Source organism: Mastigoproctus giganteus, chromosome 1, assembly GCF_048544385.1.
Source record: "Mastigoproctus giganteus isolate SK-2022 chromosome 1, ASM4854438v1, whole genome shotgun sequence".
Classification (NCBI taxonomy): domain Eukaryota; kingdom Metazoa; phylum Arthropoda; class Arachnida; order Uropygi; family Thelyphonidae; genus Mastigoproctus; species Mastigoproctus giganteus.
The window spans coordinates 241,112,996-241,185,084 of record NC_143575.1 but is presented as its reverse complement, the minus strand read 5'-3'; the positions used below and the strand labels follow the sequence as shown (position 1 = coordinate 241,185,084).

The window sequence follows — 72,089 nt, the reverse complement described above, 5'->3', positions numbered from 1 at the left end:
AATGAATACTTAGTGACGAGAGAAGCGCATTTGTACTTTGTTTCTATTTATTCTCTTTTTGTTTTAATTATTATCTTTATTATTATTATTTTGTAAAAACCAAAATTTCTGTACTTAAGTGCCAATAATACATTAATTAACTAAAAAAATTTACATTGGGTGCATTGTTTCATAAGGTGAGGATCTATGTCGGTTTTGCATGCTTTCTGAACCGCTGATTATACGTTTATTCTTTTTCACCTCTTAAGTACACGGTCTGTTGCCTGATGAGCACCAGACCGTATATTTAAGACCACATAAGTATTTTTTATTTTTATTATGCTTTTGCACTACGACAATGATAAAAAACTTGTTAAGAGTGGTGTGTGCATTTAAAAAATATCCTTACAGGATCGTGGAACAAAAAGACTTCAAGTTTTAACCATAGAATAGAGAGGAGCATCCTCTCCTAGTGTTGTAACCATATCCTCATGAACTGCCTTTGACGTAACTCCCTTTTCCCCAAATATTGGATGATTATACGGTGACTGGTTTTGTCCATCCGTCCTCATTCACACATCTTTGTTCACTACAGGACCCGTAATTAAAATAGATGTTGTTGAAACTGCATGAAAATTGTTGGGTTCCTATTTGAAGTAGTACACGTTAAGTACAGAAATTTTTAACACTGTACCACTAACCTTTCATACTGAGGCCACGAACTTTTCAAACACCCCTCTAATTACATCTTACTATTCTTGTGTATGGTGTCACTGATTATTTTCTTTAAACTTTCGTTTCTTTTAACTTTGTTTTTTTATGTTTAAACGCTATGGTTTGATTTATTTAAACCTTTAGTATTTTAAAATATAATTTGGATGTGTTGTTTTGAATAAAATAATATTTATTATTATTATTATTAGAAAGCCATCATTGATACTAGTATGTCTAGAGTTTGTCCAACTAGTTTCATTATAAATACTGATCGCTTAGGTAGGAAATAAAAGTCTTCCTTGACGGAAGAAGACAATTTTCTCATAGGAAACGACTGTCTTTGATTTCCCAGTCAGATATGAACAGCCAAGCTTGGGCAAAGAACAGTTTCCTCCTTTTTTTTAATCTAATCTAGTATAGTATTTTCATAATGGGTTATCCACGGAATGGTACTACTCAAAGATGGCTATTTTTTACGCTAGTAAATTAGTTTAAAAACTGATTTGTTATCTGAAGATATCCGGTTCAAAAACTCGTGTATCACTTGAAAAGAAGACGACAGACAGTAAGATTGGACAAATTAACAGTAAACTACTGACATACATCTTTGACATAAATTCTTTCAAAGAACTCAGTTGCATCTGAAATTTGATTAAAGGTATAAATATAGAATTATTCAAATTATATATTATTAAAATGTATTCGTTAAATTGAAACACCTAAATAAATTTTAAAAAAATTAAAATTAAATTCCCACAATTAGGAATTAGCAGGTGATTTGATTGGTTTATGTGTATGTTGAATATATATATATATATATATATATATATATATATTTTATTCAACTCCAAAAGTATCTGGACATCGCTTTTATTCATAGTCCAGTTCACAGCTTCCCGCGCAACCAAAGGTCCTAGAACCTTAGAATTTTGGACCACTCCATCTATACTGTCTATGATGTGGAAATTCGTTGGTACAGAACCATTGTTTCTACAGTACAGTGGCCCATGACTGATGGATGCAAATGCACAAAAGTTGCAATGACCAGCAGAGAGTCGGATTTGAACCCTATGGAACATCTGTGGGACGGAGTGGAACGTCAGGTGAGGGGCAGACCAACAAGTCCACCATCGGTAGCTCAATAGGTCACTATTCTGCAGGAGGAATGAAGCACCGGCTGCAGTCTAGTGGAAAATCTACTCAAAAATATGGAGTGTGTCATAGCTACAAGAGGGGATCCGACACGTTATTGCTATGAGTCAGAAGCACTCGGTTTCATACTAAATGTCAATATAAAGTTCTGCTGGTTAAAACAAGTAACGCGGACATAATAGGGCTTACAGAGACGTGGTGCCACCCGGAAATTGGGGATGATGAGTTTAAGTACAGCTTGTATAATGTATTTACGAGGATAGGGTAGATAGAAGGGGTGATGGGGTAATGCTTCTTATCAGAAGCAGCCTGAGTGCGACGATAGCTTTCCCGGATTCAGATATTTCACATGCTAGTATAGAGTCTGTATGGAGTGACATAGTTGGAAACAAAGGTATAATGCGAGTAGGAATAATCTACAGACCACGTGATTGGGAAGATTATGACAAAAGCCTCTACATGCAAATGGAATGGGCAAGTAAGCGTCAATGCCTTATTATGGATGATTTCAATTTGCCTCTAATTGATTGGAGTAAATGGGAAGGAAACTCGACATGGGGAACAAAATGTTTAAATCAACTAGATGACTGTTATTTGTATCAACATGTCAGGGAAAGTACTAGAGAAAAGAATATCCTAGACCTCATCATCACACATGAATCAGATGACATAACAGGGCTGACAGTAGAGGAAACAGTAGCAGGAAGTGATCACGGAGTTCTGCGGTGGATGATAACGAGAGAGGTAGCAGAAGTAAAAGGCAAAGGAATGGGTTTTAATTTCAGAAAAGGAAATTACGATGCCTTAATGTACTACATGGCTTCTATTAACTGGGAATGAAACAATTCGCAGAGAATGAATACAATTGAACTGTGGTACGCTTTTAAAACATTAATCACAGATGCCTTGAAAGCGTATATACCATTAAAAAATACTCCACGAGGAGGGTTCCAAGTTGGATGAATAGTGAAGTTGTACATTACTTGAGCAGAAAAAGGTGGCATCGAAAGGTTACAGACAATAAAAAGTACTGAAGCTTATAACAGCTACAAGGAAATAGAGCCACAGAAAAGGTTCGACAGGCAAAGGCAGTTTATGAGAAATCACTAGCAAACAGAGCAAAGAGGGGGGGGGGGGAATAAGGAATTCTTCACATATATAAATGCCAAGAAGAGCAGGACAAACTAGATCGGACCTTTACGTAAGGGAAAGGGGATAGTAATAAATACACCAGCTGCCGTTGCAGATGAACTCAACAGTTATTTTGCATCGATATTTACAAATGAAAAGCCTTTTGTGGCAAAGGGAAATTGTAGGAGTGAAGTTGAAAAATATGTAATTAATGATATTGAAATTTCGCGAGATTATTTAATGAAAAAACCTTCGAGCCTACAGGCCAATAAGGCTCCTGGAGTTAATGGAATATACCCTATAAACTTAAGGGAGGCGGCAAGCGAGTGCATTGAACCATTGAGGCCATTTATGCGAGCATCACTAGACTCTGGGGAGATTCCCTTGGATTGGAAAAGTGCAAATGTATCTCCCATACATAAGGGTGGCTCTAAAAGTGAAGTTGGAAATTATCGACCTGTCAGTCTGACTTCAGTAGTAGGGAAAATCATGGAGGCAATGATCAAGGGTGGAATTCAGGATCATTTGGATCGAATTGAAATTCTCAAGGATTCTAAGCATGATTTTGTAAAGGGAAAATCATGATTAACAAATCTGGTTCGCTATTTTGAAAGAGTCACTCATGAGCTGGATTTAGGGAATAATTTCGACATTGTTTATTTAGATTTCAGCAAAGCTTTTGACTCAGTCCCACGTGAGCGGTTGCTTTATAAGCTGGAACAGGTTGGAATCACTGGGAAAAATCCTTAGATGGATAGAAGGATGGCTTCAGGGCAGGAGGCAGAGGGTTGTGATAAATGGCTATTCCTCAGATTGGGTTGATGTAAGAAGTGGGGGTCCCCAAGGATCAGTATTAGGACCACTGTTGTTTTTAATTTTCATAAACGACATCGATGAAGGGATAGAGGGCGTGATGTCTAAAATTGCAGATGATGTTAAAATTGGTAGAGTAGTTTATGATCACTGTCAAGCTGAGCTTCTTCAGAGAGACCTAGATAGCCTTCAGGAATGGTCAGAAAAATGGTAGCTATGCGTTAATCCAGCAAAGTGTAAGGTATTACACCTGGGAAACAGTAATCCCAAAAAAACTCATTCACTTGGTGGAGTTCAGCTAAACCCAGTACTGGAGGAAAGGGACTTGGGTGTTACGATACCGTCAGACATGAAATTCTCTGAGCATTGTAAACAGGTTGCAAGGAATGCCCATGGTGTCCTATCGATGATCTATCGAACTTTTGCAAGTAGAGATAGGGACGTGATAATCCCATTATATAAGGCTCATGTTAGACCACACTTGGAACACTGTGTTCAAGTATGGAGACCGCACCTAAAGAAAGACATCGAGCTTCTTGAAAGGGTGCAAAGAAGGGTAACTCGCCTGGTGAGATCGGCAAAAGGGCGTCCTTATGAAGAAAGACTTCGAATATGTGGGTTGCAGAGTTTGGAAAGTAGACACCTTAGAGGAGATTTGATTGAGGTGTTTAAGGCTCTGAGAGGCATCAGTAAAATGAATGAGGACAAAATTTTCAAGATTATAAATGATGGTAGAACTAGGGGACATAAATTCAAGTTACGGGGGGGAAATGTTTAGATTGGACTGCAGGAAGTTTTATTTTAGCCAGCGAGTTATAAATTACTGGAATAAGTTGCCTTCATGGGTGGTAGAGGCCGACAGTTTGGGGAAATTCAAAGGTCATCTGGATAGTACCTTCGGGTGAGGGAAGCGCATAGGGTGATAGGTTTAATTTCCCTTTTTTTTATTAATTATTATTATCTATTTATTTTATTTATTTATTTTTTGTTTTTATCATTGTTTTGTTCGGATATATATATATATTTTTTTTTTTTTTTTTGGCTGGTGCAGCATAAGCCATAGGCTGTCTTGCACAATGCGGCCATTACTAATACTAATGCTAATACTAATATTGTGTATAACAAAGTGTGCTTCTTTATAATGCAGTTCTTTTAAGAGATAACCACTGCCCTTTGTAGATTTAGGTTTAGCAGTTATTTTTGGACAGTAATTAGAACAACCCGATCTGATTTTGATTAATGTGATTTTTCTGCTCCTTCCGGAAAGATTTACAAAACAGTCTCGCTGTTGTAGAACAGCCAAGACTTCAGATTTCATTTTGTCCTATAAATAAACGTGGAATATGACAGATACGAGTTCCTGTTACAAATCCCTTATTTGAAGTTCTTTCATCATACACACATTGCACGGAGGCTATGCTAAACTCATTCCCATTTTAGAATATTGTGATGCAGATGTCAGATACAGTCATTATACAATGTAGGGCCGCATTACGATGTAGAACTGCCCGTTACACAACTTGCCACAATGTAAAAAGAAAGTAGCAATTACTGACAGTGGAGAGACGTTCGCTTACCCAAACTCACCAATCTGCTGTCGACTACATCTTGCCTGGGGGCCTATAAATAATAGGAGAAGCGCGACCACAATACTTTTCAAGAAGAAAGCTGGACTTAGGTCATTACCCTAGCAAAATAACCTCTGTGTATAACCGCAGAATAACGCGGAAAACTTTCTTGATCTTCTCTTTATTAAAGCTGTTTATGTTTGTTGTTTATCCGGTTTTAGGAGAAGTCAGAATTAAGCAGATTTCCTTTTCAGATATTATATTGTGTTTATTTTCCTTTACTTGTTTACGATACTCCAGTTAATGACCAAATTAATTTAATGTATTTCTATACGTGCTCAACTCATTTCTAAAAAAAAAAGAATCAGAGGATAAGTGATAAATTCGATAATGTTTTCCCTATCAAAAGCTAAGGTTACTATCCTTTCTTAAATAGGGAACACAAAGAAATAAATATGAATACGGGGATTAGAATTACTCATAAAGGGATTATATTTTAAGTTGGAGAATTACTGTTTGTAATGATAGGTGTAATATTATTTAAATATATACACATAAACTGTAGATATTTTGAAATCGAGGTCGTGATCAGTGTTGTATGTTTGATTATGGTGATCAGCATTTTAGGTTTCATAATTGCGAGGATATTGCACGCTTAGTTGAGTTCAGTAACATTAAGAGGTAGGTTTACAAACTGAGTGGCAAAATAAAGTAGAGGTGACTAGATCAGCTCTGTTTTTTGGGCAGTCTTTTCATAGACGCATCAGGCGATCCAGTTCGCCATGGGTTTTCTGTAGGATCGAGGTGAAGGTTCTGGGCTGGCCAGTTCAACTTTTCGAAGCTGGTGTCCTCAGACCAGTCCATCACAAGGCGAAGATATGGAGCGTTGAGCTGCTGATACTGGTACGGGCCTTCTCCACAACATTGGCATTGTCGAGGGCGTCTATACAGACCTCGGCATTCATGGTTTTGTCCAAAATAACCAATGGTCCAAGGCCAAGCAGTGAAAAACAGCCCCAGGCAAAACTTCAATGTCTGGATGATACAGTCTGGCAACTAATTTTCTGCGGGCATTCGCCTCCAGTATTGAATCCATAGTATATACACTAGTGGAATGTAAACTTGGGGAAAACTCTGTATTTTTATGAATATAATAATAAAAGATTTATAATTTATAATATTAAAATAAAACCGGTCTCAGCACCAGTCCACTTACATTTGCAGATTGCTTCACCAGTCGTCGACCGAGAGATCTTCAGTGTCGTTGAAATGTCACGTACACACCGATGGCTCATTATCGTTCTAACTCCCTATTATCAATCCGGGCTAAAACCTTACAACCAAAAAGGTTGTTGTAGTAAGGTTTTAGGAGCATCAGCAATCCAGGTGTCATCATGGCAACAGTCCAGGTTTAGAAATTCCTTTTGGAATGGCTATAAGCGAGAAACAGCAAACCTGATACAGACACAAATAGCATTTTAATGCTAGTGCTTCGAATCTCTAGGAGGATTGGTAATAACCTCCAAATATAAAGCTGAATCGTTATGAACTATTTCAGTAAAATAAATTATTTATTAAATACATTTTAAAGTAATGTACAAATGCAAACAGTCTAGTTATTAATTGAAGTTTTACTTAAATTTTTTTCTCAAAGATTCTAATGACAGTATTCAAAACAAATGGAATCAGATTATGCGAAAATGATAATCTTGTTCATTCGAAAACATACCAGTAGTTGAAGTTGAGTTCCGATAAGAAACAGAAAGGTGAACAGTAACTGTGCAACGCATTAAAAGAAGACTACTCTATGCTTGAAAGAATAGTTTTTGTCGTCGTTGTGGATGACATGTACACAGACAAAGACTTTAATTTAGTTAGAGTATTCTCCCCAGAAAACCATACAGGTTTCGCACTTGAATGCATCTATAAAATCAAGGCATCAATGAGTTGTTGAGAAGTCATACGTCATTCTTTGTAAACGCTATTTTCAGCTGACTAAGTGTCACTGGATAACCTGGACAAACTGCAAATGTGTTTTTCCTAGGGCTTCCCGAACATGGCATTCAAGTATTCAGGTCAGCGGAAGAGGCAGACCAATCTATACAGACGATACTAACGTGAGAAAGGAAGAGCATAATTGTATTTTCTTATGTAATTTTACTCTTTGGCTGGTGCACTAGTCCGCGTGGAAGAACAGTAGTATCGTCACCATCCTCCCCATACCGGGTGGAAAAGTCCTGGGTGCGAATCCCATCGATGACGCTAGGAACTTTAATGGGTTTTTTTCACTCCCTGGCTGAGTTAGTCAGTCTCAGGCGTAGATAGCAAGTTTTTTTTAATAAGTTAATGTAATGTCTTCATTAGATTGTCAGATTCTTCTGGATGCCTGTAACGGGAATCTTATCCTTGTAAAAATTTTGTGAATAAAGAATTTTATTATTATTATATTAATACACAGTAGTTTACAATTTTCAACAGAGAAACTGAATGCAAGAAATAATTTTGATATCATATAATTGGATTTTAGGAAAGCCTTTGATACTGGTGCACATGGAAGACTGCTGCACAAATTGGAGCAGTGCGACATTGGAGGCAAACTGCTGCTATGGATAAAGGGATGGTTGAGTGGGAGAAGACAGAGAGTGGTAATCAATGGACACTGCTCTTCGTGACTAATGTGATTAGTGAATTCCCCCAGGGTTCAGTGTTGTTTTCTGTATTTATGATGGTATATCAGGCTTAATGTCTAAGTTTGCAGACGATACGAAGGTTGGCAGGGTTGTTAATGATAGTAATCACAGTACGCTACTGCAAGAGGATCCAGAAACGTTGAGCAGATGGGCTGAGAGGTGGCAAATGAAGTTTAACATTGACAAATGTAAGGCACTGAATATGGGTAGTAGTAACCTCAGAATAACATATCAGTTGCGTGGTACTACACTGACAGTGGTAGAGAATGAAAAGGTCCTGGGGGTAATTGTGCAGGCAGATATGAAGTTTTCTGAACAGTGTGCAAGTGTAGGTCATGGTGTCTTGTCAATGATTATACTGGAATTTTGCGAGCAGGATTGAGTGATTATTCCCTTGTATAAGGCAATGGTCAGGCCACACCTTGAGTACTGTATACAGGTCTGGAGGCCTCATTTCAAAAAGGATGTAGAGCTGCTGGAAAGAGTACAGAGAAGGGCAACAAGATTTGTGAATGGAACAAAGGGTTTCTCTTACGAAGAAAGGCTTATGTTTTACAGATTATAGTGTCTACAGACTAAGGCACCTGCGAGGTGATCTGATTGAGGTGTATAAGGCCTTGAATGGATTGAGCAGGCTCAATGCTGTTGGAATTTCTTCTTCTTGCCCAGATTAATCGCCTGAGGGGACATGAATTCAAATTGAGGAAAGACAGTTGTAGAATAGAGGTGCGGAAGTTTGCCTTTAGCCAGCAGGTAGTTGATTGCTTGAACAAACTTCCATCTATTGTTGTAGAAGTTTACAGCTTAAATGAATTTAAGGCTGAACTAGATAAACATTTGGAGCGAGTGGATGTGTGCAATGGGAAGGTTTTTTTTTTAATTTTGTCTGATGCTGTATAAGCTTTGTTTCTTGCATCATACGCCTCTACTAATGTTAATACTAATAAGATGAAACCAATGTTTTGTCACCTTTTATGAAGATAGAAATGATTCAGTACTCTCTAAGACGTTCAGGTAGAGTTCCGATCCAGAAAGAGGTCCCTTAGTACGAGTATATACAGTATAAGTGAAAGTTAAGAGAAATATATGTGCGTTTCCAGAAGGCATTAGGTAATTTATCAGGACTATTACAGAACATAAGTTTGAATCTGTCTAAAGCCAGAAGAATTAGATGGTCATAAATTTAAAATTCATTCAAAATGTCAGTAGAGGGATCACTGAAGGTGTTTGGGGCATAAGTAATCGATGCTGACTTACTATAGGGTTTCATATAAAGAGGCACATTCTGACGCTGAAGAATATGGGCCAGTGAGGATTGGTAGCAGGAATTCTTAAAGACTTCAGGTAAGCCCAGAAAGGTTTATAGTTCTTATTACTGACCGTAGCATTTTGAATAAAACTCAAGTAGGACTGATAATTAAGCGTTAATAATAATTTCAATTTTCTTCTTAAGACAGAGCGAGCTCCAAGTTTGTAATCTGTGAGCTCTCAGTTTGTAATTTAACAGTTTAACAGCCTTGTTAAAGAACCAGGTTGGGTTTCATATCCTTCATAAATCTAATAAAGCTTTACAAGCTTTATTAGATTTATGAAGGATATGAAATTTATTGAGCCAAATAAATATTGGTGTAAAGAATGTCGCAGATGGCATTAAAATGTTCCTGTTAAAGTAATTTACAGTTTAAATGCTGGAATTCACCTTAAATCTGAAGCCAATTAATACGTCTGTTTTGAAGTAGTGTTATGAGGAGTCTGAGAGGGGTTAATTAAGATATAATGTTTCGGGACCACGATAATTATTATAATTGGTTGCATTGGCTTTACTGTTACAAGTTATGTAAAGTGGCAGATCTAATGAAGGGGTTGTGTGAATGATGATTATTGCACATCGTAACTGCTGAATGATTTAATTGCTCTCACCTTTCAGAATCCATAGGACAATCTGTTTTTTGACTGAAGATTTCTATACTGTAAGACTAGGTATTATCTGGGTAATCAAGTAAAGCATTAATGGGATTCATTGAAAGTGATAAGAAAGGTTGCATATTGATGGGGATGACAAGAATTTAAGATTAGTCTTTTGGTTTGATATGATAGATTTCATAAAAGTAAGATTCTATATAATCTTTACTGGTATCTAGAGTCAAACGAGCAAGAACTAGAATGATTGGGAATTGACTTGGGAAAAGACCCCGGGTGGAAACAGTACTCATAAATTTTAAATTCTTTAATTTCCCTTGAATACCCTATTAGTCTTAACCTGAGCGGAGGAATGCAGAGTAGTTTGCATTTTGGTTTGAATAAGGTGGAATTTTTTTTGTAGTTGTGTAAAGACAGAAATCAAATGTCAGAACAAATAATATTTGATTAAAATTAGCTAATAACAAGACGAACTAGCCATGATGAAAAATATAACGAAAGAACTATCGAGAAAACAGAGCATCTAGAAATAAGCAAGACTGTTAAACTCTATAAAATATCTACTAACTTTCAATGGCTTTTGGCATGCAATTTTGCTGGAACAGTCATTAGGGCAACCAGCAATTTAAGTTTTCTTCTACACCGTTACTCATGCGTCACCTGGGAAATATCATTTGGGTTGGAAGTAATCGATGTTGCTGTTTCTATACCTGCGTTTGGTTTTTTTCTTTTCTGTGGTCATTTCGATGGTTACTTTGTTTTTTCTTCTTATCAAACACTGAGATTAATAGCAAGATTCACCGCATCTATTGAAACAACATTCGCTCTACTTATTGTAGCCCATTAAGCATGTGGGTAAAATTATCTTGTTTTGATGATCCAATACGCTATTTTTGCAAGATCGGTACATCCCTCATCCTATTGTTTATTTCTACTAGCCTGGTTTGACAAATCTTACTGGTGTATAATGGTTGAAAGTCTACATTTGTGTGCCTAAGTAATGTTTTATTTTATTCCAAATCATAGAAGCGCTCATTTATGACGTTATAATCATCACCCCCACTCGGAAGAAAACAATCGAACTTTATCATCTTGAAAATGAATTCTTGTTTTTCTATCTGAATTTAACTTTCTTTCAGTTTATCTTTATTAGTAAATTATTATGAATCATTAATAAATTTTTGAAATCGCAAAGATGGTTATGAATTATCCTTTATGTCACTCAATTAGATAACGAGTATTTTCAAAAATTTAGCTAACCAGTTATTAGTACCTTAATCTATCAAATCGGTGAATAAATCATTAGAACAAACAGCACGTAAACTACACTTTAAGAATAGGTTTAATTCTGAAACGATGTTAACTAAAACGTGAAATTTTAAAGTTAATCGAGTTTAATAATAAGTAAAGGTTTTTCTTAATTTTTGTAATTACAAAACTCTAATTTATTAGAACACCATTTGTCTAAAAGGATATTTTGATGCCAATTGTCGTGACTTTCATAAACGGTAGAATGTGATTTGGACTGTATTGGATTGCATGATTCTTAAAAGGTCTTTAAAGATTATCAAGAAATCTGTGCTGTAAGTTATTTATTAAAATATTTAAAAAATATTCTTTGTTAGTCTGTTATTTCATTTCCAATTAATGACACTCATATTTCTTAATCAATTTTATTTTACAAGCAATATTCTTGTCGATAGTGTCCACCTGTGTATATTCTATGCATCCTCAGACACAATAATTATTTTATTTTCCTTTATAAGGTAATTTAGAAGATTACTACATCCGAGCCTGGTTTGTCTCATCTACAGCACTTGTGAATCATCCTGAACTGCACAACGTAACTGTTGATGTTCTGTTTTTCACATCACTTCGATATCTACAGACAGTGACCCACTTGGTCGACTACCGAATAACGGAATTCTGACCACCGATGCAATAAACTACTGCTACCCAGGTCACCTTACACCCACCTTGTCAAATATACGAAGGAATGAAGAAAATGCAGCCTGACCTACTCCCTCAAGCAATTTATTCTTACTTGTTTCGTAAACTTCACGTATCCGAATAAAAAAATGCCCTTGTTGTGTTCCCTCTCCCAGCGAATAAGTTCATTTAACCATGAGTCTTGTTTACAATTTTGAATCTATGAGAGCATAAAATAAGTAACATTGTAGTCTGCTGAAATCGCATTTGACAGAAATACTACAATAAATATATAAGAAATAAATATTAAATGTATAATAACTAGAAATATTACACTTACAGTTATACAAGCCTTAGTTGATGGTTGGCTTCTTCCATACCTTATGGGAAAAGGCCTTTGTTCGATTCTCCTCTGGATGGGAGAAACTAATGGCCTTTTTAAGCACAAGGAGTTGTGTTCACAAGCACTTTTCCTTGTGTTATGGACACTAGAAATTGTCAGTACCATTTTGGGAAACTTGTCAATGATAATTGGTAATTTTCCGATTTCCACTCGTAAGTTCAACCCAAGCGTAAAGCTGCTTATTAGTAGGAGGAGCTATCGTATGTAAACTGTGTTTCTGATTTCTTCTACCAGAGGACTCTGCGTCAAATTTCTTCAACTGAATGACTAAACCAATATTTTTCTTATCTCAAGGGTTTCATTTCTGTACAGTTCTTTTGAGAATAATTTTACAGAGCGAGACATTCTTTACGGTAAAAGATAACATTAACGGTGTGTTGGTACCAAGGATGGACTAGTGACTTCCTGTATGTGGAGGAAATCCTGGATAAGTTACTAGGAAAAAAACAGAGCGGAAGCTGCCAATCATCTCCTCCTCCTGCCAGCGATTCATTTGCGAAAATACCCAGCAATGAATGTTGAAAAGTCAGTGTTCCGAGACACTGATACGATTCTTTCCTTCTTCTGACTTATAGCGCAACTAGTTTTGGCAGTTACAAAATTGTCATAGACGGTGAAGTGCCAACATGGTTTCGTTCATATGGAGGAACTTTTAAAGAAATGGTTGTAAGTGAATCGCTTGTGGTCATTCAAGAAAAGAGAAGTTGATTGAGAATTTGGCTTGTTGTATTCGGATAATTGCTGTTAATGTTTAGTGGAATAAGGCTGACGCGATTAATTGGAAACTGAATGAGCAGGTAAGTCTATAAAATATCCCAAGAAAAAATTACCCGTTTTAAAATATCTGTTTATCGGAGGTACATATTTAATTTTAGACACCAAAACAAAAACAGGCAAATAGTTAATGAGATTTCTGGCACTTGTTTTTAACTCTGAAAGTTTGTGAAGGTCAGGTTTATAGTTTGTAACTGCTAATCTTATACAGTTATCTAAATTTTGGTCAGGGAGGTTTGTTATGTATTTATTTTTAATGAAATTCATATTGGAAAATGCTGATTAGCACAAATACTTTGATCCGAAACATGAAGCTAAGTCTCTTAACATTGGGCATTGAGTTTCTGACAGATTACTCCAAAAAGTGGACTGATCTTTTGAAAATTCGCAATTTAAATCAGTGCCAATCTCAAGTGATATGATTTCCATTTCAAGTTGAGGTTGATTGATGCGAAACTGGTTACCAATTGTATCTGAAATATTTTTCACATATATATTTTCAAACGGAAACACAATAAAGCTTATATATAACTGACACAATTTTACGAAAGTCAGAGAACCGTATATTGAATTCTTAAATAAGTTTTTATAGAGTTGTAACTGGACTCTCTGGTGAATAATTTTTGCAGCTCTGTTCTACTTCTTATTTTTAAGTTTGAAAAGTGTTTTAACTCATTGGACAAAGGTTTGCCTTCCACAGTTTAACTTTTTTGAGAAAAATTGAACTGAATTGAACAATGTTTTTTTTCAAGGTGGGCATTCAGTTACAAAATTATATCATTTGCCATTGACATCATTCGCCCTGAAACAATTCGAGTTGACAACTGCATTGAGTTAATGACCGAAATTATTCCTCTTTATTATCTCAATCTTCAAATAATATATCAGCAACTTCCAAAAAAAGCTTCCTTTATAAATGGACCGTCTTGAAATGGCTTGTAGATGCTCTGCTTTTACCAACTTGCTTTTTAAACACTGGTGACTTGAAAATTGTTCTTCAAGTTCTTGCACATTCTTATTCCTTAAAGTTCGTTTTAAAAAGGAAACTTCGTTTACATATTGCTGCATGTGAGTAGCAAACTAAGCACACATTTGACGTTCTAAAGGCAGGTGTCCAGATTCCGGTTCACATTTATAAAGAAAAACTCTTGTTCCCATTCTGTATGAAAACGATAGTTCTTTGCTTTCTTCGCTAGACGCTTTTCACTAAAATGGGCACTCATTATGAGATTTAGATTGTTTTGCAAACAAAAAAGTAATCTGAAGTAAATTTGAAGAATTAGATTTATTAGTGCCCGTGGGCACTAATAAATCTAATTCTTTAAATATGTATATAAAAAAAACAAACTAACTTTTGTAATACCTGTTTTGTAATGCTTGAAGCCAGTTAATTATTTAGACAGTAGCGCATTCCAGTTTTGTAGGTTCAAGTTTTTAATTCTTCCAAACTTTTTTAAACTTTACTATAGCCAGCGTGAACTCTTGGATGTTGTTGCCACGTTCGAAGGAATTGGCCCGTGGAACTGGTATATCTATTTCTTGACAGCGTGTACGTACAATGAAACTAATTCCACAAAGTAACAGCATGGAAGATCATTAGAAAACGCAATTCCCGTTAGGCCAATGGTAAAATATTGGGCTACTACGCTCTAGAGGCCATTGGGAAATGTAAGGCGGCAATTTTAAAAATTCTCCCTGAAATAGGAAATGTATGTTTGTTATGCCCACCGAATCCGGGAAATGGATAATTTTAGGACTGTTCATTATTTATTTTTTTTAAAACCTTCTAGTGAATCTTTGATCTTTCCTGGCTTTGTGGATTGATTGGTTTGTCTGCTGTAATTTGGTGATATAATACAACCACGATTGACCAATATGCGCTTTGCAGTTGACTGATGGCTGGTCCTTGCTCTAGTGTATTTGACATTAATAACAAACCACAGAGAATTAGAATGGCGGATTCGATGAGAAGAGGAAATTAAAAGGAAAGCACAAGATAGAGAAGCATGGTGTCAATGGAGCCCTGAATCTGCCTGAAGATCCATTAAACAAAGATATCGAAGAAATATAAACAAACGAAATAAACAGAGATATTCTTTGACGATTTAGGGTTAGTCTCAAATATATTAGAAAGGGGTATAATTTTGTTTCCAATAATTAATTACTCGACTTCATCGATTAAAGGAAACAAGACGGTTCGTTATCGTCTTAATCATAATGGGATATAAGAAAGTGTTTGCGAAAATATTTGGACTATGTATATGACTTATTATTGCGTGTCTTATTATAGTATAGCCGGGAAGTGCTTAAGGCAGTCGAAGTTATTTGAGTTTAGTGCGTGACTGGGTATTAATGATCATACTTCCTTCTTTCCTCTTCCTTGAGAAGTTGTTATAGATGGCGTGAACAATATGTCAATTTGACATGTCGCTAACTCAGAAAAGGTGCTGAGTTAGTACTAATGGCTTAAAGTAAAAAGTTGTTTTTCTAGGGGCCAGGGTGGGACCACTTATTGTTGGAGTGGAAAATTATTTGGGGCATGGGCTAGCTACTATGGCCAAATTGTTCTGGTTATTGTGGAGTGATACAAAACAGATGTAAAAGTGGGTATATAGATAGATTTATAATATAGATTCAGATAATTGCAAAACTTGATTAAATTGGTGTCATCTCCAACAACGTGATTTAATTGTAAGTTGAGATGTGTTAAGTGAATATGTCTAATTCATTCTCTATCCAATACGAACTCTTGGTGTCTGTTTAAGCAGAAGTTGAATGTCCCCTAGTTGTAGGTCCTGCTTTATTTGAAAGAGCTAATTATTTATCTACTCATGCCATATTTGAGTCCACTGTTCGGTGTTCAAGTATATATGCATCCCGCAATAGGTTTACACTCCATAAAAGGAATCTGAATGGAATCCAGATCGGAAAGGTCTTACTGCATGAGCTGCGCTTCGTTTCCAGGTAGTCTAGCGCGCCCGAGAATCCAGCAAAATTTTACGGTGTCTGCTTATTTTGATGGAGGCAAAACAGTAGAGATCACATTTGTTTCAACAGAAGTGCGGGCATTATTTTGTAGGGCTGTCACCATGCTCTGCGAACTGGAAATATCTTGAATGGAAGTTAAGGTCATCTTAATTGTGTATTGTTCGACAGTGAACACACTACGTTTGGATGACAGCAAGACACAAAGAACTAGTAGACGTGGGGAGGGTTATTGCAGCTGCCACGGATATATCATATTTTAAGGTCATTAACTCACTTTGGCGAGCGTGCATTTTAATTCATTGGAAGAAGGTTTCGGTAAGCCCCCAACCGCTCTAAAACTCTTTCCATCTATATTTCATATCTGTTGCCTGATGGCAGTATGACGACAAAACTATCACAGTTCCAGAGGCGGGTTCAATATTAACACGGATCGAATGAATTGTGTACAGTAATTCAATCACCAGTCACTTCCGTTATAATCACCGTTGTAATCGGTTTCTCTTTCATTAAATTAAGTACCTTTTGATATTCTGGACACATTTTGTTCTTTACTGAGTGATCCACTTTCATATTTCGGAATTTGCAATTATGAAAGGTAGGTTTCCTATCCCTGTGTTAAGATGATTTTAAGGAGTAACCCTAACTTGCACGGTGACTGCAGGTGCGCAGCTTCTGCGATACGAGATGTTTTGGCCCTCGTGGGTAGCACAGTTGGTAGGATTGCTGTCCTCCCCACATCGCATGGAGAAGAACTGAGTTGAAATCTCTGGAACAGATTTCAACTCAGTTCTTCTCTTCCAGAACTCAGTTCTGGAAGAGATTTCAACTCACCTATTCCAGAACTCAGTTCTGGAAGAGATTTCAACGTGAGGAATTTTTATAGGTCTTTTTCACAACATGGCTGAGTTAGTCGGTCTCAAGAGAGGATAGCGTGGTTTTTCTTCCAGAAACTCGGATTTTTAACGTTTGTTTCCAGCAAGCAAGCAAATCGACCAAAGAACAATTTCCAGACATTATATACAGCGCAGAATGGCCTAAGTTCTAATGCGCCTAAAACCTTAGAACAATTGTTGTGGGGTGACATATTCAACCCCAAGTGCTCAAATCTTTCGTTTTCTCTAATCTCGTCTAGCTCTTTTTAACTCTCAGTCTCAGTCTCAGTTATCAACCCCTTATCATGAATGTTGCATAGCCTGATTCAGATCGCCTTCAATGAGCCTTTAATTTCCTTTTCTACTGCAGCATGTTCGTCTACGACTCTATTTCATCCAGCTTAAATACTTCGTAGATGAGGGAATGTTTCTCGTGTCCTTTTTTTTCACCAGAGAACTATAGACCTCTCTTATGGGTGAGAACGCCTTCTTCATTCCCATTTTACGTACTCCAATTTATTTTAAATGTTCGCAATTTTCACTTTGAATTGTTCATAAAGGGATATGTTCACTTTGTACTCCTTTCCGTTTTGCTTTTTAGTTTTTCTTAGATTATCAATTTGGCTTTACCAATCCTGAAAGTATTTTCTCTAAACCTTCATTCTTTTCACTTTGACTTACACTTAGTGATCACAATATGACCACCTACCTAATACCGTGTTGGGCAACGTTTTTCACGGATAACAGCCGTTATTCGTCTAAGTATTGACTGCACTAGATGGCTGAGAGACGTTCGCTGAGATCTGCAGTCATGCTGCCAGCAAGGTTTTCCACAGTGTCAGAACAGATGATGGATGTGTGTGTGTGTCCATACGCTGAATTCCTGTCCTAAAATATCCCATACATGTTCAATTGGCTTGAAGTCAGGCGAATTTAGAGGCCAATCAAGATGGGCGATATTTTCATTGTTCTTCTCGAATCACTCGTGCACAGTACGGACCCGATGGCACGGCGTAATTTTGTCTTAGAAGATCCAATTTCTGTTTGGAAAAAATAGTAATAGTAATAGTATTCGCCATATAGTGCAAAGAAGCAACAGGCTTTTGCTGCAATGGCAAAATGCAACATGGCAGAGTGCACATGGTCTCCTAAAAACTGCTGGTAGACCACCAATGAAACGTTTGTCCATACGCACCAGAGGTCCTAGTTCTTGCGAGCAAAACATGTCCCATATTAAACGAGCCTAGGTGATAGATGACTCTCATCAACCGGTGCAATACCACCACTTTGCTTATTGGAGGCTTGAAGTGGTGGAACCCATGTTTAGTCTCTAGAGCTAAGTTCCGGTCAACCCTTCCCTATCTCTTCCATCATGCAGTATGATTGATGACTTTTGAGGTTATGATGAACGTCGTGGCGAGTTCCAATATTCCTTACATTTCGAGGGTACAGCTCTAAAACGGTTTTCGCAGGCCGGCCGCTAGTTAGTACACCGGACCGGACCTATTGGTAACTCTCTAGGAGGCTTCCGGATCAGCTAGTGTATAATCTTGCTACCTCTACTCTGCCAGATAGTGACTGGAGGGAGTCCGAGTAGTGTGTATGCGGGGAGCATTGTCGAGGCCACGTTATGTCAAAGATCTGGGTATATTCTTACCACGTGTACGCCATGTCGAAAAATTTAATTACTTCATACAGCATGTCCCACTCACTTTTTCTTACTATTTTTTTTTACTATTTCTTCTGCTCCTATGCTTATCTTTGGTGACACTCCGATGTCTAGGCAAAATGATATTTCTTTTTTGGGGATTACCCTGACTTCTAATCTCTCTTGGCACAAGCACATTACAAATATTGCTTCCTCTGCATCTAAAAAAACTTGGTTTTCTCTTTCGCTCTCGGCGTTACTTTTCTCCCAAACAGCTGCTCACTCTGTATAAATCGCAAATCCGCCCTGCCATGGAATATTGTTCCCACATCTGGGGTGGTGCCCCCAAAACCTCTCTCAGGCTTCTTGATTCCATTCAGAAGAGGGCAGTTAGGTTAATTAATGATTCATCTCTAACAGAGTCTCTCCACTCGCTGTCTCATAGACGCACTGTTTCTGCTGCATGCCTCTTCTACAGATACTTCCATGGGCACTGTTCTTCTGAATTTGCTTCTATAATTCTCGCTGTCTCTTTCAAAACAGTCCGAATTCGTGCAGCCACCAGCCAACATCCATTTACTGTCCAACTTCAAACCCACAGAACCAACTTTTCATCTTCCTCATTTATTCATTCAACTGCCGTTTTCTGGAACAACCTTCCTTCATACGTATTTCCTGAAAATTGTAATCTACAGAAGTTCAAGTCCAATGTCAACAAATATCTTCTTTCGTCTTCTCACCCTCCAACCCAAGCACGGTACTAAGTACTATAGGTTCTAACACCTCTCGTGTTTGGGGTTCACAAAAAAAAAAAAAAAAAAAAATCACCGCCGCTTGCCTGAATAGTGGGCACCATGCATGATGGGTTCATGGACTCGTATTGCTTGTGTCATACACGAAGGCTTCCATCGGCGTTTTGCACCAGGTATTTCGACTCATCCGAGCAGTGCAATCGTTTACAGTTTCTCCAACGTCCAACTAGCGTGTTTTGACATCAGAGCATTTGCTGTCGACGATAATCAGCGGTGAGAAGGGCGTTGTTTTTCAGCGGAACCCCATATGTCTAAATGTGCGGCGCTTCGTCATTTGGGACATTATTGTTTTTTTCCCTATATTGCATTGCGATGTCAATTGTCACACAATGATCTGCCGTTGAGCTCGTACAATGCGTACAAAAAAATCTATTTTGCGTAATCCTTTACAGTTTAACCGGCAGGAGGTGGTTTGACCCGTTCGACACCATTCTATAGACATTTTGACCACAGCGGATCGTGAGCAACAGACGAGACATTGCATTTCCCATATATACCGAAGTAGCCGACGCACGAGCTCCAACGATGATGCCCTTTTGAATCTCCATGATATCTTTACTATGTCCCATAATTGCTACTTTATCACTTTGATTTTCACGATCAGATACAAATTACCACTGCTCTGACGTATAAAGCGGTTCGGTTTATTGTACTGTGAGCTATGGTCCGTGGTGTATGGTGTAGTCACAAATCAGTGATTACTGAATGTAAATTGGCCATACCATCTGCAGCGAGAGAATACCATTTGTCCAAGTGTTCCCAATCTCACCCTGCCCCGAGAACAGAAATTCTTCAACATTTTTCTGCGATCCAGAAACCAAATCATTCTAAGGTTTTAAATTGAGTTCATGAAGAACACCGTGCCAGCCACATAACCCATTCAACTGGCTATCAGTGATTGTTTCTGCATCTATCATTGCTACATCAAAAACCAAACTATTACATTAGTGTCACCCGATAAGTTATTCCATATACCCATGTGTATTGTGTCTGTGAATTGAGTGTGTTCTCTGGTCGATTTGAGTGTTTTTCTGGACGATAAACCTTGCTGTCTACGCCTGAGACAGACTAACTCAGCTATGGAGTGAAGAAATCCCATAAAAGTTCCTCACGTCATCGACAGGATTCGAACCCGGGCCTTATCCAGCCGGTGTGTGGAGGACGGTGACGATACCATTGTGCTACCCGCGCAGACTAATTTCTACATCAGTGTGACATTGCTCAATCATTTTCAACCATTACTTGACATATTTTCGTCGTACATGGAGCAATAAAAAAAAATGTTCTTGTTTATACTCCAGCACGATCACAAGGTCAGTGGAGTTTACAATAAATGAATCAATACAAATGTTAATCGTATTTAGCAATCACTCGCTTGAATCCTGGTCCACTCAAACAGCGCGTGTTACTGCACACGGGCTCATGACCACTCGGCTACGTCAGGCCTTATGCTCTGATGCTCTTAAAACCCTACTACAACAACAACTGTCCTATGAGGAAGGACAGCCCACACTGAAATCACGCAATTGCAGAGCCCTTCCAGAGAAGATTTATTCGGAACACGTACCTTTCTCCTCATCCAGTGACTGTTTTGCAGTCACTAGATGAGGAGAAAGGCTTTTAACCTTTTTAGATCCTTTTATCATTTTTTTTGACACAGAACCATAATTAAAGTCAAGCTTTCTTGATGATCTTTGAGTTAACTGTAATCCATTAGAAATTCTTTTCTCACATTTTGTCTTCCAGGCACTGTGCTTCAGTAGCCGGTGTATCTACAGAATTTTCTTTCTCCTTATGTTTTATCCTTACGTTCCTTTGAGTCTTAACACCTTCTTCTTGCCTACTTCATGAGGAGAAGAATTGTCCGTACTTAACTCACACATGTCCAATGCCCTTCCAGATAAGATCAATTCCCAACAGATATCTTCTCCCTCATTAAGTGGCTGCTCTGAGGCTATCTTTAAGCAGCTGCTTTTATCCTTTTTAGACATTGTCTTTGATTTCTTCTGTCGTTTATTTCTTTGGAGCAGAATCGTCACTAAACTTAAGTCTCCTTGATAACCTCTTTGAGTTGGCTTTAATCGAAATTCTTCAGGACTTTTTTCTCACTAGAAAACTTGTCATCTTTGAAAGAGATCTAAACTATTAGATCTCTTGAAGTTCAAACCGTTTAAAAGTCGTTTATCTACTCTCTATTATTAAGAATCTTCAATTATCGTAGCCACATGAATTCGTTACCTACAATGAAGGCGCCACCTAGGGGGTCTCACTTGACAAACAGCAAAGTGGGGTTATAATCTACTATGTTGTCCGAACAAAAATAAGTGACCTAGACACGTGAAGGGGTTTTGCCACCTGTTTAACCTCATAGGAGAAACCTGTTAGAGAATTTTCAAACAGTTGTGTCTTTGTTGTATCATAGTTTAATCCAACTTAGAAATCTCTAAGATATTTTTAAATCTTAGATAATTTAAGATATATATTTTTAAATCTGTTAATCGCCCAATTAAATTAGTATCAATTAGTTAATCTTCATTAACTAATAATACATAAAACTAATTCTTTTCACTTCACTACACATACCTCAACGTTATATTCACTCAACTTTTTTTTTTAAAGAAAAAGTCAGTCGAATATTATATATTTTCCTTCTGGATTTGAATAAAAACTTTAAACGCAACGAACATTTATCGCGGATTTTATTTGGCATCATAAAATAAACAAATAGCAAAACGTACCTCAGATCGTAATATGAAGTCAACATTTTTGTAATGTACTTTACTTATTTCTTTTTGAATTTTAATAAAAATCGTTTTTGCTCTGATTAATATAGCAAACAAATAATATTATTTATATATTTATTGGTAATCGGTGCTTCAAGCATGGATAAAATTCCCTTAAAGGTCCTCTTAGAAATTACACCTTTTCTTTCAGCTGAAAGTGAAGTGCAATACAAGACGCGATCAGATTCATCAGACATGCCTTCAGATCATTTTCCAGGGGTAAAGGGGTAAAGCAGAACGGGGGGGGGTGGATTTATCGTCATTCTTCCTTAAACATATGCATATTCATATATTATATCTGTGTGTGTGTGTGTAAGAGTTCTTGAGTATGAGTGTGCGCGCGCACTGATGTCCAAATGAGGCCAAACGTAAGTAGCTTATAACTGGCCTCTCGAATCTTGTGACACCGTTATTTGTCCATGTCGGAGTCGGTGTTCCCTTGACATCGAAGAACGCAGCGATCGGCTGGGGATTAAACGGCGGATTTGCCCTTTGCATCCTTTTTCATAAGTTTAAGATAGCAGTTACTTTTGCGAGGGCCGATTTAATATAGTGACCACCCCGACGTTGTGCCCTATCAGTATTTTCAGAGTGAGAATATCTTCTGCTACTTTATTTTGTCTTAAAACGTTTATCTTTGATAAACGTATGGTGTTTCTGCTTTCATTTTTAAACATCGGAGCGAGACTCTTTTTGAACAACCCCTACAGTGTACACAGTCTTATAATACACCCCTCTAGTGCTATCAACATATCTCTGAGTGGAGGAGCTGATCAGGAGAATTAGGCAGTCCTCATAATTAAAAATTCAGGTAATTAAAAGTCAGCTTAATAGTTTTAATTATCAATAACTTTAACAATGCTTTCAATACTAATGAAAATACGGATTCTATTAGAAATATCCACCAGTTTATTTTCTGTATTTATTTATTGTATTTTTATTTTTGGGAGGGGGAGAGTGGGGTTCAGTTGCTTTTCAGGTACTCGGTGCCATTTCTTTTTCTCTATACAAGCTAAATTATAACGAACTTCCTGCATTCCTGTCGGAGCATCCCTCAACGGCAAATGAATCCCGCAATGTTCTCAACTGTTATGGCGTAAATGAACCCATGGAGGAGGTTAAGTTCTGGTTGAGAAACAGGTCTGTCCACCTGAAATGCCGTTGGCTGAACAGGAACGTGAGGAAATACACTACGAACCATCTGTGTCCGAGAGAAAAAGTGACACGGACGTGATGGATATTTAAAGTGTAACCGATCAGCAAGGAATATGCAAATATTACCGACTGTTTCTTTTCTTGTAAGGGCGTGATTCCACCATCTCTTTAAGCCTAACTATGGCCATCGAATAACTGTTGAGAATACAACTTGGAGATTATTTTACTTTTATTACTGTTCACAACGGATGTAAGTTGTTCTATAAATTAAAATTTTATATTTATAATTTTGACTTAATTATCTATTTATTAATTAACTTAATTTGTCTGTACCAATCCGATTGGATACTATGACTCAGTGATCAAGGAACTGGATGCAAACATTAAAGTTGACATCGTATACTTATATTTCAGAAAAAGACTGCTGTAGAAATTGGAGCAGTGTGGTATTGGGGACAAGATACTGCTATGGATAAAAGGACGGTTGGGTGGGAGAAGACAGAGAGTAGTAATCAATGATCCCTGCTCTTCTTGGAGAAATGTTATTAATGGAGTCCTTCAGGCTTCATTGCTAGGCCCATTGTTGTTGTCTATATTTATTAATAACATTGATGAATCCATATCAGGCTTAATACCTAAGTTTGGAAACGATACGAAGGTTAGCAGGGTGGTTAATGACAGGAATTAGGTACGCTAATGCAACAAGATCAAGGCAGATGGGTTGAAGTGCCAACTGAAGATTAACATTGACAAGTGCAAGGTACTTCATACGGGTAGCAGTAATCCCAGATTAACTTACTAACTGTGTGGTACCATACCCAAGGCAGTAGAGAATGGAAAACACCTGGGGGTAATTGTAGGCCGATATGAAGTTCTCTGAGCAGTGTGGACGGCTTCTAGAACAGCTCATGGGTTTCACCAATGATATTTTAGTTTTACCAATGAATTTGCAGAAAACGCCTGTGGCATTATATAGCTATTACTATATAAAAGAATTTTGCCAGGAACAATAAGGGGCGATTACCCGTTATATAAAGCAATGGTTAGGCTACATCTTGAGTACTGCATATAGGTCTGGAGGTCTCATTTTAGGAAGGATGTGGATCTGCTGCAAAGGCTGAAAAAACAGCAATAAGATTGGTGAAAGGAAGAAAAGGGAGCTCTTACAAGGAAAGGCTTCAGTTTTGGAAGCTGAAGAGCCTGGAGACTAGGCATTTCCGGTGTTTGAGGCTTTGAATTGATTCAAGTTCAGGAAGGACAGTTGCAGGATAGATGTGAAAATTAGGCTTTCATCAGCGGCAGTTGATTATTGGAACGTACTTCTATCTAATGTAATTGAAGTGGACAATTCGAATATATTAAATGTGGAACTCGACAAATTGATAGAGGGGATGGATGAGTGATATGAGAAGTGCTTTCTTGCATCGTTTGCCACTAATAGTAATACAACTATTAAACTTATAACGAACTTCATGCATTCTTGTTGGAAATTCTCTGAGATACTACTAAGCAAAGGAAAACAACGAATGTTCTCAGCTGCTGTGGTGTAAATGAACCCGCAGAGAATGTTATGTTCGCTGTGCGTTCAGTGCGAATGTAACGTTTTGGTTATCGCGGTTGGGAAACAGGTTTGGCCACTGAAATGCCGTTGGCCGAACAGGAAAGTGAGGAAATAAACTACCGACCATCTTTATCCAAGAGAAAAGCTGACCCGGACGTATAACGGATCTTTAAAGTGTAGTGATCGGTAAGGAATGTAAAACCACACGATCTGCTCTTCGGCATTCATTTTTTGGGTTGAAAAGTCTCATTGATTTCGAGAAGTGAAAAGTGGTAGCTTTTGGGGACTGTAAAGGCGTACGTAGCACTCTACTCTAACTCGTATGATTTACTTATAAGAGTGGGAATTTATCTAAAGATTACCAAACTGATTCCTTTCAGTGTGTGAGCTCATTATCTCCCTAAGAATTTACTATCATTTTTAAATACAATCAAGCGGAAATGACTGGAGAAAGAATGCTTAATTGGGAAGAGACACTTTGCCCAGGTAGGTTGACGTGTATTGCTATTAAAAAAAAGTCAATAACTGTAATAAGTAAGTACGTACTTTGTTTTTAAATTCTTTACGTTATTGAAAGGGTCATTGGATAATTGTCGAGAATAACAGTCTGCATATTATTCTACTCACATTACTGTTCTCATATGGGTGTAAGTTGTCCTCAAAATTTTAATTTTAACTTTAGTTTAAGGATGGAACGGATGATAATTTAAATTATGTGGATTAGCAAGACCAAGGATGCAGCGTTGTTGACAAACGGGTTCAAAACTTTACTCAATTTTTTCTCCCAGAAGTTTCCACAAGAATAAAAATTTAACTGTTTCTAGTTGGCGCAGATTCAGGGCTTATTGTGCACTGAGCTGTAAAAGCTCTCCGGCTTCAGCTGGTAATGGCTTGTAACGAGACATGGAGGCTGAATGAATCTAGTGGTTGACTTTTACAACAAAAATGCGTGTCCCAGAACCCCACATTTTATTTTACTTTTATTCACGTGACCTATTAATCCAAAAATCCTTATTTTTATTTTGGTAATTGTTGAAGTCCATTGAAAATTCAAACAAAGAACATCTAGTTAAGATTTCAATTATTACAGAGGAAGTTTTGGCAAAAAAGATCATGGGATAAAGAGAATAATTCAGTTTCTTTTGCGAATTTTTCTTAATGGATCTCTCTTAAGTTGGCAACCACGTCTTAGTGAGTCGACTTGTAAGCCGCATTAGTAACTGTCTGCAGAATGTTTTTGTTCATCTTGGCTAAATTATTAAGAAGCCAGCATGGCCTGGTTGATTTTAAAAGCATCGTTTCTTTGTTTTATGTTGACTTGTTCAGTTGTTTTTCGTCTGAACATTTCTTTGTAAGGAATATTGGATCTCTCTGTTATGTCTTTTGAAGTATAATGGACATAACAGAGAGATCCAATATTCCTTACAGTTCGAGGTACAGCTCAAACGGTATTCGCAGCTGGTCGCATTGAACCTATCGGTACTCTTTAGGAGGTATCCGAATGCCAAACCTTGCTGTCCAAGCCTGAGACCGACTAACGTCGGTCTCAGGCTTGGACAGCAAGGTTTGGCTCTCAGGCTGCTTGATTCCGTTGGAAAGAGAGCAGTGAAGTTAATTAATGACCCATTTGTTACAAATTCCTTCCACTCTGTCTCATAGACGTTCTGAATCCTTTGCATGTCTTTTTTGTAACATGGAATTTTAATAAAAAAGGTGTTCTCAGAACAGTTGGAATGAGAGGGTTAGAAATACGTGGCCTTGGTGTGAGGATACTGAAAACTATACCGAAACTTATAAAGCTCTCCACTTGAAATAAGCAAACATATCAATACAATGGTTACATCAGAAACATAAACAAACAAGACTTTCTCTAAATCGTTTATTCTTTTCAGGAAAACTGTGACACGTGACTGACTTCCAGCTGGTAACCAGCATGCGATCTCTGTCATGCGTATACTAATAAGCATTTGAATGACATATATTTGGGCTAAACCCCAGTCTCCGTTCACTCTTACTTCACTGAATCATAAAGAAACCTACTGACATCCTTTCTGTCCTTAAAGAAACACAGAATGCTAATTGTTCCGCTCCATCGAGATCTTAGCTGTAAAGATTTACTTTAATAGGCTCTTCGCATTTATTTATTGCGTGTTACCAGAGCTGTACGCATGCGTTGAAATCAGAATTATATTGGATCTTTAAGGTACTGAAAATTTAAAATACGCGGTGGGTTACTTCCACAGATGATGCAGCATCCCAACTGAGATATGGTACGTTGCATCATCTTGCATCAAAAACCAGAAAAACCACCGAACTGCTTGATTTTTTAAAATATATTTTTACTTTGTAATTATGAAGTAACCTTTACTATTTTAACTTGGAAATCTCAAACAGTAAAGGTGCTGTGTTTGAATATTTCAATATTGTGTTCATGGGCTCTCTATTTCATTTATTCACGGCTTCATGGGCTTCGTTGGTCAGGACTGTGTATGTGTGTGTAATTATTTCTCATTCATTTTAATCCTTGTATTACCACACTACCTTATTCTTATTACTCATTGTTTATATCACTCATATTACTCTATTTTAATCCATCCAACTTTCACATCCATTATTCCCAATTTAGGAAAATTTACAAATACTTCTTCTTCTGGAGTTATAATCTTAGAAGTCTTCTCGACGATGTTCTTCCAATAAACCCTCCCAGAAGTCCAACTTCTTATTCTCATGGTCTTCAAGTCTTTTCTCTGTTATCCATCCATCTTTTCGTGATCTTATTCTCGCCCTCCTTCCTGTATCCTCCCATTTCATTATGCTCTTAGTTGTTCTGCTATCATCCATTCTCATAAATGTCCCAACCAGGCAAGTCGCTGGCTTTTCACAAATCTGATGATGTTCGCACTCTGAATAAGATGGTCAAGTTCATGGTTCTTTCTGATCCTCCAGATGTTGATGGATCCTCCAGGATCCATCAACATCTTGTAGGGGCCCAAAAACCTTTAGTAAATTCTACCCTCGCACACTCTCATTAACTGCTCATCTTTACTCGTTAATGTCCAAGCTTCACAACCATAAGACACAAATGGTCTAATGAGACTTTTGTATATTTTTAATCTTCTGTTCAATACTCTCGATTTCAATAGTTTTTAATGTGCATAGAAACATCTGTTCCCGCTCAGGATACGGGATTAATTTCATCAGTAATAGAGTTGTACAAATACTTACAATATTTGTTGTAAAACTGTTTCTCCCATGTTTAGAAAGATGGGTATCCCCGACATGTACAATGACTTTATATAACTTTCATAGTTTGAGGCGTTGCCCTAGACCTAATTATGTCCTAGATATTTTGCCCTAGAGTAGATTATAGGTTCTCAAAGTGTTGGAAACGTACCCTGGAAGAACCGCCCCCCCTTTTGGAGGTGTATTGTTTTTATAAAGTAATTTTTAAACGAAATATAGACAAACTATCCTACTAATCCAGGTACGAAACGTATTTTATTCCAATTTTTGAGAACACGGTATTCTGACCATATGTGGTCTCCCTGGTGTATAAACAGAAAATTTATTTATTAAATGTATTAAAGTGTATATTAATTTACAAAAGTATATACCGTATATCCCATAGCTAAATTTCAGTTTTTTTGCACGTGTTCTGGAAGATGGGTACGCTTTAAATTTAAGAATTTTATGGAGGCGTGAGGTACGAAATTTTGGAAACCTCTAGTCTAGATATATTGACATCTATTGGATTCATCTACATTGGTGCAAATGTGATAAATCCTGCCCAAAATATGTAGTCTCTTTCTCAGACTGACTGACTACCTCAGTATCGAGTGAAAAGTTCCCCTGGTGTCTGAAGGAACTTAAAACCATACTTTTCCAATGGGAAGTGTACTTAACTGCAAAGGATGACCATTTTTCTGGGTAAAATATTATTATTATCGCAATTGGAATTGTTTGGATTAAACGTAGCTTTTTAATATATTTTTATAAATATAATGTTTTAAAACAAAGAAGATTTTAGTCTACTACAATCGGGGAATTTCTATGAGGGATTTCTAAAGAAATTCCTCATAGTTCAAGTGGATGTCCTCGAACTGTGTTAAACTGAAGAAAAAAACAAGCCGACAAACGACCTGAGGGTGTGTTAATACGAACTGTAAACAGAACGCACTTGAGTTGTTTGACCTTCTAAGAGTTCAAGGTAAGCTTCGCGGTGATTATCATCTGGTTAGCATTCATAAGGAAGTTCCTGACAAATTTCATAAGAAAGATACGTAAGTTAGTGCTGCCATTTTGTATAAATGAATGACATTTTTAAATTTTTAGATTCATAAAAAGTATCAAAGGTTAAGTTGAATATTTTCAGGTTTGTTTGCATTCGAGAAACTCAGTTTTAAGGATACAAGGCGGGTGGCATGAGTCTGTTGATAGATTTATAGCTGAACTTATAACGAACCAAGATATTATTTCAATATTATTTAGATTTATTATTTAAATTTCATGGGCCAAAGAAGTTGCGAGAGAATCATTAGTGAAAAAAGTAGCTAAAGAGATATGAGTATACACTTTGCATAAAGGCTTTCTTGAAGATGTATTTCATTACATGGATATAAAAAGGAAAATTGGGGATCTGTAAGAAATAGAAATTTTTCAAAAATAGTTACAATAACTTTTACGCTTGGTCATCGCGTATTTTGTAACTATTGCGTCCAAAAAAGGAGAAAGAGATAATACATTAACTACTAAAAGAAATCTTACTGTTTCCAATCTTTATTGAGGTCCTTGTTTTGTGCTTGGGCAACATTACTTTTTTTTTTTTACAAAGGTATCAATTATATAAATAGGTTTTGTAGGTTAGCCATGCGATCACCGGTCAGAACGAACGTGGCAATATGGCACAGTTTGCCACTTTCACGAAGTTCACGATAGAGCCATGGGCATATCAACCTCCGCTTTTCCTTAATGTCTGGAGGGTTGGTTCGTGACTGACCACCTTGTTCTACAGGAAATCCGTGCGTGTGTCTCAGTTCGCTAATTTTAAATCACGTCACACACCAGCACATATAAGTGCTTTGATGGGGAGAACATGGTGTAGACACGGCTAAGTTTTTACATTTTAGGTTTGGGTACGAATGAAATGTAATTTAAAGAAGGTAGATGGGGAGACCATGGACCTCTTTCCTAATATCAGTGTGGATAGCGTATAGTTTTACAACCGCCTATCCTAGGCAGTCGCCATGTTCTAGGAGAGTACAATATTCGATGAGTTTCCTTGGATTTTTTTGCCATTGATTGAAGTGCCATTGATTTTTTCCACTGTCATGATTCCGACCTTCTGATATGCTGCTCGGATTATAAAGCCATGATTAGGTCGAAAAATCCTTTACGAAACCACAACGCAGCATTTCATGATTTTGCAGTCGCAGGGTTATCCAGTAATCTGGGAGATGTCTCCATCATTGATTCAGTGAGGGACAGTGATTGATAATACACCCTAATCTCACACTGAATGGCGAAAATGGGTTGTATCGCATTTTGGATCTCAAAGAGTTTTTCCAATATCCTTTAAAAGTGCACTGGCCATCACTGAAATGGCCATGCTTTGAGCTCAGGAAAAGTGGAGTGAAACTATCAACGTTGACAAGAAATGATTAAGTCTATGTATCAATTCAGCAGAATTTACTGGCGTAACATTGAGCCACGCTTTTTACTTGTGCTGTGAGTTAGGAAAAGGTGGCAGGGAACTGAGAGACAGAGGTCAGTGAACATCCCATCATATCCCAAATGTGTTCGATAAACGACTGACCTGATGAAAGTGCAGGACAGGGAAGCTCATCCACACCACGTAGGCACTGTCGCGATATGCCCTGTTAGGTCCATATACCTCACAACTATGCATTTATTAAAAATAACAAAATTTACAAAATAACGTACAAGATTAAGCAGACATAATCCCTTAAAATGTTTATTCATACTACATACACTTTTATTTAATCTCAATTATTATATATTTTTTTATTTTTTAAAACAGCCCAGCTTCGTAATCGATCAGAGTCAGACACGTGCAGATGAACCTTTTTTTGTAAATAGTTTTTCAGGTCCTGAAACGATCCTAAAAGTATGGCCCAGTTGTTAAGAAACGCCCTTTTATGCTGTTACCTAATTCTCTCCTTGTACGTGTATCCTCGATTTAATATTACCTTCAACAAAATGGCTACCTGGATGCTGACCAAATGGTCATGTACGTGCTTGAAAGTGGAATTAGAACAGAAAAACAATGCTCCTATACTTCTCTGCGAGGTTAATGATACAGCTTTTTACTAAAGTATCCATTAGGTTTTGCATGCAACTACGTCATTAGCCATCCAAGCAGTGGGCGACAATAAGGTGAGTGACACCATTGTAGGTAAATGAAAAGCAGTGTCACTTCCGGTTCATCCAGTTACATCTATTCGATCGACCACCAACGAGCACATTTTAACTTCTTTGACCGCCGATAAAGTATGATCATATTTTTAAAATATTATTAATAATATTTTTTATTAAATGTTGTTCATTAATTATTGTTAACTATTGTTTATTAATATAAATTATTTAGAGAACATGTCCACAATATCCTTCAACTCATCGGAAGATGTGCTGTCATCAATATTCGGAAAAGCAGGTAAAATTCCACGAATTTAATTTATTATTATATAATTAATCATTGGTACATTTAATGATTATTTTCAAATTGTTTGTGTTTAAAGATCCATCTGTATATGTAGAAGAGATAAATCAAACATAAAAATTTGAAAAGCAGGTGTAACTTCCAGTTATCAACCAAAAAGCGTTTTAACTCATTGGCCACCAAATAAAGAGTTAAAACGTATGTTTTATTAATTTTTAATATTATTTTTATAAACTGTTTTTATTAACGTTTTTGTTAACGTTTTAAAATTATTTTTAACTGTGATTAATGAACTTTAGCACTTGGAGATGAGAATATATAAATATTTATATAACTTATAAAATTGAAAACAAAATCAATTTATATAAATATTAATTTCTATAATGTTTAAAAACGCCACGCCATTTATTACTCTGTAACAAAAACAACGAAGTTGAGTCTGTGCCAAGTTATAAGTTATTTCTGTTGAGGGAAACATTTCAACGATCTGTACTGGTGTGTCCAATATTTTAGGGGAACAGTCCGTCATTCCCAAAGAGCACAAGAAAATCAAACTTAATTTTTATAATACTAAAACCTTTTATCTGACTAACAAGAGGACAAAAGACATACTTTTCAGCCATCATCATTTATAACTTTTATAAAACTTACTTCTATAATGAATCTTCACTGTTGAAAGCAATCAGAGGATCACTGTAGAATCTATTGGACAATATACCGTATCGATACATCCAATGTGGCCACAGTGCGTATTCTTGGACTAACGCGCAGATATTGAATTTTCCAATAAATATAGCTCGACGACATGCAAATTCAGGTGTGCATCTGTGAGGAAGATCAATACACTTGTCCATTATCTTAGTGATGCATCTGAAAATGCCATTTCAAACGGATTTGCTTGAGTTAACGCTTGAAGAGTCATCGGGACAGTCACAACGCCGGTTTGCAGTATGGCTTCGAGTGAGAGTGCCATTATCAGGTTGTGGAATCGGTTATAAGAAACCTACACCATTTATAAAGGTCAAAGTTAGAATCGAGAAACATCGACAACGACGAGGCACGATCACTGTTCCTCCGGTTGGTTGTAATAGGGCACTATGCGCATAAGCAACTTAAGCCATATTGCGTCCTATATAAAAATTCTTTGCATCGTTTACGGAATCGAACTTAGGTGTTTTCCACCCGGTGTGGGGAGGGCGGTGATTATACCAACTGCGCAACCCCTGACAGCGCTATTCCTCTGTCCTTGTCCATCGCAATCGACGCTTGAATGCTATCCAGTTACTTTTCAGCAGCTACAAGAATGCGGATGTCAATCCCAACCATCTTAAATGGTCTGCACAGAGATGGACTTTATGGGAGAAGATTTATCGTTTGTGTTCTATTGGGTGGCCACATTCTGGTCCTCTGAAATCGGACCAGAAGTAATTGGACAAATAGTACAGTAATTAGACTGTCAAGGAATGGTTTAGTTGATGAATCCAGGTATAGCATACATTCGGATTACCTTCGGATCGTGTGGCGTGAAAGAGGAACCTGAAAGCATACTCTGCACGTACCGGTGGATTGTTAGTATGGTGTGGTGCTGTGATCTTACAGACTTGCACATTATCAGGAACGAAAGCCTGACTTCACAGAGATATGGAGATGAGATTCTGCTACCCACTCTCCTCCTTTACACTGGTACTATATACGAAACGTTCGATTTGATGGACAAAAACTCTTATTCTCATTAGGGTTTGAGTGTTGTTCTACTCAACAGTATTTTGGAAATGAGGGCTCATCCGTATGGATTGGCGGGCCTGCTTTCCCTATTTGAATCCAGTGGAATCATCTTTCATTTTTCTTAATTTTCAAAGTTTTTATTAAAATAGGACCAACTTGTTTACCAATTTTTATTAAAATATTTTCTATTATGTATAAAAATTTAAAAAAAACTTGATATTTAAGAAATATTTATGAAATTTCTAGAATATTCTAGAAAATTCCTGAAAGGTGTAGAAGGCTTCCGAGTGTGGTAGAACACTTAGAAGATTATTGAATGTGGGAAAATGTTGTAGATGATTCTAGAAAGTGGGAGTATTGTTTCAATATTATAGAACACTGTAAAACTTCGTATTAAACAAGCAAGACTCCTTGGTCGTGTAGCAGTTCGAAAACCCCTATTAAAATCGGAAAATTTAAAGAAAGAGGTTCACTTTCGCTAAAAGTCATCAACATTGGACAATTTAAGGGTGAAGAAACGTACTGTGGATGGATGAATCCAAATTTGGGATTTTTTGATCCGAGTGTTGAGTTTATGCGAGACAATCAACTGAAGAAAGAAAAATGGTGCAACATTGTATAGCGCCTACAATCAAGCACAGTGGTGGTGCCATCATGATTTGCGGCAACTTCTGTTTCTCTGCAGTTGGTGACATTATCAGAATCGAAGGAATTTTAAGAAATTGATTTAAACTCATAGATTTTTTATGAGATCATCTAGACCGTCAAATACGTGAAGTCTGCCATACGAAAGGCACCTGGGGTGGATGGGATCTGTCCAGTTATATTAAAGGAGGCGGAAAAGGAAGTAAGCAAACCCTTAGCCATAATTATGAGATCATCCTCGGACTGAGAGGAAGTTCGCACGGACTGGAGATGTGCAAATGTATTTCCAATTCACAAAGGGGGATCAAATGTTGACACGAGTAATTACACGCCTGTTAGTTTAACTTCTGTTCAGGGGAAAATAATGGAGTCACTGGTTAAAGACGCATTGCAGGATCATTTAGACAGACTGCGGTCAGAAACAGCATCGGTTTGTTGAGGGGAAGTCTTGTCTGACAAATTTGATTGGATACTACGATTGGTCACAAAGGAACTGGACGCAAATAATAATTTATGATATCTTTATACTTAGATTTTAGGAAAGCTTTTGACACTGTTGCGCATGGAAGACTATTGTACAAATTGGAGCAGAATGACATTAAGAAGGTTGCTACAATGGATAAAAGGGTGGTTGAATGGGAGAAGACAGAGAGTGGTAATCAATGAATGCTGCTCTTTGTGGACTAATATTATCAGTGGAGACCCACCAGGGTTGTTGGTGTTGGGTCCATTGTTGTTTTGTATATTTATCAATGATATTGATGAAGGTATATCAGGCTTAATTTCGAAGTTAGCAGAGTTGTTAATGACATTAATGACAGTGTGCTACTGCAATAGGATCTAGAAAAGTTGGGCAGATGGGCTGAGAAGCGGCAACTGAAGTTTAACATAGACAAATGGAAAGTACTACATATGGGAAGCAATAACCGAAGAGAAACGTACCAACTGTGTGGTACTACACTTAGGGTGGTAGAAAATGAAAGACCTGGAAGTAATTGTGCAGCCAAATATGAAGTTTTCCGAGCAGTACAGACAGGCTGTTAGAGCTGGTCATGGGGTCATGGGGTTGATGATATACAGGAATTTTGCTAGTAGGGAAAAGGAAGTGATTATCCCTTTGTATAAGGCAATGGTCAGGCCATGCCTTGAGTACTGCCTACAGATATGGAGACCTCATTTTAGGAAGGATGTAGAGTTACTAGTGCGAGTACAGAGAAGGGCAACAAGATTAGTGAATGGAGCAAAAGGTTGCCCTTACGAAGAAAGGCTTAAGTTTTGCAAATCGCAGTGTCTGGAGACTAGAGATCTGCGAGGTGATCTGATTGAGGTGTATAAGGCTTTGAATGGATTGAGTAAGCTCAAAGCTGATGGAATTCTTCTTCTTGCTCAGAAGACGCACAAGAAGGTCATAAATTCAAATCGAGGAAAGATCGTGGCAGAACAGATGTGTGGAAATTTGCCTTTAGCGAGCGGGTGGTCGATTGTTTGAACAAACTTTCGTCTGTTGTTATGGAAGTGGTAGCTGAATAAATTCAAAGAGGAACTGAACAAACTTTTAAACTTTATGGATGTGTGAAATTGTTGTTCTTTTTTGCCTGATGCTACATAAGCTCATACGTTTGCTTTCTTGCATCACGTCTCTGCTACTACTGTCTTCACAAAATTTATGGGAAACCTTGCGGATCGCTTGGAAATTTATAAAATTAATTTAATTAATTTTTATAATTATTAATTTATAAAATTAATCGCCAGAATACCACTTCTATGTAAGGCAGTAATAAAATATTGTGGTGGATAATTGATGAAAAATCATTATAATTTTTAATATTAATAATTTAATTTTTTTGCTGTAAACTTTTAAATGCTTAATAACAATTCTTAAAATACTGTTATAGTGTGTTGTTTTTTTATAAAATATTACATTATCATAGCTAAATTCAAAAAAATTAAGAGAACTGTTGTCATACTCTGTGATTCCAAAACTTTTTGGCAGGAGTGTAAATCGAGGACATTCTCGAACCGATAAAATTAAGCGAAAGCTCCAAAATCGAATTTTGCGCTGGGACTGACAAGAGTTTGCTGGGCCACTGTCTGGATCTTATTGAATACACCCAGGACGTCTTCGAAGACGTACTGTAGCTCGTACTGGCTGTCCAGTGACACTTAATAAGCTGAAAATAGCCTTTATACACGAACAGCAATTGATTTCGCAAGAGGTCATCGGTACCTTGATTTTCCACAAAGGTGCTTTCCAGCTAAGTTGATGTCATTAAACGAGAAGACCCATTTCTTTACAGGTAGAGATATAATAATTATAAAGACCTTTAAACATTATTTATCAAGGAAACGTTAACAAGGAAAATATTTAGGAAATACAAGATTAATTTTTCAATATTAAGATGCCATTCATTGCAATTTTGTACAAAAGAAGCCAAAGGGAACGCAAAACGACTGACTACTATTTAAATGATCTCCACTGTTCCTTATCAGTGCTCCATTAAATTGGTTGACTAATGCACAACAGGTACGTGCTTTGACTAGGAACTTACCAGTTCCTTCAGATCCGGGTGTGCGTAAATCTCTGTTTATATTGGGTCATTATCCAGTAGGATGGGAACAGCTTAGTTAACTTTAGTTTTTATAAAACCCGATAATATTATTTCTCTCAAAAAAAAGAATCATCTCCTTCCAGAGATGATTCTTTTTTTCAATCTAATTTTAACTTCTGAATTTCTTAATATAAGCAGATCCCGAATACCAGTATCCAACCAATAGTCGTATATCTTCCTCTGCCTTCAAACACTATGTTTTCTCTTTCCATCTTGATGTTACGTTTTTTTTTTTGAGCAGAAATTAATTCTGTAGAAATCTGGAATCCATCTCCTACTATGGAATCTATCTTCATCTACTACTCTGTCATTTTGGGTAAAGTTCCAAAATTCTTCTAGAAATGTGTCAAGTTCGTACTTATGACTGTTCAAATAGATTAAACAGAAAATTCGATGAAAATAAAATAAATATATCTTTTATTCATACACTCACTGGCCAAAGATTATATCTTGGCGTGGTCATGAGTTCCCTGTATCAGATGAATAATGTACGTTTTCCTGGGGCTTCTTATTCGATCCACTCATGAGAAAACCAGGTAATTTTTCCGATTTTCAGAACGGTGCTACTGTTCGATCACGTTTAGCAGGAGCCACAACTGAGAAAACAAAGGAATTCACTGACGCATCGAAAGCAACCATCTGAATAGTACTTGGTGAGTGGAAGACGAAAGGAGAATGTAGCTCTAAGAGGAAGAAACGCGGCAGAAGTTGATACTCCGACCACGACACCCTAGGTGTTTTAAAGCGAATTGTGCGTCACAGCAGAAGGTTCAGCAAATGACTGAAAAATTCAAATCAGGCAAAGAAAGACACATTTCCAACCGAATTATCTGTGGAAGTTTAAAAATCTGGGATTTGGTAGTCGTGTGCTATAAGAAAACCACTCCTTTCTATGAAAAATCGAAAGCTTCGACCGGAATGGTGCTGCCAAAGCTGGATTGGAACAATGGAAAAGATCATGTGGTCTGACGAGCTACGATTTATACTTTTTTGGCATCCATGGGGCGAAAATGTGGCGAGCATCTCATGAAACCATGCATCCAGTCTGCGTCGTGTCCACCACTCAAGCGGCTGGAAGTGGAATGGACTGGATCCACTCATGCCGTTAGAAGGTCCTGTTACCTCACGCAACAGGACCCACGTCACTCTGCAGGGCTTAATTTGTACCTGGATTGCGATGGATTCTTTCAACTATCCACCTCCCAAAAATTGTATATGAGTGGTCGAAGGAGTGTTCTGAAGATTTAAAATATCTACCTTGGCCACCTAATTCTCCAGATACGAATCAGACTGAAAATGTCTGGGATATGTTGGAAAGGGTTTTGAGCTTCGCAGTTCTCAACTGAGCATAATACAGAAGCTGACAAAAATCTTGACGGAAGACTGGTCGAACCTAAAGCTAGACTCCCTAAAATAACTGGAGAAATCCATGCCACGATGTGTAAGGTCTGTAATTCGTGCAAAAGGTTGTCCTACTAGATATTGAATAACGGTTTATAATTGTTTTGGACAGTGAGTGTTCATACATATATACAAACATCAACGAACAGCAATCGATGAACTACAAAAAATAATAGTTAATTTAATGCGAAATGTGACATGATGAAATCAAGTTTTAAAACAGGTTTTACACTGCCAAACTGGTCACAATTAATTTTTTTCTGGAGATCTCCGATTTCTTAATTGTGTTTTTAATTCCATCATAGCAGCAGAACTTGCGTCACATAATTAAGTTAATGAGAATACGAGGAGTTCTGTGAGGGTCGTGTTTCTCAGTTTTTTGTAATCGTTCTTTATTTTCTGCAAGAGCTGGAAAATTTCGCCAGACCTCATGCCTTGCACCTTCAATTAACGACTTATCGAAAGCTTAAAAGTTACCACTCCATTTCTTCTGAAACCACTGCTGATTTAAGAAGAGCGTTCTAGTATGCAGTTTTAAACGTTCAAAGCTATTCCAACCATTAGAAAATTATTTTTCCTTAATTATTTAAGTGTTTTAAAAGTCTTGACGGTTGAGAAACACTGGTCTTCACGCTAATCGCTGACATTGACCTCCTTGATAACAATCTCCTGTTACGGAATTTTCGTTAATGATCTCATCCACATGACCAACAGTTGTGTCTTTAATGGTTCTCTGTGACCGAAGTGTATGCAACTTGTTTTGGGTAAGCCTCCATCCTTATCTACCTTTTTAAATCATTGGTTCTTCCATCTACCATATAGCGATAAATGTTCACTGGTTGCTGTTCACAGTATGCTGTTATTGTTGTTGTATTAGGGTTTTAGGAGCATCAGAGACAAAGGCCATATTGCTCCATATATACTGTCTGTAAATTGCGTGTGTTCTGTGGTAGATTTTCTGTTTGTTCGCAGTATGCAATTAGAGCCACCATTCCCATGTCATGTTGAGTATTTGGCAAATATGCTCATAGACCGATAAACCTGATTGGGGGTTAAATCCCAACTACACTAAGTAACAAATTATATATGTATTTTGAGTACAGATCTGAAATATAAAAAAGTGGTATGGAGTGTAGTCCGGAGTTGTTACACCTTAGTGTCTTATTATGTTTTTGTAAACGAATTCAGTTCAATTTTAGTCTTTTCTGTTTTCTCTACAGATGAAGCGATGGAAAGGTGGCCTCTTGTTAAAAACGTAAACCTCGTTCTTTTAATTGCTGCTTGCTATGTGTTGTTTGCAAAAGTCCTGGGACCGAAAATGATGAAAAACAGAGAGCCCTTTGATCTGAAAGTATTAATGATAGTCTACAATACCATTATGGCGATCATTAGTATCTGCATTTGCTGCGATGTAAGTACGTTGTATGTTGCTATTTTTGAAAACATAAAGTTCATATTATAAAAATATATTCAGTGAGGACAACGTATAAAATATAATTTGAAATTCTTATAGGCATTTAATATGATTTAACTAAATAGCTTTTGAGATTTAAGATTTACCACAGAGTTCAAAAGATTTTTTTATATTTTCATGTAGAATGTGTGGGACTTTGTTAACATAGACTGTCACCAAAAGAAACTGGACGCTCAGATGATTCAAAGTACACTCTATTGATACGCTACCATCCAAAAAGAATCTGGACACATGTCAGTTGCACATTGATATCACTTCCACTAGATATTTATCTCATAAGTGTTCCATGGGAACTCTGCGCTGCCAAATCCAACCTTTGTACATTCATGTCAATTGAACTGTTATTGAACAGCGCAGGCAGTAAGACACGGGACATCATCCTGTTGGAACAAAACATGGATCTGTACTGAAGGATAGACACTTCACAGGGACATGCAACTGTCCAAAATTTTTAAGGTAGTCATCGGCGTTCATTGTTCCTGGAACAACTACCAAAGGAGGTCCTGGGCGATACAATGAATAACAAATGCACATCATAACTTTACCCCCTGTAAATTTCTTCTTTAGCACAATGCATATTGTGCAGAGGGTTCGCATAGATCTCAATCCTTGTTGATGCCTTTACTTTTGGTTGATGTTTTGCAGGGATGTCTGATGAGATTATGGTGCTGTCCACTTGCGCAACTTCTGATTACTTGCAACAAGCTTCCTTGATCCTCGTTTTGCATTGCTGGTTAGGGTATGACCATCACAATCCCACTTAATGACTCTATGTGCTATATTGATAACAGATGACTTCGATGCCTCATACCTTTTATATATATATACTGGTCTTGGTTCTCCTTTATGTAGTACAGTTGGTATAATTATCGTCCTTCGCACAAGGGGGTGGAAAACAGCTGAGATTGAATCCTGTCAATAACGTTGAGTTAGTCCGTCTCGGTCGAGGATAGAGTGGTTTTTCTTTCGGAAACTTTGGTTTTTCGTCCAGTAAATAGACCATAGAACACACTCAATTTACAGACATATTATACACGGTGCAATATGGCCTATGTTGCTGATGCAACTAAACCTGTCTGGGTCACTTGTTAATCTGGCACCGTCCAATGGTTTTTGAATACATGGATGTTTCTCTTTATGGAGGGCAGTGTATAATATTTAAAAACATGCCGGCCCACCTTAGGCTTTAACTAACTTTATGATAACTTTATCGGTAGACTTCAACCAATTTTTGATAACAGGAAGACGGTATTTTGGTCCATTCCTTCTTCAGCACAACGGTCAATTCAACTACCGATTGCAGGTTTGCTGAGCGAATCCAACGCTTCAGTTCTTTCAGAGGTGGTCACTGGAGTTAAAGTCATGTGGGAAGAGTCTCGGAAAGACAATTAACTTTGTATGCACATGTTTTCAATTCAAGTTTCTATAAGCTGTGCCGTATGATATGGCGCACTGTTATGATGAAAAAGAAAGGGTGTTATGATGAAAAAGAAAGGGTGTTATGATGAAAAAGAAAGGGTGTTATGATGAAAAAGAAAGGGGTCCTCTCCACTGCTTCCGCCTCCAACTTCACGGTTGAGATAATGCACTCTGGAAATTAACATTCCCTGGGCATCTCCCAGACTCAAACACGGCCATCAGATCGAAAAATCGTGTACCGTAATTCGTCACTGCATAACACAGTTTTACAACTTTCCGAGACCCAGTTACGATGGGTTGTGCGTCAGGCAATTGTTTCTTCCCAGTTGTCTTTCGGCTTTAATGGATCCATGACGTTTCCATTTGGTGATCACGCCATTCACCGTTAATGGCCAGAATAAATTGATTGCTAATACGACATTCTATTTGGAATTCGCTAAGCTTAATGCCTCGAGTCATCTACTGTATTTTGTTGATGTAGTGTTGCTTTTATACCTATTTTTGACACGTAGATGGAATGGTTCACTTTTACAAAATCACAAGGGGGTGTAGATACTTTTTTTGAGAATATATCGCAAGAGTATTCAAAGTATATTGTAGAAGGGTTGTACATATCATTAGAGTGTGTTGGAAATTTTAATTAAATGCGGAATGATTTCAAACCAATGTATTTTAATCTTTTCCTTACAGGGTATATACGTCACATGGCATGATTTTCATATGGTTCTCTGTGCCCCAGTTAGCCACAAACATCCGTTAGGTGTGGAGAGGGTAAGTCAAACGTAGAACTTAATTTTTAAGCGCTCTTTTTACCAATGAACGTTTTTAAATTTTAAATTAATTTGTTATAACAAATAAAACATACTACACGAAAAGCTAATTTCCTTTTAATTTTCAAAGAATTATTTTTTGTGTATTTGCATACAACGTAATGTCCAGCTTGCAATCCCAGACTGGAACGTCTGGGATTGCAAGATTTTTAAAAGATTTTTTTAGAAGACTTTTTAAAAGATATGATATACAATTTTCAAGTTTTAATGTGTTTATTGCTTAATGTACCGAGCATAAAATGAAACATGGTACACCAAAAGATGTACAATTTTGTACAGCTTGTTATGTAAAAGTATTTTCAATATGGGATCTACTCAATGTCTATAATTAAGAAAAAAAATTCCAGCACTGTTATCACCACCATCTTCGACAACGGATCTAATTTCTGATCCTAACTGGTACGTAGATTGTGGCAGTGGTTATTGCAAATGTATAATTAATATATAATTAATTTTCAATATGAGATCCACCAATGTCTGTAATGAAGAGTTTTCCAGTACGGTAGACACGTGTCTTCACCATCTTCGACAACAGCTCCAATTACTCCTCTTCACTGGCGCGTACACTGCGACTGTTGATATTGCAAATGTATAATTAAAAGCTTATTTTTGTGTCATACGATATACACATATATAATGCTTAAATAACAGTCTCTAAATTTAGCTGTATTTCAGCTAATTTGCTTATGTTAATATTTTGAAATCATTATTATGTCCTAAAAGTTTTTCTTCTTGGGGACTTCGCAAAGATGGTTCTGCTTAGTCAACGAGGCGACGTTGATCAATCAAGGGCGTGCCATTCAACATTAAAACAGAGAGGTGGACTTCTTTTTATCAGACGCGGGCCCTTTATGAAACATCCGGATCCAGTCTTTTAACAGGTATCCAGAATTTCAAAGGATAAGTTGAAGTATTGGTTTTTCTGGCTAGATGGCAGCACTGACATAGCTCTAAGTTGGACACACTTGCTTTCCTTTTTTTCTCAATACTGTTTATTTATTGTTACCCTAAAAATGCTGCTTTATACTCAAGGGATGGAATATATTTAGGTTACAGAGGAGACATTTTAGTTTTTTTTTCGAAGTCTACTTCAGCGACCTCTTTGACAACCCTGCTTCATGCTTTAATAAAAAATTAAGAAGTAAAAAACACATATTAGATTAATTAAGATTAGGATAATTATTACGAAATTTAAATTTGTAAAAAAGAAACAAAACGAACATCTGGAAATATAATTTTTACACCAATTCAAATACGGACACATTTTTAGATATTTCATTAATATATTAGAACTATTAAGGTATATCATATTTTACCTTAACTTTAAGAAAGATTTAAGCAACAAAAATATGCTGAATTCAAACAGCCAACGAGCCGTTAAACGAAAATTTCAATAAAACTTGTTTTATAAATAAATTTCAGATATCTTCAAAGTCATATATAAAATAAAGTAAAAGTTCATGCAGACTATAAAAATATAAATAAAAAATTCTAATGTTCTATAATATTAAAGTATGACTGGAAGATATTTCAAGCTTCAACTTCAGCTTGATTTGAAATCTTGGCGTCGACTACTTGGTGTCCGTTTTCAGAGGGATAGATGATCCCGTGTGTTCGATGATCCCTGTGATCTAATGCAGTCATCATCATCAGCAGCCATTTTCAATCCACTGCAGGATGAAGGCCTCTCCAGCAACTTTCCGCTTCCTTCTGTTTTGTGCAATGGCCATCCATTTACTACCCATGAACTCTTGAATTTCATCTGTCCATCTTCGTTGTCTTCTAGGCTTTCTTTTAGCTCCGCTTGGTTACCATTCTGTTATTTTCTTAGTCCATCTGTGACCAGATCTTTGAGCTATGTGTCCTGCCCAAGACAATTTCAGTTCTTTAGTTTTGACGAATGTTCTTTATTTGAGTTTGCTGCCTGATCCATCTAACGCAGTAATGCACCTCAACTTTATTTGATTCTAATGTATTCTTCTCTAGGAAATTATGCCATGTATCTACCAGTATCGCACAGTAAACATTTCAGATTGAATGCTATTCTTGTGGACAACACTAATCCTTTAAGCTCCTACGAAAGAACAACATATAGATGTTCCTAATCTCCTTAAAAATTTGCAGAATTTTCTGTAGTTATCAAGGTACAATTGTATTTTGTTTCTTAACTGAAGAACTGTAATATGCTTTTCTGTATTGGACTTAACTAATATATTTCTGTTCCCTAGGGAAATTTCATTGCTTGGTTCTACACAATGACGAAGATTGTCGAATTTATGGACACAGTAAGTATTGTAAACGTAATGTAAATTTGCAGAACTCTAACTATAATGAATATATTTTATTTTTTTTAGTTCGATAAGGTAAACTGATGTCTGTTGGAGCAGTTGTAAATGCTGAAAGTAGACTGCGGATTTTCCATGTTCTTTTGGGCTGTTTAAACGACTGCATCTATTCGTATTATGAGAACTTTAATGTAATTTTACATATTTCTGAATTGACCCAATCCTCTCCCACATCGGGTGAAAAGGCCCCCAGTTTGAATCCTATTACTGACGCAAGGAATTTTTATGGACCTTTTTCACGGCATATTTGAGTTATTTCATCAGAATCAGGCAATCGATCGCAGAACAGACGCAATATACAGAAAATATATATGGCGCGATTGGTCTAAGTCGTCCGATGCGCCTAAAACGATATAACAACCACAAACCATTTTTATCTCTCAGAGGCCACTTCTAATGACACCCGAAAGTTAAAACAGGCTTGTCGTCGGCCATCCTATAGTTTTATTGGTGGGTGGAAAGTGTTTTCCAGCGTCTGTTGCCTTTGGTTTTTGTCCCCTTCATACCACATAGTCCTGACATAGCCGAATGGTTAATGTTAGAGGGAAGTAGCAGAGGTGTTTGAGTTGATCAAACAAAGAAGATTGCTGTTAAATACAGTAATCTTCTTATGTTCACTGTTCTAAAACTCTTTTGTTCTATGTGGTAGTGTAATAAATACCTCCTGATAACAAGATGGCCCATAAGGTTAGATCTCACGCATAGAGAGGAGTATAGATTACACACCGTCTTTTATATTTTGTGATAATTAGATGCTGTGCATATATGAAATCGGAATTGGACCTAAAATCACCCCAGAGACCAACAGAAATATAATTATGGTGCTCCTCAGAACTATGTTATATTAAAATGGCTAGTGTGGATTGATATATAGCAATGCATTCACATATATGACAGTTTGGAATAGGTTTTTTAATATAAAAGTTATTTTCATTTGGAATTTCCTACAGATTTTACTGCATGCATATTTCCCTTTCAGTCCTGTTATACTCCCTTACGTTTAATCTGTTCTGTAGCTACAATAATAATTTTCCACCCGCACTTGATCACTTCAGTAGAAAAGTGTCAGCCTCCTTCGAGACTTTAAAGATGACCCCCATCAACCAGCAGCCAAAAAGAGGACCGAATTTATTTGACATGGTATTTCCATCCTTTACAGGTATTGTTGAAAAATGCGTCGAAGAGTAGTTCTAGTGTGATCATGACTCTATCATCATTCGTTTCAACATACCCATATCTAACTTCAGTATGCCCATCAAAGGGTAGTAAAAATCATACAGAACCTAAATGTCTTAACCCTGCACGCTGTCTTGAAGCAGCCTCAGCAAATTTCCAGCTTGCAGCCTTCAAGAAAATCACTAAAACTGCACATTCTAAAGTACTGGTAGAATGCAATATAGAATTGCCATCTTCAGTACACAAAAAGCTGCAGCCATCAAGGGACATCTCGAAGCAACCTTCAAAAAAGGCAAGCCTATGTATCCCGTACGTCAGCAGCACCCCTAAGATCTTAACCAGCGTATGGACTACATAGTTAGATTCTCCAGCCAGCCGGAGGCTGCTAATCAGCTTCAACTTTATGAGAATTCATTTGACGGGACCAACAGCCACAGGGAGGTTAACCAAGCAGCAACAAATAACTGCAATTAATGCCTGTCCCTGACTACTAAAATGGGATATAATAAGATTCCTCAATTTATGTTCAAGTGTCTTAGCCCTTATCTTTCCGATACCTTAACCACAATAATTAATAAAATCCCCTCTCAGCACTATTTTCTTCCTTTGTAGAATCGCTATACAATAAACCGCATCCAAAAATCCTAAGCAGCCAACCCCATCACCATATACCGACCAATAGCTGCTTTTCAACTCAGTTAAAGCTTTTGGGAGAAAGTCTTGCTTCAACATCCTAACATGCCAAATCCGATTTCACAATCACATTGAAAAACACTTACTAAATTCCTTCAGATGCGCTGGCTAGTATCAACTCCTCCAGGTCCTTGAGCCTGAACTAGCTTGAAAATACATAACCAGCTTCCTCTATGCTGAAATCATGTTGGGAGCTGAAATATGAGCATCGGGTGCTCACATTAACGTGAAGCGCATTTATTCTGACGAATGCTGGTTGGTAAAATGGGCCACAGACAAAATAAATCTTTTCCTCTACAGACAACAGCAAATGCGTAAGAACTGTGGCTAAGGAGGCTACCAAAGCTGCTTGACGACAGAAGACTGCCTTCAAGCAGTTTTTTATTCACTGCTAAAATGGTCACCAGTATTATAACGGAGTCCAATATATGGAACATATGTTCATGGCTCATCCGAGATCAAAATGGTCACCAGTATTATAACGGAGTCCAATATATGGGACATATGTTCATGGCTCATCCGAGATCAACGTCAACTTTAACTGCGCATTCCAATAGGCCCTTATCGGACAGTTTTCTACCAATTCAGATGATTGACGAATCCAAGAACTCGATGCTAACTTCCATCTAATGGCCACGAATGCAACTTATAGGAGCCATGTGAATCTCAAGAAAAGCTACGCAGCTGTTCGTCATCATAACTGTGTGGACTAATCCATTCGACTCTTGCCGCGTTGCATCTAGCGTCACTACTTCTAGCTATGGATGGACCAGTCATAATCTCGAGCTGGTCTCGTGCATCTGCCACAGCGCTTCACAGGACTTTTCAGTCATCACTCCTACAAAAATTCATTATTTTGTACTTTCTTACCATGACAGGATATGTTATTTTGTTTTTGTTTTTCTATGAAATATCCATTTACTTTTTAAAACCCCTTGGCAACTTTCCTTGATAAAGATTATTTATTGATTTATTTAACTTATTTATACGATTTTCCTCTGCAGGCATTTTTCATTCTGAGGAAGAAATTCAACCACGTAAGCAACTTGCACGTTATTCATCATACAGGTACATTCCTCATGTGTTGGGTTGTCCTTAAATGGGCCCCAGGTAAGAATACCAGAATTTTTAATCTAAATAATAAGGAACAAATAACTTCTGACTCCAGTATTAAATACGTGTAGAAATATATATGAAACATTTATGTTTTTAACTATTAATTATGATTTAAAAATTCCAAAACAATACGATTATATTCAACAATATTTTGGAACTTTAAAACTTGCACAATTATGTTATAATAGAATTCTATGGCGCGTATCTCGAGTAGGAAATAATTTCTTTGGTAATAATCTCATTCGAGGTCATGTTGTCCTAGATATATTAATGATGTGTTTTGTTTGTTTTCAATCATGGCAAAACTAGGGTTACCTAATATTACCATATTTTGGTAATATTAGGTGTTTAATGGCGCATTGACAACTGAGGCTATAATGCACCAATGAACGACTAAGAACAGCAAACTGTAGCTTCCAACTCTTCTCTTTAGTTCGAAACAATTTCTAGGATATACAAGCTCTAATAAAATCTAAACATCAATCTATTAATAGAACTCTTTATAGAGGGTGTCCTCAGGGTTATATTTTGAAACCTCTGATATGGAATCTGGTATTAAACGACTGGCTAATGAGCAATTTTTCAAACACACATATCATTGAGTATGCAGATGTTACTATTATTATCAGGGAAGATCAATCAAGAGCAATACTTGAATCCAACGCCAAATCTGTTCTACAGGATCTTACAAATTGGGCCAAATTGAAAAATTAAATATTAATCCAATTAAAACTAAAATTCTTCTACTGAAAGGTAAATTAGATCACAACAGACCACAAATAAAAATCTTCAATGATCTTCAACTTCCTTTAATTACAGAAATAACCCAAACAGCCATTAAAAAGGTCAATGTCCTTGCAGGATCTTGTCCACTAGATCTTCACGTACCTTACAGATAGTTGTATTATAGACTGGCAAAAGCAATTCCAACCGACTTCTTTGATATTAGAACGAAATATTTGGGATTAATATAATATTGGATTAAAAATTAAATTTTAATGCACATCTTTCTCATCTGGCGATTAAGGTTAAAAATCTCTCCAGATCTCTCATGCGTATTACTCGACAGGACTAGGACCTTTTGAGGAAAACTCTAAGTCTTTATTACTCAGCTGGTCTGCCTCCACGGGGCGAAAGTGGGACAACGTTGGGCCTCAATAGGGGTCCAGCGGCTAAATGACCAGATGAACAACGGTACACGACACCACACAAATACAATTCCCACACACTTTTAAATCTCTGGCTTTTCTAGTCAACTGGTTCACCCACAATGTAAACTACGCGGAGATGGGGGATACCCCTGGTGCCGTTGGACCCTAAACACACTTTCACTTTCACTTTCACTTACTCAGCAGCATTCATCCATATTATAACCTTCAGCGCCGGAGCCTGGTTTCACAGGTTACAGAATAAAAAATTTCAAAATAAATTAGTTTCTATACAAAAGAGCATACTACTTGCCTTGGGGGATCCTGTCATACAGTCTCATCAGCTTCTCTTCAAATTCTTGCAGGATCTATTCCACTAGATCTTCATGTAGCTTACAGAGTTGTGTTATAGACTGATCAAAGCAATTCCAACCGACTTCTTTAAATCAGAATCAACATGAATAATCATAACATCAAGGGTGAGAAGAAAATACCCTCTGCGCGGACGGGATGGATTTCTGTGGAAGCTTTTCTGGTTTTGCTTCTAAATTGTAAATTAACAGAGTTCTGTATGAAAGCTACAGATTTCAACGGAAGAACTGAACAAACGTTCCTGGTACCGCCAAACTTATGACTTAGATACATAGACACATAATATGGAAGCAGTTTCAGGAGAGAGGAACCATTACAAAAAGAACTGGCCAAGGTCGCTTGAGGGCTACGTCAACCAGAAGAGACTGCCATCTGGATCTAACAGCAAAACATTTCCAACCGGACAATTTTATATGCAGGTATTTGTAACGGTAATTTAAGAGCAACTGGGATTTAAAGCTGCTCCTAAATCTCTTTGTTGGTAAACTGTTGGAATCTGGAAACTGTGGTGGGAAATCATTAGACTTGAGGGCTGATACCTTATAAGTATATTAATAATGGTAAAATCTTCAGGTAATCTGAATAGCTGAAATAAATGTTCTTAAATGAAAAAGGAGCGGTACATTTTTAATAAGAGAACGCAGCGAATTTTTAATGACAGGTTTCACAAGAGATTAACGGTAACAATGGCCAACTATATACTCTATAAGATTACCTCATAGTGTACATAGTGTTTGTGGTTAAGCAGTACCTAATGTACATACCCAAAGAAGGATCCTTTGCATTATCTTGTTTCCTGCATAGGCGACTCAATTAAATTCCAATTAGTGCAAAACGAAATTCATCAGACCGCATGACCTTCATTTGTTTTGAGTTCACTCATTTCGCCCTTGAACCAGTGTAACCTGTTTTCCAGTTGGCTTACGAAATCAGCAACGTGTGTGACGTGATTCCTGGCTGCCACAGTTCATTCTTTGCAAAGTTATCCTCATTGCGTAAGTGCTAATGATCGATGATGGCGTCAGTACGGATCCCTGTTAATTCAAGAGTATCATTAACGATCGGCGAGTGAATCCACTGCCTTCTTTTGTTATTAACAAAAGAAGGCAGTGGTATTCATACATTTTATCCAGGTTTAACCCCTATCGCTGCTTTCATAGGGAAGCGTTGGACAGTTACCAGAAGATTTTCCAATCGCAATTCTGTTAATACTAAAACTGAACTTGTATTTGTATTGAGGGAAGTTATCCTCGTATTTAATTTAGTTAATTTCCTGCAGGTGGCAGCAGTGGGATGGTCATACTTCTGAATACTTTCGTGCATTCGTTCATGTATACATATTATGCGCTGGCAGCAGCTGGACCAAGTATGCAGAAATATCTGTGGTGGAAGAAACACCTCACCAAACTTCAAATGGTAAGTTCGATGAATTTCAGGACATTCATTGGAGTCAGACTACATTACAGTTCTTATTTGAGCGATTAGAGAAGGAAACCTTTCTTGGCAAAATCTAATTGAAAAAAAATGCACTTTATTGAATTTTGGCAAAATTTCGGGATTCAACTGAAACCTTCTTCTTGCCTAATAAAGTGATTTCTACTTTATCAGGGCTTCCTTACTGTTGAAAAATACAAACAGATTTCTTTTAATTTAATCTAAGTATTTAATTTTATATTTAGGTGTGATTTTTGGTTAAATAAAATTAAAGATAAAAAATAATTTCCTCACACAGACAATAAAACTTTATTATCAACTCAATTTCAATTTAATTTTATTTAACCAAAAATCACACCTATTTGAATAACTTCAAATATCAAATACTGATGGATTGTTTTCTTTAATTTGCAGGTACAGCTATTACTTCTTTGTATCTACTACATCCAGATTCCTTTATTCCACAACTGTAACTACCCGTTAATATTCTGTGGAATACAGACAGTAACAAGTGGACTATTTTTCGGTTTATTTGTAAACTTTTATATCCAAGCTTATCTGAAAGGAAACAGAGCTTCCGCTGCATCCAGGGCCGTCACTGGAGCTTGTCTAGCGGGACTTCCCGAAATGAAAGAGATGGACGATGTTTCCAAGCCTCAGAATCCTATCCTGGTTCACAGTTATTCCACTTCTTACAGAAGAACAGGAGCACGCCATAGATAATTGGACACACCATTTCTGTACGATCTATACTTTATTTTCTGCACTCTTCAATAGTTCCCAACCTGTTTTCATCTAATGACTACTATTATTGAGAAATTAAAATAAAATTTCGCCGTTAAGAATTATTTTAAAGATTAAAAGGAATTTTATAATAATATCCAATAATTAAAGCAATGGAGTTATAGGATACTAATTTGAATATAATTGAATGACAATGTCCTGTGTTGAATTACTTTATAATTCAACACAGGAGAGACGGACAGCAACTCCATTACACCAACGTTGGACATGGGATTCCCTCTGTAAATTCATTCTGCAAGACCATGTTGGATAATGTTTTAAATTTGTTTGTTTATTTTTAGGGTTTTTATAGCATAATTTAATGGTGTACAATGGCAGTTTTCAATAACTGTGAGGGAGTCCATTCTTTGGAAACTGTTGCCAACAAAGAGCAGTTCCTATAAAATGCCTTTTATACTTTCATATGCTTTAAACTATCTTTATTTAATTAAACTGAAATGTATTTAATGATAGAAGTGCAGAAAACAAGTGTAGCCTCAGTTCATTTAAATATTACATTTTAATTACTGGATCGTCCAGTATTGATTCATTCTACTCTTTCGGAACAGTCCAGTTCCGGAATAATTTTATTTTTATTGTAAAGTAGTTTTAAGTTTATTCGTAAAGGTCATAATGAATTATATAATAATGCTATGCCGTTTTATGTACTCCTGATAGTCTTATTGTTTGAACAAAGTTTTCAATTTTCAAATCTTTAAAATCTAATAACGATTGTTTTAGAGGTGTGAAGCAGTTGCACTGTTAGGAATTTTAGATAATTTTCTGTGTGGATGATTAATTTATATTTTATACTGAAGTTTAGTGTAACATGGAGATGATTATTCATTAAAACTGTTGGTGTCAATGACTTACTGTCTTCGATGCTAAAGACAAACTTTATTTGGATTTAATAGTTTAAAAAAGCCAAAGAGTTTTCTTTGAAATACTGAATGAATACAGATTTAATTTTTTCAACCAAAACTTCCATTCGGTGTAACTAACGAGGTCCACAGTAAAGAATAAATATCATTTTTATAATAATTATAAAAATACATTCATCATATGAGGATACTACCAAGTAACCAATCTAGAAACCGATATGACAATGTACAGGATAGGATACCAAGTGGTTGGAACGGTTCCGGATTATTCAAGTCACCGAATAGCAGACCAGAGACGGGCCATCATCATGAAGAATCTGATGGCTCTTGAAATCCTGGGAAAATAAAGCAAGATGTGAGCGACCAACTAAAAAGAACAGAGAATACGGACACAACCCAACCAGAACCAGAGGAGGAACAGCAAATGCAAGAAATACAACGAGAGCAGCCGAAGTGGAAACGGTCGTGATATCTAGAAGAGTGGAAGAAGGCCCTAGAAGAATTCGAGAGAATGGACCACGACACACACTTGCGTTGTGGCAGCATGTAGGTCAGGCCCATATCTGTATTACTAGAACGACGCCACCATGTCAAACTGATGGACTGGTTTCAGACATGAAGTTGAAAGGTTGGACTGTTCAGCCCAGAGCCTTGACCTCAATATTATAGAGAAACGCTGGGGTAAATTAGATCATTGGGTGCGTGTGAAGAAGGACAGTCCAAAACACAGATCTGAACTCGTCACCGCTTTGAAGGTTATTTATAGAAACTGGTGGAGAGGTGTCCAATGGAGGCTAGAGGTTGTCATAACGGTTAAAGATTTCAGCAAGCGTTATTAGTTTTCCTGTAAATAAAGGTTATTTGCAAATATGCAGGGGTCCAGATATTAATGGTAGGGCAGGGTACTTTTAAGCCTAATTGTGTCTCAGAATTTTCTTCATGCGAAATGGGGAAAATTCAGTCGTGGACTCTTCAAAGCCTAAATTGTTTGATGTTATGTTGGACGAAGCTCTGCTGAATCCAGCTCCAGAAATGAATAAAACGGTACAGAATGCATTAGTTTCGCTGCAGATATCTTAATTTTGGATTCATTTGTAATTGAGACAGGGAATATTTTCTGTAGGGCAGAGAGATGAGATAGAACCACAATTTGTCTACCCTACAGAAAATATTTCTTGCGTAACGATTTATGTGGTAACGCGTAGTCCCGATTTGCACAAATCGTAAGATGAAAGCGTGGTGTGAATATCATGAAGCCATGCTTCCACAATATCTTGTGACCTACACTCAAACTTTGGAGGTGGTATCATGGTATGAGGCATTTGTTTTCTTATTCATTAGATCCGCTCATACCGTTAGAAAGTCGTTTAATCTATCTTCAATGAATATGTTTCTGTCGTACAGGACCAACCACTCTTCAGTGCTTCATTTTTACCAAGAGTACGATGTATTCTTTCAAGACAACAACGCAACTATCCACCGTGTATAAAATTACATCAGAATGGCTGATTCTGGTTTATAAAGCTCTTAGAAGGGTTAGTAGAATGAATGAAGGAGGAATTTTCACCGTTATAAAGACTACCAGAACAGGGAACGAGGTTTAGATCAGATTGTAGGAAGTTTTCTTTTAACCAGCGAGTAGTTGATTGCTCAAACAAGTTTCCCTCGCAGGTAGTTGAGGCTGACAGTTTTAATAAATTCAAAGGTCAACTGGATGGTTACCTACGTGAGGAGGGAGCATATAATTTGTATTTCTTATCTACTTGTTTTTTTATTTTTGTCAGTGCAGCAAAAGCTTGCGGCTTCCTTGCACTATATGGCGAATAATATTACTATTACTACTATCAAGTTATATTTTTGCATCGAGTTCCTTGGTCACTGTATCTTAGCATCCAGTCATTTCAAACCCGTGCTGTGACTGCAGTATAACTGGATTCCTGTCTAGATGGTCCTACACTGCTTCTTTAACCAGTAACAACTACCTTATTTCTGTTATAGCAACAGATCATATTAGCAAGATGATTGAAGAACCCTGTGAAATCGGGATTTGGATGCATAGTGATTTCTTTGCTTGCGTCAATGTCTTATTATGAGTGATTTCAATTTCCCTCTAATTGATTGGAGTAAATGGGAAGGAAACTTGACATGGGGTTCAAAATTTTAAACTGAACTAGATGATTGCTATTTGTAACAACATGTCAGGGAAAGTACTAGAGAAAAGAATATCCTAGACCTCATCATCACACATGAATCAGATGACATAACAGGGCTGACAGTAGAGGAACCAGTAGCAGGAAGTGATCATGGAGTTCTACGGTTGACAATGAAGAAAGAGGTAGCAGTAGTCAAAGGCAAAGGAATGGGTTTTAATTTCAGAAAAGGAAATTACGATTCCTTAAGGTACCATATGGCCTCTGTTAACTGGGTAGATATTATACAGAAATTGAATTATGGTATACCTTTAAAACATTAATCAGAGAAGCCTTGAATGCTTATATAACATTAAAAAAATACTCCACGAGGAAGATTCCAAGTTGGATGAATAATGAAGTTGCCAAATTACTTGAGCAGAAAAACACGGAATGGAAAAGTTAGAGAGCAATAAAAAGTAGTGAAGCCTATAACAGCTACAAATTGATTCTTTAATAATCCCACTGAAAAGGTTAGGCTGGCAAAGGCAGATTATGAGAAATCTGGCAAAGAGAGCAAAGGGGCGGGGAATAAGGAATTCTTCACATATATATAAATACAAAGAAGAGAAGGACAAACCAGATCGGACCCTTATGTAATGGACGTGGGACAGTATTAGATACCCCAGCTGAAGTTGCAGATGAACTCAATAGTTACTTTGCATCGATATTTACAGAAGAAAAACCCTTCACGCCAATGAGAAATTGTGGGAGTGAAGTTGAAAAAAAATGTAATTAATAATGTTGAAATTTCACATGTTTATTTAATGAAACAAACTTTCGAGCCTACAGGCCAGTAAGGCTCCTTTGGTTGATGGCATTTATCCTATAATTTGAAGGGAGGCTGCAAGTGGGTGATCGAACCATTGAGGCTAATTATGAGAGCATCACTGGACTCAGGAGAGATTCCGTTGGATTGGAAAAGTGCGAATGTATCTCCAATACACAAGGGTGGTTCTAAGAGTGTAGTGGGAAAAAAACCGCCCTGTAAGTCTAAGCTAGTGCAGCATAAGCCTTAAGCTTCTTTGCACCATGGGACATTACTAACACCATACTAAATGGGGATACATTCGCACAGCTCCAGTCCATAATTATGAGACCATCCCTGTGTCCAAGGATGGTCTCATAATTATGGCTAAGGGTTTGCTTACCTCCTTTCCTGCTTCCATTAATATATTTGGATTGATTCCACCCACGCTTGGCGCCTTTGTTATGTCTAGCTCCAACAATTTCTCTTCCACTTTGCTTTCATTTATCACAAAATCATTTATCTCCCCGTTAATTTGCTAAACTTCTAGCATTCCTCCCCAAAAAATTCCTCACGTGTGAATGTAGATGCAAAATTCCTACAACTTGAGCAGGGTCACCAACACCTAACCCACTGACTTCAAGTAGCACAAAAAAAAAAAAAAACGACTATTATATTAGGATCACCTGGAATGTTAATTTAACTACCCATGTGTATTGTGTCTGAATATTGCATGTGTTCTCTGGTCGATTTGCCTTCTTTGCTGGACAAAACCTCAGTTTTTCTGGGGGAGAAACCTTGCTATTTGCGCCTGAGACCGACTAACTCAGCCACGGAGTGAAAAAGCCCATAAAAGTACCTGGCGTCAACGAGGGGATTCGGACCTGGACCTTTTCCGCCCTGTGTGGGGAGGATGATGACGATACCACTGTGCTACTCGAGCACAATGTGATTTAACCCCTTCTGCTGTTAATATAAGCATAGAAGTCTTTTCTGCTTTTCTTTGCCAGAGACTTTTCATAATATTCTTTAGCTTGCCTAACTGCTTTTGTGACTTGATTACAGACTTGATTAGATTATATCTACCATAGGCTTCTGTGTCACCTGATAATTTATATGCATTCCGTGCATTTTCCTTCTCTGCCATGTGTCTCAATCGTTCCTCTGACATCCAATTAGATCTATGTCTTAAGCAATTTATGAAAGCCTAGTAGCTTCTTTGACTACGTCCCTGAATACTTCCCATTTAGAACTTGCTATTGGTAATATCATCATTAGTTAGTTCCATTGTACAAGATTTAAAGACTATCTGAGACCACTGTAGTCACTCTTATGAAAGCAAAAGCCTTTCCAATTACCCTTGACAGTAGTTATGCTTTTAATTAAATTCCACATCAGTACACTGTTATCGCTGCTAGCCAGTGGGTCTTTTACCTGCAGATTATTAATGCATATAGAATCACTGCTGATAACCAGATCAAGAGTATTACCCTCTCTTGTTGCCTCTCTAAAATGCTGCTGTAGAAAACAGTCATACAATAAATCCACAAAAGTCTTGCTAGTGTGTGAGTTATTTCACACACGAGTTCTAAAGTTATTTCAAATCCTCCTTATAAGACATTTTGATTTGCTGGCCCAGCTGTTTGGTATATCCATAATAGTCATTATGGATATACCAAATGACACATTCCCACCCTCAACTTTGTGTTCCCAGTGCTTATATGACGGCAAACTGATTCAACATTCACCCATTTCAACCGGATGCACTGCCTTTGATGATTTAATATGCTTCTAAACTAAGAGCATAGCTCCTCCACCCCCCTCCTGTCCTGGTCCGTCCTTCCTCTATACATTGTACTCTCCATATTCAAATTCAGTATTTCTTATGTTTGGCCTTCGCGGGCAGCACGGTTGTTAGGATCGCCGTCCTCCCAACACCGGGTGGAAAAGACCTAAGTTCGAATCTCGTCGATAACGGAAGGAATTTTTACTGGCCTCTTTCACAATGTGGTTGAATTAGTCGGTCTCAGGCGAGGGTAGCATGGTTTTTCTCCCAGAAACTTTGGTGTTTTGTCAAGCAAACATAAAGTCGACCTCGGACCAAACGGAATTTACAGACAGCATATATGGAGCAATATGGCCGTAGTCTCTGATGTTCCAAAATCCTCCTCCTCCTCCTACCTTGCTTTCCAGGCTGCTGCGTTTTCCAATAGAAGCAGTGCAAGAATCATCTTGCACTGCTTCTAGTGGAAAACAGTCCGTGCAATTAATCAAGAAAAACGTGGACATTTGTAACGTTATTATGTTTTCATAATTACTTTTACCAGTATTATTATAATTCTGCAACGTCGACGATTGCCCACTGTTTGATTTCCTCAACACATTCAAGTTCTCACAACGAGTTTAATTATTGGATGCATTTAGTAATCTTCCTACAGTACCGGGTAAAACCACACTGCCGTTTAGTTATGTTTGTAGCCGCACTGAGGTTTTACGAAGCTAAGGTCAGCTGATATTCTTAACAAGCGTGTTTACGAAGATTATGCAAAAATCCCCATAAACACGCTTGTTAAAAATGATACGCTCGTATTTGTCATTTCTTTTTTCTCACGAGTTATTCCTGTTTACATTTCTCAATGCCAAGAAAGCAAATTGTTTTAAACAAACTTCCTGCGATTCTCATTATTAGAGATATCACGGAGCAAAATCAAAAGATTCGTAGCATGCGTAGAAGGTTCGCTGTGAATTACGGATTTGTTTGGACTAATAAACAGTGTGCTAGTTTCATAAAGTAATTCCAACGAGCCCCATATTTTTTTCATGGAGGTTTCAGCGCACAATCAAATTCAAATTATTATTGTGTAGCCACTGGAATTTCTCACCGAAATCCATGTTGTAATGTTTGTGGAAGTTGGCTTTGGCAGGATGATTTGAGTGTTGGGCGGCCGCAAAATTCCAGGAATAACCCACTGGGGAATACCCTATCCCCTTCGCCTGAGATCAGCTAACTACAGTCCCGATTGAAGGGCACTTGAGAAATTCCTAGAGATGATCGGAGGAATTGTCAAGAGGAACTCAAAAATAGATTTCTCCATAGTGCTTTGATATTGTTACGGGAGCTTATACTTGGACACAGTTTTGTAAGTCGAAGTAAGTCCAATAATTACTTCCTATCTCTAAAAGAATTTCGAGCCTTTCTTGTCGCCTGGCTTGTCTGCACTGCGCAGTAAGTTTCAGGTCTGCCTGTATTGTAATCCCATCCCCCAAATCCTTTCATCTTCTACCGTTTTTAATTGAAGTCCTTCCAGGTGTTATTTCTGAAGTGTAGCACTTCCCATTCTGCAGTACTGAAATGTAATTGCTGTTTTTCTTTTCTTTTGTAAGAAATGCTACCTGAGGTCGGACATCCCCAACCAATCTTTCAATATTCACATCGTCTGAAAAATTTCACATCACGCTCTGTATTTCTTCGGCAGTGCCATTTAAGAAAATTAGAAACAGGAGCAGTCGAAACACCAGTGACCCTGCTTCTAATACCATTCCAATCTGAAGCGTAACCGTTAATCACAACCATCTATCCTCTGTTCCCCAGCCATCCCACAATCCAGCTTAGAGTCTTACCCGTGATCCCAATATTTTCCAGCTTGAACGGTAAACTCTCATGAGGGACCGAATCAAACCCTAAAGTCCAAATAAAAGAGCGACATTATCATGATAGTTAATCAAGATTTTACCATTATAAGGCCGTACTGTGTTTCTAAAAGAAACCGTTCTACTTACATGATCTTGTACTGTATTCTTAATTATTGCTTCCATGGTTTCCTCTCCTACCGAAGTCAGACTGAGCGATCTGTAGTTCTCCACTTTATTGTTGTTGTTCTCCAATCAGAAAATGAAATCTGAGTCTAATGAAGCTCTCCTGATTTCCTGTAATCGTTGCAAAGTACCCGTTCAATTCATTGGCTACCTCAACCGGTTTTCAATGATTACACAACATCCAGTAGTCATAAGAATTCAATTTGATTTTCTCTTTTCTTTATGCTTACATAAATGTGAAACCCTTTTGCTTCCCTTTGCGCTTTTAACCCACTGATTTTTCGTGTTCAGATTAAATGCACATAAGAGATGGTGAAATACATTTTGCTGTTATGTACATAAAATTCAACTTACGTTCCCGAGTAATGTATATAAAAAGAACTTCGATTCATCAGCCTCCATCTAAAAGCGGTTCTATTCCAAAAATCTGAGATTGAGAGACACAGATATGAAGGTCGCAGAGTATTTCTGAGCTATTATTACAGAGAGACTTATAATTATTACATGCTTCAGGACTTTTCATTACTCTACAGCTTTCGTGCTGTCTTTCTGACTCTATTTAACTTGGCAGTACCTAATCCATTCAGCTCTGCAACCTCCTCGTACTATACTAATAGGGTCATGGCTTTTTACATGCTGCTTTAAAGTTGATCCATATTATTAATAAAACATATATCTCCATTCCCTTGTATTTTCTGAATGGCGGTTTCCCTGAACCTTTGAGGACTTGTCAATGATATCACTGATGAAGCCTTAAAGGATATATTCCAACTATACAAAAAAGAGTTTTTCTACCAATAGGGTAGGCTGCGCTGATAAAAGGTTTGCCCTAAAAGCCTTGAAGGGTCTCCTATGACTTGAATAAATCCATGAAGGTCGGACAGTAGTCAGGCTGACATCTGTGTCTGAAGTTTTGTCTGAACTAAACTTCAGACACAGATTCCCTTTCAATTCACCAAAACACCACTTAAATGTAACTCAATCCCTCAAATAAACTACCTTAAAACTGATAATTTGTTACATCATTAGTTTTTTGTCCAGGCAGACGTACTTTGGTTATCGTCCACCTATCTTTATCGCAAAAAATGTTATCCCTTTTGCTTACAATAGATTTCCCAAATAAACTATATCCATTTGGAACCATAATAATCAACACTTTGTGATATTTCCTGAGGACTGAATCAGGAATTCATCATTTGGAAGTTTAATCATACACAGCAATTCACTAGTTTCCTTTCATTATAGAGGTACTGAATTGCGTCATCAGTGATTCAGTCCCATCTAGCAATATACCAAATTAATTTCAGTTTGAAATGCTCTATACATCTCTGATTCAGAATACGTGATGTTGATAAACACGCAACTGGCTAACAACAATGAACTCATTTCCTGTTGTATTAACCATGATTAAAGTAAAAATTAGAAAATTATCACAATGTATTCAACACCACTGAGAGGTGATGATTGGATCCCACAAGGAAGTCCTATTACTCTAATTTATTAAGTAGACGGGGCACTAATTAAAGTTGTAATACCAGAAAAGTATTAAAATAACTCACCCACTTAAATGTAAGTGTTCCCAAAAAGATATTTGTCTGATAATTTAAGGAGACTCTACCAGAGAAGCCTCGGAAAATACGACTGCGCTCTTCTGAGTCTAGGCTGCTTATTCCGTTCCCATATGATTTTTTCGAAACCTGAAACTCCTTGAAGTGAAGTGAAGATAATCAAAACACTCTGATGGCATACTATTCACAGGAATTAGTGAAGATTTCCAACGATATTTGCAGACAACGCAAACATTGGTGGGTAATTTGAAGTCAATATTGCACTATACACCTAGTGCGATCAATATTGGTTACCTCAATCTTGGCGATAATGGGACCACAATTAAAAGGGGGGAAAAACCCCGCGTGAATCAATGTTAGCACACACAAGCACTTCCGTGTCCGTATTCAATTCAACGGTCATGGAAAAGTCTCAAAAGGTGATGATAGGATCCCACAAGTATTTATAGATTTAATTTTGCAACTGGAAACGGAAGTGAGCGTTGTAAACAAATGGTCATCGTAAAAACGCAGTCGCTAGGTTTCAAATAAAACTCTGCTATTATTCCAGCTCAATTTCAACCGCAAAATGTATGTCTGTTTGTTTATTTTCATATACTTCATATAACTACAGAATACGTAGCTTATTCTGTGGTTATATGCTGTATATGTAAATATAAACACAATAAACAGCATATAACTACAGAATACACATAATAAATTGTCTGTATATTGCATGCATTCTGTGGTTATATTCTGTTGAAACTGATATTGCCAAAGCTTAAGCAGTTGTTCTTGATATTTCAGTGGATTTTGATGTAAAGTTTGGCATAAAGGCCTTTTAAATAAGCTTCTCTTAGGTTTTCCAACTGTTTTTTTTGTAATTGAGTATCCAGTTTTCTCGCTAATGGTAGACGGCTCTGTGTCTTCGAACAGCCCTCGTGGGTAGTAAGTACAGTTGGTAGGATCGTCGTCCTCTCTACAAAGGGTGGTAAAGACCTGACTTCGAGTCCCATTCAAGGACGGGAGGAATATTTATTAGTATTAGTGTTAGTAATGGCTTCATGGTGCAAGGAAGCCTATGGCTTATGCTACGTAAGCCAAAAAATAATAATAATAACAATAATACTAATAATAAAATAACAAAAAATAAATAAAATAATAAGAATAAAAACAAATTAATAATAATAAGAAGAAAATTAAAATAATAATAATAAAAATTAATAAGAGAAAAGGAAATGGACAACCTATGTATTTTCCTCCTCCCTTAGGTAATTTGAATTCAAAGGCTGACCTTTGAATTTCCCCAGACTGTCAACCTCTACCACCCATGTAGAGGTTGACAGTCTGGGGAAAATCCACTTATTTCAGTGCTTTATAACTCGCTGGCGAAATAAAACTTCGTGCAGTCCAGTCTAAAATCTTCTTCCTAACTTGAAATCATGGTCCCTAGTTCTAGAATCATTTATAACCCTGAAAAATTCGTCCTTATTCATTTTGCTTATGCCTCTCAGAGCATTAAACACCTCTAAGGTGCCTAATTTCCCGACTCTTCGACCGACATATTCGAAGTCTTTCCTCATATGGACGCCTTTTTGCCGATCTCACCAGGCGAGTTACCCGTCTTTGCACCCTTTCAAGAAGAACAATGTCTTTCTTTAGTTGCGTTCTCCATACTTGAACACAGTATTCCAAGTGTGGTCAACAATAGCCTTATACAGTATAACGGGATTGTGATATCCTTATCTCTACTAGCGATTGTTGGATAAATCATCAATAGGACACCATGGACCCTCCTTGCAACCTGTCTACAATGTTCGGAGAACTTCATATCTGACGGTATCGTAATACCCAAGCCCCATTCCTCCATTATCGGCTTTAGGTCAACTGCGCCAAGTGTATAGGTTATTTTGGGGTTACTGTTCCCCATGTGCAATACCTTACACTTTACTGGATTGAACCATAGCTGCCATTTTTCTGACCATCCCTGAAGTCTATCTAAGTCATTCTGAAGAATTAACTACTCTACTAACCTTTACATCATCTGCAAATTTAGACATCACACCCTCTATCCTTTCATTGATGTCATTTATGAAAATCAAAAACAACAATTGTCCTAATACTGATCCTTGGGGAACCCCACTTCTTACATCAACCGAATCTGAGGAATAACCATTTATCGCAACCCTCTGCTTCCTGCCCTGAAGCCACCCTACTATCCATCTAAGGATTTTCCCTGTGATTTAAACCTGTTCCAGCTTATAAAGCAACCGCTCATGTGGGACTGAGTCAAAAGCTTTGCTGAAATCCAAATAAAGAACGTCTAAATTATTCCCTAAATCGAGCTTTTGAGTGACCCTATCAAAACAGCTAACCAGATTAGTTAAACATGATTTTCCTTCATAATACCATGCTGAGTATCCTTCGGAATTCCATTTCTATCTAACTGATCCTGAATTCCACCCTTGATCATAGTCTCCATGATTTTCTCTACTACTGAAGTTAGATTAACCGGCCGGTAATTTCCCACTGCACTCTTAGAATCGCCTTTATGTATTTGTATTAGAGATACATTGGCACTTTTCCAATCCAACGGAATCACTCCCGAGTCCAGTGATGCTCTCATAATTAGCATTAATGTTTCGATGAACTCACTTGCCACCTCCCTTAAAATTATAGGGTATATGCCATCAACCTCAGGTGCCTTATTCGCCTGTAGTCTTGAAAGGTTTTCATTAAATTAACATGTGAAATTTCAACATCATTAATTACATTTTTTTCAACTTCACTCTCAGAATTTCTCATTGACATAAAGTGTTTTTCTTCTGTAAATATCGATGCAAAGTAACTATTGAGTTCATCTGCAAGATCAGTTGGGGTATCTAATACTGTCCCAAGTAAATTACATAAGCATCACATCTGATTTATCCTTCTCTTCGTTGCATTTATATATGTGAAGAGTTCCTTATCCCCCATCCCCTCTTTGCTCTCTTTGCCAGCGACTTCTCATAATCTGCCTTTGCCAGTCTAAACTTTTCTGTGGCACTATTACAGTTCAATTTGTAGCTGTTATAGGCTTCAGTTCTTTTTATTGTTCTGTAAATTTTCCATAGCGTCGTTTTCTGCTCAAGTAATGTGGCAACTTAATTATTCATCCAACTTGCAATCCTCCTCGTGGAGTATTTTGTAAATGGTATATACGCATTCAAGGCGTCTGTGATTAATGTTTTAAAGGTATACCATAATTAAATTGAGTACGATTTCTGTGCAATATCAACCCAGTTAATAGAGGCTATGTAGCTCTTTAAGGCATCGTAATTTCCTTTCCTGAAATTATAACCCATTCCTTTGCCTTTAAGTACTTTTACCTCTCTCTTCATTTTCCACCGTAGAACTCCGTGATTACTTCCTGCTATTCTTTCCTGTTACTGTCAGCCCTATTATGTCATCTGGTTTGGTGGATGATGATGAGGTCTAGAGTATTCTTTTCCCTAGTACTTTCCCTGACATTTTGATACAAATTTGCCCTTTTCACAATTTCTGGATATTATTTCTTTAAATGAGGAGTTAGTCGGTTTTGGGCAAGGAGAGCATGGTTTTTTTTCTCCGCTGAGAATTCATTCGGGTTTTTAGTGCAACAAGTAGAAAATGGACTCCCGAAAACATGTAATTTACAGACAATATAGACAGAGTAATATGGTCTTAGTCGCCGATGTTCCTAAAACTCTACAACAACAGCTGTCTTCTAACTTCTCCAGTAATGTTGGTGTCCCCCAAAGTTCATCTATCTCTCCCACTCTCTTTTCCTCTTATGTATTAATGACGTTCTTCTATTTACCAGAAATCGTATCCATAGTTTTGCTGATGATAACACATTGCATACCACGTCCCAATTTGAGAAACCGTGCTCTGCACAAACAGCTTCAACTTCTCAAATATGCAATACCAGTTCTTAAATTTTGATTTCCAGTTAATTTTCTAGTGGGCCAGGGATTAACTTAGTTCATTTAAGGAAATGAAATCAGGGTATCGAACACTCAGATTTCTAGACAGGATCACTTATATCTATTCTGAATTATCCTGACTTCAAATCTCTCTCTTAGCATAAGCACATCACAAATATTGTTTCCTCTGTACCTAAAAAGCAGGATTTTCTCTTTCCCTCTGGGCATTATCATTCTTCTAATCATCTACTCACCCTGTACAAATCTCAAATCCGCTTTACCATGATATATTGTTCCCACATCTGGGGTGGTGCCCTCTCAGGCTTCTAGACTCCATTCAAAAGAGGCCAGTTAGGTTATTTAATCCTTCATTTCTTAGGAAGATTCTTCACTCTCTCACAGACGCTTCTGTTTCTGCTGCATACACTTTTTATGGATGTTCCATGGACTCTGTCTTCTGAATTGGCTTCTATAATTCCCCCTCTTTCTTCCAAATCCGTTCGAACAGGTGCCGCAACCAGTCGGCATCTTTTTAATGTCTAAGTTCAAACTCATTTTTCTTTTAGCCAACTTTTCTTCTTCATTATTTATTCTTTAAACCTCTGTTTTCTGGAACAATCTCCTTTCACATTTCCTGAAAACTAAATCTGCAGAATTTCAAGACCTGCATAATGCCAACAAGTATCTTCTTTCATCTTATTAATCTTCAACCCACGCACTGTACTCTCGGTTGCAATACGTTTTATGTTTGGTTTCATAAAAATATGCCTGTTTGCTGGCAAATGGACTAGCAAAGATGAAAAACCCGTTTTTCGGGAAGAAAAACGGGTTTTTTCATCTGAAACCTCATCTGAAACCGACTAGCCCAGTCTGCTGTGAAAACACTCATAAAAATTAATTCCATCATAGTTGGGATTTGAATTCAGACCATTTTTACGGTATAGGAATGACAGTGATTAAATCCACTGTGTTCACTGCGAGGGGAACCACAAAATAATGCACATCCACCTTATTACTTCATCTAAATTTCAAATTTGCCTTCTGGCTTGCCAATTAGACGAATTCCACACCCCAATAAGTAAAAGTATTTGCAGTTACTGATTATGAATATTATTTATAAAATAATAAAAGGTGTTCAAGTAAAATTTATTTTATTAATTAATAAAATAAATAAAATAGAATAAATAATATAAAATAAAATTTGTTTTGAAAAATACATTCAGAATTTCAGTTTCCAAATAATTTTATAAACTTTATCCTATTCTTAACTATTTAATTAAAATTAAGATAAGTTATAAACTTCATTGTATATTTTTCAGTAGTTTTGCTATTTGTGTTAAGAATCTCATAGTTTCCAGTTATGGATCCTAGTGTTAACGAGTTAAATAACATTTCGCAAAAAAATTGATGAAGACATATTTGCAGATAAAAATCCATTTATTGATTTAAAAAATAAATAATTATTCTCTTAAAGCATTGATATTTTCTCCGTCAAGCTTTTAATAATTGTAATTTTTGGCTTACTTTGTTAATAATTAAACATTATTGCAGTCATGATTGTAATGATGCTGCGCGATGCGCCCCCTGCAATAAATTAACGTGTTTTGATTTCATGAGGCGTCGTTAACAACTGAAAAACTCGCATTTGATACATTGGATTATTTTTGAGACAGACTGTGCATGCGTGGCAAAAATACGAGTATTTTATCTTCTTTTTTGGAGATGCATCACATAATTAAACTCTAATTTTTCCCACTCACTTAAATGGATTCCACCGTACAAATAAATCCACTGTACGAAGAACACAGAAATAAATGACACGCGTTTATCTGATAATATTGGTCAAAGTAACTCTTGCATATACCTCAACAGTTCTTATCTGTTACCCCAACTGGACGTATTATCTAGATGTTCTGGGGGCAGAAACGTTTGAAGTGAGCGGGTAGCTAATGCCAGGGAAGAGAGCCTAAAAAACTTCAAGGGTTGTGTTAGGGTTGTTAAATATACAAGAACAGTAAGTCTTAATTGTTTATATAGTAATGTTAGAAGTGTCGTCGTCGATAAAATGAGCGAATTCGAACTGCTGGTTAAAACAAGTAACGCGGACATCATAGGGCTTACAGAGATGTGGTGCCACCCGGAAATTGGGGATGATGAGTTTCAGTACGGCTTGTATAATATATTTAGGAAGGATAGGGAAGATAGAATGGGTGGTGGGGGTAATCCTTCTTATCAGAAGCAGCCTGAGTGCGATGATAGCTTTCCCGGATTCAGGCGTTTCACATGCTAGTATAGAATCTGTATGGTGTGAGATAGTTGGAAACAAAGGTATAATGCGAGTAGGAGTAATCTACAGACCAGGTGGTTGTGAAGATTATGACAAAAGCCTCTACATGCAAATGGAATGGGCTAGTAAGCGTCAATGCCTTATTATGGGTGATTTCAATTTGCCTTTAATTGATTGGAGTAAATGAGAAGGAAACTCGACATGGGGAACAAAATTTTTAAATCAAGTAGATGACTGTTATTTGTATCAACATGTCAGGGAAAGTACTAGAGAAAAGAATATCCTACACCTCATCATCACCCATGAATCAGATGACATAACAGGGCTGACAGTAGAGGAACCAGTATCAGGAAGTGATCACGGAGTTCTGCGGTGGGTGATGATGAGAGAGGTAGGAGCAGTAAAAGGCAGAGGAATGGGGTATAATTTCAGAAAAGGAAATTACGATGCCTTAAGGTACTACATGGCCTCTATTAACTGGGTAGATATCGCGCAGAGAATGAATACAATTGAACTGTGGTACGCTTTTATAACATTAATCACAGATGCCTTGAATGCATATTTACCATTAAAAAATACTCCACGAGGAGGGTTCCAAGTTGGATGAATAGTGCAGTTGCCACATTACTTGAGCAGAAAAACGTGGCATGGAAAGGTTACAGAGCAATAAAAGGTACTGAAGCCTATAACAGCTACAAGATGATCTGTAATAGAGCCACAGAAAAAAAAAAAGGTTCGACAGGCAAAGGCAGTTTATGAGAAATCACAGCAAACAGAGCAAAGAGGGGGGGATAAAGAATTTTTCACATATATAAATGCCAAGAAGAGTAGGACAAACCAGATCGGACCTTTACGTAAGGGAAAGGGGATAGTATTAAATACACCAGCTGCCGTTGCAGATGAACTCAACAGTTATTTTGCATCGATATTTACAAATGAAAAGCCTTTTGTGGCAATGGGAAATTGTGGGAGCGAAGTTAGAAAATATGTAATTAATGATATTGAAATTTCGCGAGATTATTTAATGAAAAAACTTTCGAGCCTAAAGGCCAGTAAGGCTCCTGAAGTCTATGGAATGTACCCCATAATCTTAATGGAGGCGGCAAGTGAGTGCATTGCACCATTGAGGCTAATTATGCGAGCATCACTAGACTCTGCGGATTTTCCGTTGGATTGGAAAAGTGCCAATGTATCTCCCATACATAAGGGTGGCTCTAAGAGTGAATTGGGAAATTATCGACCTGTCAGTCTGACTTCAGTAGTAGGGAAAATCATGGAGGCAATGATCAAGGCTGGAATTCAGGATCATTTGGATCGAATTGAAATTCTCAAGGATACTCAGCATGGTTTTGTAAAGGGAAAATCATGTTTAACAAATCTGGTTCGCTATTTTGAAAGGTTCACTCACGAACTGGATTTAGGGAATAATTTCGACATTGTCATTGTCTCAGGATGGCTTCAGGGCAGGAGCCAGAGGGTTGTGATAAATGGCTATTCCTCAGATTGGGTTGATGTAAGAAGTGAGGTTCCCCAAGGGTCAGTATTAGGACCACTTTTGTTTTTAATTCTCATAAACGACATCGATGAAGGGATAGCGGGCGTGATGTCTAAATTTGCAAATGATGTTAAAATTGGTAGAGTAGTTAATGATCACTCTCAAGCTGAGCTTCTTCAGAGAGACCTAGATAGACTTCAGGAATGGTCAGAAAAATGGCAGCTGTGCTTTAATCCAACAAAGTGTAAGGTATTACACCTGGGAAACAGTAATTCCAAAATAACGTATTCACTTGGGGGAGTTCAACTAAACCCAGTACTGGAGGAAAGGAATTTCGGTGTTACGATATGGTCAGACATGAAATTCTCTGAGCATTGTAGACAGGTTGCAAGGAAGGCCTCGATGATCTATCGAACTTTTGCAAGTAGAAATATGGACGCGATAATCCCATTATATAAGGCTTTTGTTGGACCACACTTGGAATACTGTGTTCAAGTATGGAGACCGCACCTAAAGAAAGACATCGAGTTCTTGAAAGGGTGGAAAGACGGGTAACTCGCCTGGTGAGATTGGAAAAAGGGCGTTGTTATGAAGAAAGACTTCGAATATGTGGGTTGCAGAGTTTGGAAACTAGACACCTTAGAGGAGATTTGATTGAGGTGTTTAAGGTTCTGAGAGGCATCAGTAAAATGAATGAGGACGAAATTTTCAAGATTAGAAATGATGCTAGAACTAGGGGACATAAATTCAAGTTACGGGGGGGAAAATGTTTAGATTGGACTGCCGGAAGTTTTATTTTAGCCAGCGAGTTATAAATTACTGGAATAAGTTTCCCTCCTGGGTAGTAGAGGCTGGCAGTTTGGGGAAATTCAAAGGTCATCTGAATAGTACCTTCGAGTGAGGGAAACGCAGAGGTTGATAGGTTTAATTTCCTTTTCTTTTATTAATTATTATTTATTTATAATTTTTTTATCATTGTTTTATTCGGTTTTTTTTTTTTTTTTTGGCTGGTGCAGCATAAGCCATATGCTTTCTTGCACCATGCGGCCATTACTAATACTGAATAAATAGGTAATTGCAGTATTTAAGCTGATATTATTCAATTAATTTTATAATCTTAAAAAATAGTAATCGCAGTAAATATTAATGTTAATAAATACTATCGGTAATATTAATATCTATGGGAAACTTCCTCTAGAAAAAGTTGTTTTGAGGTTTGGTAAACAGCGATATTATCTTGACTTCAAAACAAGTTTTTTGATAAACGCTGTCTCTATGAGGCGTAAACACCTGACAGAAAAACGAAAGGTATCATTTTGAAGAAGGAAAAGTTTTAATCAGTTTTTTCCATAAGAAGGAACAAAAAAGATGGAAGAAAGTTGAATGAAATTAATTCAGTGAGAGCACGAGTTTTAGGCTATTTCGCTGGGGCAATGACCTAACTACAAACTCTCCTTGGAATGGATTTAAGATGTTTTTCCGCCATTCATGCACAAGGAAGGAGAGAATTGAGGTCATACGTGCTGTAAGGAGTGGTGCTTTGTGTATGACCGGATGATAGTTGATCATTTATTAGTAACTGCTTCTTCCTTATACTTTTGAACGAAGGGTAAATACGACACCTGTTTCCATTAAGGAATACGCCTGTAAGACTCCCTAGTCATCTTCTCCAACAAATACATTTGCAGCAGTAATACGAACCTCGGAGCAGACAAGAAAAATCACGGAAGGTGATTTCTCTGGTCAGCTCCGAATTCATCTCCAAAACATGTTGTTGTTGACATCCTATTGTAGGTGCATGCTACATGGTGTCATAATTTTTTCAGTCAGAGGGTAGTGTTCAGAATTAACTCGCGCTTCTTCCGTGCGCCACGCTGACTTGCACGTTGGGGATGATTTTCTGTTAGAATTATTCGTAATCTAGTTCCAGCTTAATGAGAATGTCCTCGCTGGTAGCACGCGGATATAAACCCAGCCCTCATTCCTTTACGGAACTTGAAACCAGGCGTGTGGGAAAGGCCTTAGTTCGAGTCAGGCCTTTTTCACACGTGAAGACGAGAGGAAATTTCTTGGGAGTTTTTCGCACCGGGTCTAAGTTAATAGGTCTGATGCAAGGGTTTTTGCACAGCTTTCAACCTCTTCTCCTGAGAAAAGCGGGAGTTTCATTCACAAAAACAAGCAAACGGATTAAGAATACATACAATTTTCAGACGCAATATACTGACGTCTGATAGCCCCAGTTAATTTGGTGAAGAAACGAATAACATACATTTGAAAGATCATTCAGCAACTCAGCCGTAATGAAAAATATGCGATCGCATCTGATGATGGAGATAGAACTTTCAGTTGAACCCGTTAACAAAACAATTGCAAGAAACAGTTGCAATATTACGTATTGCTTTCCCGATCATAGGTGGCTTTGCCAAAACGCCATTCTGGAAGCAAAAACTTATGGAGATCTTAATGTCGCATACAAACACGTGATGTCTGTTGACACTGAACCAAACACCGACGCCAGATGTCTTGCATCAACTCTCAGGAGCTGCTCTATATTAACATTGTCCAACACTACAATAAAACGTGGCCTTATAAATACTTCTTTTACACCTTAAGTTTTTAAATCATTTAAATGCTTAACTTTCATAATGTATTGACTTGGAACATTTTTAGGTGTTTGCCTGTGATTTTCAGAGATCGTTGATGGCGAGATTATTAGCATTAGCATTAGTAGAGGCATATGATGCAAGAAAGCAAGCATATTCAGCATCAGCCAAAAAAAAAAAAAAAAAAAAAAAAAACACCACTCCCATTTCACCCCTCCGTTCGCTCGAAATACCTGTCCAGTTGTGCCTTAAATTTGTTTAGGCTATCAACTTCCACGACAAGGGATGGAAGAAGTCTGTTCCACCAACCAACCACCCGCTGGCCAAAGGCAAATTTCCGCACATCTATCCGACATCCGTCCTTCCTCAATTTGAATTTATGCCCTCTGAGCTGATTATTCTGAGCAAGATGAAGAATCCCATTGGCATTGAGCATGCTCAAACCATTCAAAGCCTTATACACCTCTATCAGATCACCTCTATGGCCATGAGATGTAGATATACAACGGTAAACTCCTGGTAAACTCGTAGTTTATGACATTCACAATTTACCTCCCTGCAGTGCACAAGATTCTCCCACCAGACTGAGTATTCCATGGTTGTTGTCTTGCAAGTTACATAAACAAAGGTAACAATCCTCTCTGTGGCATGAATTCTCGCCAGATCTTAGGAACACCAAGAGGACTGGAAATTGGTGGAATAATGAGCACTTAACCCTGCGTGGAGTGTAATCTATCTTTAATTTCTTAAAGATTTAGAGATTATTCTCCGATAGCATCAACCTGACACCATCAGTGTCACATATCAAGGTGTGTGAGACAGATAAGGACAGCATTACAAGAGTTCACTGAAGAAGCGGCAAAAAAGTCATGGATAATAGAATGGTCTGTGGCCCTTCAAAGTTCAACCCTACCCGATGAAATCTTATTCTTTAATATTTAATTTTTCTCACTGGGTTTTCCTTTCCTCCGAGACAACTAATTTTTAACATATAGGTACATTAGGAGTGAGTGAGAAACTTTGATAAAAGGAAGATAGCAGATGTGGTTTAATTGAACCACCTTTGCTTTTCATAAGTGCTTTCAGAGGTAATGTCTCTGCAATCCTTAGCATTTGTGCCTTTCCGACAGCTGCGACCTTGGCGGCGGTATGGTGGGCGTGGTTTATTTATTCATTCTTTTGTTTCGTTGGTCAGTATATGAGGCATGGATGGGACGAGGAAATGTTTCAGTCTATTGTATTTACTCTCTAAGCGACAATTAGTATTGATTTATTATTTTATTGTGGAGGTTGTTTATTTTTGATCCACAGTGTTTTTGTGAGCGACATGGGCTATGAGAGTTAAATAAAAATATTTTATTATTTAATTCTTTGTAGTTATTCAACCCATCAACAATCACGTCAAGTGCTGAAAATAAAAAGCGTCGACAGTATCTTTATTATTATTATTATTATTATCAGTTTATTTCTCTTAGGAGAACACCCGGTTACAGCCACTGGCTAGGGGGTGATCATACATATACAACTATGTTACAAAATATAATACAATTATAAAATACATGAAATACCTGTTATCTGATTTATAAGTACATTTTATCTGGAATATAGAATATTTGAGTTATTAATTACTCGCAAAGGCTTTTACTACTGTAAACTGGTAAGAACATAATACCATGACAATTGAAGCATACCTTCTGCTTAAACACACACAAGTGGGAGTTTCACCATATTTACATAAACAGATAAATAAATCTGCAGCCATTATTAATCCACTGCAGGATGGAAGCCTCCTCAACTATTCATGTTGAGGGAAATGGACAATGATCTGCCACACTGGTCCA

General features: G+C 37.3%; 1 protein-coding gene across 1 annotated transcript; it reads left to right on the top strand.

The window, feature by feature from the left end:
• Window positions 1-22,911: 22,911 nt before the first annotated feature.
• Window positions 22,912-50,763, top strand: LOC150091701 (very long chain fatty acid elongase 7-like). The gene is made up of 8 exons (XM_090385250.1): window positions 22,912-22,987; window positions 31,497-31,562; window positions 39,169-39,359; window positions 41,532-41,612; window positions 43,900-43,956; window positions 46,890-46,995; window positions 49,801-49,937; window positions 50,370-50,763. The coding sequence occupies exons 2-8, from the start codon at window positions 31,502-31,504 to the stop codon at window positions 50,676-50,678; spliced, it is 942 nt and encodes a 313-aa protein (XP_090241376.1). The 5' UTR covers window positions 22,912-22,987; window positions 31,497-31,501; the 3' UTR covers window positions 50,679-50,763.
• The last annotated feature ends 21,326 nt before the right edge of the window (window positions 50,764-72,089 follow it).

What these genes read in the sequence shown, in the direction of transcription:
- LOC150091701 (XM_090385250.1), top strand. Translation starts at nt 31,502, where the DNA reads ATGTCCACAATATCCTTCAACTCATCGGAAGATGTGCTGTCATCAATA. An exon ending in GTATCTGCATTTGCTGCGAT is followed by an intron (nt 39,360 to 41,531) that starts GTAAGTACGTTG and finishes TTTTCCTTACAG; the next exon opens with GGTATATACGTCACATGGCA. An exon ending in ACCTCACCAAACTTCAAATG is followed by an intron (nt 49,938 to 50,369) that starts GTAAGTTCGATG and finishes TTTAATTTGCAG; the next exon opens with GTACAGCTATTACTTCTTTG.